Here is a 72089-nt window from a genome sequence, read left to right as displayed (position 1 = left end):
CACCGACCCGTTAAGGCGGAGCAGGTCAATACGGCTGAACAAATCAATGTTGTCAAACCCAAGACACGCCAATATGGCGGAAAGAAGCTGCAAGACAAACGCAGAGACTGCAAATACTGTGGAGGTCAACCACACCGCATTCAAGACTGCCCGGCGCGGGGGAAAAGATGCAGCTCGTGTGGGTGGATGAACCACTTTGCAGCAGTATGCAGGTCGGCCAAGTCCAAGAAAGAGGCAGCTCACACCATAAAAGAAAGTCAGGACAGCGAAGACATGGACGATGACACTAATGACTATCCTGTCCACTACGTTTTTGCCATCGATCAACCCCAGCGGAAGAAGAGACGCCTCCCGTAGTGTCGCATCAGGATACACAACCAAGAAGTGAGGGCCACAATCGACACCGGAGCCTCCATAGAACTTATGGCGGCGGACGTGTACAGCCAGCTAAGAACCAAACTGCCACTGCAAGCCGCAAGAATCAGGGTATTCGCGTATTGGCAGAAAACACCAATACCACTGATAGGCTGCTTCCGGATGGAGCTGCAGCACCAAGAGCTGAAGGTCCCGACGAAAATATATGTCTCCAAAGAGGGCAGCGGCATGCTCATCAGCGGGCAGGCAGCGGAAGAATTTAGACTGATATCCTTTGCCATGGCGGTGCTAACGGAGGAGCTGGACATGATACTGGAGGAATTCGAGGACACATTCCGGGGCATTGGATGCCTAAAAGGGATGGAGGTATCCCTCCACATCGACCGTCGATTCAACCTGTCGCACTCAGGCACCAAAGAATCACTTTTCACCTCAGGAAGAAGGTGGAGGAAGAGTTGGAAGCCCTCGAACGACAGGGCATCATTGAAAAGGTTAGCGGACCGACCCCATGGGTGTCCCCAATCGTCATAGCGCGCAAACCAAAACAGCCTGGTCAAGTCCGCATATGCGTGGACATGCCCAACGCAGCAGTCAAGAGAGAGAGGCACCTGACTCCCACGATCGATGACATCTTAGGAGAGCTAAATGGAGCACAATGGTTCTCAAAAATTGACCACCAATCAGGCTATCATCAACTGCCTCTCCACCCAGACTTCCGATACATCACCACGTTCTCCACCCACGTCGGCCTCAGACGTTACCGGCGTCTCAACTTTGGCATATCCAGTGCCTCTGAAGTCTTCCAAAACACCATCAGGGAGGTTCTGAGTGGACTCCCAGGAGTCCTGAAGGTCAGTGATGAACTACTGGTCTATGCGAACTCCATTGAAGAACACCACCAGAGACTAAGGGGAGTATTGCAGAGGATCAAAGAGTCAGGTCTGACATTAAACAGGGAGAAGTGGCAATTCCTCCAGAACAAGATCAGCTTCTTCGGATATACCTTTTCCGAACAAGGAGTAGCACCAGACCCGGACATGGTGAAGGACGTGCAGAATGCGCCAGCCCCCTCCAACATTTCGGAGGTGAGGAGCTTCCTGGGCATGTTAAACTTCTGTGGAAGGTTCATACCCGACTTATCAAACCTCACCCCACCCCTACGGGAACTAACCAAGTCGGCAACCCCCTGGCAATGGGGTGAACAACAGGAGGCGGCCTTTAGAGACACCAAAGCGGCGCTGTCCGCAGACAGAAAACTGACGTACTTTGACCCGGCTAAACTAACCAACATAGCAGTTGATGCCAGCCCCTACGGCCTAGGAGTGGTTCTAACACAACATCAAGGAGAAGACAACTGGACCCCCATAGCCTACGCCAGCCGGTCATTGACAGACACGGAACAAAGATACTCCCAAATAGAACGGGAGGCTATAGCGATCCATTGGGCCTGCAGACACTTCCACGTATATGTGTACGGACACCCGTTCTCTGTGTCGACGGATCACAAGCCGCTGATACCACTATTCCGAGGGATCGTAATGCCCGAGAGCCTAACCCAGCAAGCGGTGGAGCTAGCCCATAGAGGACACCAAGGCATGGTCAAGACCAAGAGCAGGCTCCGCGCCAAAGTGTGGTTCCCGGAGATGGATAGTATGGTGGAACAAACAGTCAGGGCGTGCCAGTGGTGTGAAGCAGCAGGCCAGCCCGAGAGGCCAGCCCCGGTCATCACGGAAGACAACCCACAGAGGCCGTGGGAGTGTGTCAGTGCGGACTTTGGACATCTCCCAGACGGAAGATATGTACTTGTCATCATTGATGATTTCACCAAATACCCCGAAGTGGAAGTGGTAACAACCCTTACTGCAAAGGAGGTCATTGCAAAGTTTGAAAAGACCATAGCTACAAATGGAATCTTTGAGAGTGTCAAAACGGACAACGGACCGCCCTTCCAAGGGCAGGAATTCGCTGAATATCTGAAAAGCTGGGGAATCCATCACCGGAAAGTAACCCCCCGCTGGCCTCAAGCCAACGGGGAAGTAGAAAGATTCATGCGCACATTGAACAAGGTCATCAGAATAGCCCATGCAGAAGAAGTCTCTATGGAAAAAGAAATCTACAGCTTCCTGAGGGAGTACCGCCTTACGCCACACCGAACCACCGAAGCGGCACCAGGCCCATCTGCTCTAGGACAAGTGGTCAGAGACTCCCTCCCCAGTCACCCTAACTGGACTCCGAACTAGATAGACTTGCAAAGGTCCCTCCAAAACAGGACTCGATCCAACAACTACACCAGCTTTCGGCGAAGGGCCAAGGAGCCGGAAATCCACGAAAGAGACCGTGTATACGTGAAAGACAGGTACCCAGGGAGCAAGTTCCGACCCCCATTTGAACCCCGACCATGGACTGTCACACGCCGCAAGGGTACGATGATAACAGCTCAACGAGGGCCTGAAACAGTAACCAGAAATGTGTCCTTCTTTAAGAAAGCTCCCCCGGATACTACCAGCTACCAGCTCTCAAGTGCCGGAACAAGAAGAAGAAGCCTCCAGCCAACTAGATGAACCAAGCGGGACAGAGGAAAATGATCGTAACACCCAGGACGGATGCGGAGAAGAAAGCTCACCATTATCCAGAACTCCCAGGCTCAGCCCCCACCGATACTCAGAGGAGCCCAGGTGCACCCAGGCGTCCCCTCAAGCGACCCCACGCATATAAAATAAAGTAGGTGTGGCCCGGGGTTATTCCGGACCACGCGGTGAACCAGCATCAAGTGTCCCGAGTATTATTAATGGCGCAGCGCTGAAACACACAATGCGCCTGCGACTGTAGGGCACAACAGGGGCATGCGAGGCAGCGGAAGGTGAGCGGCGTGGCTGGAGCTCCCTGCTGGGCTCGCCCGGACCCAGAGACAGCTGATGAGAGCGTGAGTCCGCCATTTTTTGTTGGCGCCTGTGCAGTCCGGACCCGATGCTGCCACTACAGGGGGCCCTGCGGTGAATGACCAGTCCTATCATTTCAGTGCAGCTACCTGCGGTTGTTGAACTCCTCCACGCCAGGTACTGTGTTGGGGAAGAGACACTGGGAACAGCCCGACTGGCGCAGTGAGGGGGAGAGCAGAGTGGTCTGTATCTGGACTAGGCCCGGCTTCGGAAGCACTCAAGAGGTGGACGGGGGATAGGCATTAGATTGTGTGGTGGAGTCCTTGCGGCATGGCAGGAGTGGCAGCAGAGGGCCGGGGGTAAGTGCACACTTACAGTCGAGACTGAGCTGGGACTGAGACTCGTTCCGGGCGGCTCTAAAGAGGCATTGAGGTGGTGTGGACCTCTGGGACGAATCTGAGGAGCCCAGAGCGAGCGGTGTGTTGCAGCGGAGCCCTTGGCCTTTTGTGGGCTCTGGGGTCACATAGCCAACATCGTTTTGTGGAGAAAGGGAACAGCTGCGAGAGGCTACTGAAGTTCCGGCGTGCGCAAGTGGGGCCCGCTGGGTGGCACTGGTCGTGAGCACTCAAGTTGTAATCTTCAGACCTGTCAGGTCCGGGGGAGTTGCTGGGAGTAAGCGTGCCAGGACTACGATTCTGGTGGTGTCTAGTAGGTGCGATGTCCACCTCCAGGGGGCGTAGAGACAAGACTCTGAAGGACCTGTTCGCCAAAGCACAGGCGAACCAGCAATCCACCTCCATGGCCTTGAGTTCTACACAGCCCCCCTTGGGAAGGGAAGATGGGTCGGAGCCCATCACCAAATCCTTCCTGGAATCGTTGTTTAACACACTAAGGGAGGATATCCACACCCTGAAAAAGGAGTTTATGGCGGAGATTAAAGAGGAACGCAGGGACATGGACGGCATCAGTGAAAGGGTGGCAGAACTGGAGGAAAAGAGCGACAGGAAAGACACTGAAATAGCGGCGTTGCATCAGGAAATCCTTCGGATCAACGACCAGGTAGGTCGACCTACAGACCCACCTGGAAGACTTGGAGAATCGGTCTTGTCGCCACAATGTACGGATTAGGGGTGTGACACTGACTGATGACACGAAGGACCTGTTCAGCTTCTCAAGGGACCTTTTCAATCACATTCTGGGGCACTCATTGGATATGGAGCTTCGCCTGGATAGGGCCCACCGTAAGGTCCCCCGCGCTCCGCCGAACCTCCAGACATCTTGGTGTGTGTACAAGACTACCGCACCAAGGAGGAGATTCTTCAAAAGGCCCGACAGCTGCACCCTCTGTCCTTTCGAAACCAATCACTGGTTCTGTTTCAAGACTCGTCTGCCCTCACCCTGCAGAAGCGCAGAATTTTTAAGCCAGTCACCACTTACCTCCAACAACGTAACATCTCCTACAGCTGGGGCCACCCGTTTTGCCTCGTGTTCAAATTGGACAATAAGCTTTATCAGCTAAGTTCCCTGTCAGAGGCCTGCCGTCTACTGGGCATTGACCCACCTGCTGAGGACAGCAATTCGGCCAGCCTGACTGTGGAACAGGGGGACTCTAAGCCCCAATGGCGCCAGCAGAGGTAGAGATGCAGGGTGAAGAAGCCTCCTGCAGCAGAGATTGTGGAGGGTGGACGCACCCCTGTGGAAGAGGTCTCATCAGATCTAACTTCGACCCAACCCGGCTGACTTTCCTAACCTTTTATAGCCGATTGTTTGCTTGCTCTTGGCATTAGGCCATTGGTGGGAGGGGGGGTTAAAGGGAAAGTTGACGGATTACCTAAATTACTGTATCACCAATCACCTGCGGATGATGGACAATATGTTTGAGTATATCTTTTTTCATCTTTTGGGGTTTCTTGGTGGGGGTGTTTGTTTCGGGGATGGGGGGGTTCTGTTCTTTGTCCACCGGGCGCCCGAGATAGCTGCCCATAGACTGTGCTTATTAGGGAGGAGCGAACCACGGGCCCTTAGGTCTCTTTCTGCTAGCATGCTCTGCCACCTGTCCACGAACGTCACAGTGTAGATGCCGGCCACAGAACTTAAAATGCTCACAATTAATGTGAGAGGGCTAAATAATCCAGTTAAGCGCAGGGCAGTTCTGTTATGCTTAGAATAATCTGAGGTTTTGTAATTCTCGAGTCTGACTCCATTTTGTTCTGTGCCACCATTTTGTGTTGCCCTCACGTAGGCCTGTGAAGGTAGCCTGGCGAACAAAGTGGCCTGGCCTTCTTAGTTCATGTATACATTAACTAGGTTTCTTTTTGACTCTAAAATGAACTGTAAGAAACTGACCTCTTCACCTGAAACTGACCTCGCAAAGCCAATTTCCCTGATCGATCTTTGTCTGAGATTGCCAAACAATGTCCAGGACATCGTTAACTTTTAGTTTCCTTGTACATGCCTTATCTTGTTCAGCATCTGTTACTGTTTCTTTTTTATGTTTCTTCATTACATGGATTATGCTTTCAATTATAGGTTTGTCCGGCTTGTGGAGATTGAATTTGGGACATTCCTAATAATTAACTTTTGGGTTGGGATACTGTAAATTGAGTTTTTGTTATGTGATACTTTGTTTGAAAATGTACCTTATTGGCTAGAATTTTGTGCAGTGGGTGTACATTTATAATGTGAATATTGGGTATAAAAGGAGACGCCTTGCCTTAGTAAAATGAGCAGTCTCCTGAGAATTTACACAGTGATGTATTTCTAGGATCACTGTTACTAGCTGCAGCTAATAAACTTGGTCTCTGAAGTATTCTGTGTCTCTGTATACCAAGACAGGTGAACTCGAAGATCTTAGGCGTGCCCCTGACACCGCTGGGTTAAACCCCGGTTCTTCAACTGGCGCCCACAGTGGGGGGACTACAGCGGTACTGGTCCAAGCCCGAAGATTGTGAGGAGCCCCGTGAGGAAATTCTGGAGGACGGCCGCCACTTCATCGACCCCTGCCTGTCGACGTGGACCGAAGGTTTTTTCTGCGAGGCTTCCCCTTTCCGACGGCTGCGAAGGACTGCTGCCCTGACTGTCGCTCTGTCTTGGACCCTCTTGTGATGATTTGTAAGGCGAGACGTTAGACGGTCTTCTGGTGGCGTGACAGACATTTTGGTTAGGTATAAGTGGGTCGCTCCCACGACTTTGTTTTGTTTCTTGGTTTTTATTAGGCCATTGCAATAGTCGAAGCCGAGGGGTTCGTATATTTGCGAGTGTATCATTTTTGATAACCCCTTGAAGTTTGAAGCAAGACTAGTGAGCTAAAAGATGCCTGGTTTTAGCAAATTTAGGAAATGGTTTTGTTGTAGTTGTAATAGGGATTCCCGATTGGAGGACTTGTGTCCGATACCTCCGGTTGGAACTCCAACTTATGAGCTCTATTCAAAGCATGGTGTAGGTCCCATTACCTTTAATGAAGTATGGGTCCGTTATACAAGGAAAGATGGTGTTTTACGATGGCCCCAACATGGTAGTTTTGAATCAGATGTTTTAGATAACCTAGAAGTTGTGCTATTTAAGAAGAAAGCCCGGCTGGCGATGTTTGACTCTTTCCGCCTTTGGGGTAAGGAAGCCAAACAGCGAGAAATTAAGTAAGATAAGAGAGATAGGCAGGAAAGGAATATATGTGTAATGCAAGCTGCTAGGCAGTTTAAGGAAGATGAAGAAGATCGTGCGATTGAAGTGTCAGATAGACAACATTGCATGGCCATTGACAAATGGTACGCAGCTTTGCCACCCACCCTTTCAAATGTGACTGAAGACCCTGAAAAGGATCCTTTGATGTCACATTTACTGGGATTACCACCCCCTTATGTGCAGGGTGCTACTGCTCCTCCGTTACCTCCAGTTGTTGCACCCCTTGTTGTCGTTCAACCCCCTGTTGTTGTTCAGCCACCCGTTGCTTCACAGGTGGTTCCTCTTCCCCTGGCGCAGCCCCCTCCAGGGCCGCCAGCCTTGTCACCAGCCTCGCCTCAAACTCCTTTGCCTTACACTCCTTTATCTTCGACTTCTCTTATTTCTGTCCCTACGTCTCTGTCGCCTCAAAACACTTTGTCTCCTGTCCTCATGTCAACTTCTTCTCCTTCTGCTCGGCAACGAATGACTGAGACTGTCACTAGTCTTTTGTCTCCTTTCTTTGGGTCTCTGAATATGACCCCTGTTTCTGAACGTAAGCAGAGACGTAGTCAGCTCCCTGGTCCCAAAGAGCGGGCAGTGTTAGATCTCCTTGCTCGTAGATGGGTTTCGAATACCTCCAAGTACAGTCCACAAGTGGTTATGGATATCTTCCTACAGTGGGAGGAAACCAAAACAAAGGTATGTTTTTAATGTCATGTGTACCTTCCTTCGTCAGGAGTGGGAAGATAATGAGTTGGGTTCAATTCCACTGGAATTGCTTAATGTTAAGTCTGACTTTGCTAAAGGGACGATAGTGGGTTTCGATGTTGAGGAAGCAGTAGAGACACTCCTCACTTTTAGGTCTAGACTTCCACCTCAGTCATTGTTCAAACCTGACCCTTCTGTTAGGAGAAAAGTGAAGCAGTATCCTATGAGAGAGGTTCCCCCTGTATGGAGAGAGGCAGTTGTGGCTGATGCCCCCCTATGATCTCCTCTGAGCAACAGTGCGAAGAACTCGCTAAGTTTTTCGTTGACAAGGTGCAGAAAATCTACACCTCCTTCCCCCAGCATGACCCTAATACCATCAGCTATCCCTCCGCTTCTCCTAGCTACTCGACCTTGACCTACATCCCAGAAATCTCCAAAGACATTCTTATCAGACTATGCAATAAAGTCAAGTCTGGCTCCCCCGCAGACCCCATGCGCCCGGCTCAATTCCTAGAATCACTCAACTTCTTCCTACCAGCGTTAACCGCCATCCTGAACCTCTCCTTTACTTCAGCGTGTGTACCATCTGCCTGGAAGCAAGCGTGGTTTTCGCCTATCATCAAGAAACCCACCCTAGATCCATCTAAACCGGAGAACTTTCGTCCAATCTCCCTGCTTCCATGGCTCTCCAAACTCGCTGAAGCGCATGTTAACAGCGCTCTATCCCAGCATATGGTCAAAAACAACATTCTGGACCCATAACAAAATGGGTTCAGACCAGGCCATAGCACCGAGTCTGCTCTCTTAGCCACCACAGAGCACCTCTGGACGATCTTGGATGCCGGTCAAGGTGCTGCGCTGATCCTTCTGGATCTCAGCGCGGCCTTTGACACGGTATCCCATGTCATCCTTCTTAAACGTCTGGAGACCTTTGGAGTAACGGGCCATGCCTTGGAGTGGTTCAGATCCTTCCTCGAAAACAGGTCCTTTCGAGTCTCTGCCCCCCCCTTTTTATCTAAACCCCACCCTATTGAACAGGGAGTCCCGCAGGGCTCTGCGCTAAGCCCCTCTCTTTTTAATCTTTATGTTCAGCCTCTGGCGGCAGTGGCCAAAGAATGGGGCTTGACATTGGTATCGTACGCTGACGATACACAACTGGCCATCGCCCTTTCAGACGGACCTTCCAACTTTTCCTCTAATTTTAAAAACGGACTCTCTGCGGTCGCCCAATGGATGACCACAAACTGTTTACAACTCAACGGCGGAAAAACAGAGGTGCTTCTCCTTGTCAAAAACACCAGCCTTTGGAATGAGCACTGGTGGCCATCCTCCCTTGGTACCATCCCTCCCCCCAAAACCCTAGTGAAAAACTTGGGTGTCTGGATGGACGACTCACTCAACTTTCGAGCTCACACCAAGAAAGTTGCCGGCACCTGCATTGGCTTACTAAGAAGCCTTAGCCACATACTAGGCTTCTTTAACGCAAAGACCCGCCAACTCATCATCCAAGCCACCATCCTCTCGCGTTTAGACTATGCCAATGTACTCCTTCTTGGCGCCAACAAATGTGAGTTAGCACGACTCCAACGCGTGCAGAACTCGGCCGCTAGAACTCTGGTCGGCCTTCCTCGCAGATGCTCAGCCAGAGCAACCATCAGAAAACTGCATTGGCTCCCGGTTGACTCCAGAATCAAGTTTAAGACCCTCATCATGACCTTCAAAATTCTCAAACTTAACACTCCCCCTCTGCTTCAACCCCTTCTCACTCCCTATGCGCCGTCACGGAACCTAAGATCTTCCAACCAAAACCTTCTCTGCGTCCCACGCATAAAACTCTGCCGCATGGGCGGACGCTCCTTTAGGTTCCTGGGAGCCAAGATGTGGAATGAACTTCCACATCATATTCGCGCGATAGACAACCTATCTGCTTTCCGGAAGGCAGTGAAAACTCTTCTATTCCCTTGCCTGTAAACTTTCCTCTGTCCTTGGACCCTCTAGCTCAGGATCAGATCTGGGTTTCAGCACCGGGACGCCTCATTGCCGGGGCAGCTGTAGCGCTTCACCAAAACATTAAGATAAGATAAGATAAGATGCCGCTCATGGTATTCCGGCTGCACAGGCTCATTTTCAGCGAGTGTGGGTGCATGTCCCTTGGAAGAGAGCTGAGGTCCTGGCTCTTAAGCAGACCTTGCCTGACCCCCGTAAAAATCCTGCTGGTTATTACAAGGAGTTGTCTCAGACAGTTGATGCGTGTGTTATGAATTTAGCTGACATAGATATGTTGATGTCCCTTGTGGGCATATGACCCTTGTGGGCGAAGCTCCGTCATGAGGATCACGCGCCAGAGTTGGGAGATACGTGGGTTAATATTAGTGCTGCAGATGGTCGGCAGGTAGGAGGTGCCAAACCTGAACCCTTAGTTGCAGAACTACCTGGTAGGATTATTAATTTAATGAAAACTATGATGCCTCCTCTGCGGGTGAATTGGGACAAGTTAGCAGCATGCCAACAAAAGAAAGACGAGAGTGTGTCTGATTTCTTCACTAGGTTTGAGGAAACATTCATTGATCATAGTGGTCAGGACATGAGTACAGAAGGTGGTCAGAGGTTGTTTGTAGATAAGTTTGTTTTTAATTTACTTCCTGAACTTTCTAATAAGTTAAAGGACTCTGAGAGTTCATGGGCTGTTTCTTCTTCAGCCCAGATATTGGCTACTGCACAATACTATGAGAATAGAGATAAAGATGAGAAGGATAAAGTAGAGAAGAAGACTAGAGAATTAAAAATGAAAGTTCTTCTGCAGCAGGCTTATCCGCCTCCCCCTAATCAGCGTCAGTTTCAGCAACCTTCCCAGTTTCAGCAACCCCCACAGTTTCAGAAACTGTTGCAGAAGCCTGAGACTTTTGCTTCGTGACTCCTGCTAGGCCCTAATCAGTGTGCTTATTGTAAAGAAGAAGGTCACTTCAAGATTAGTTGCCTGATCTTGCTACAGCGTGTGAATGGTATGTCTGGTCTGAGAGGTCGTGGTGGTTTCCAACAAGTACCTAGGGGTAGGGGGCGTGGTACGTTTCCCCAGAAAGAACGTTCCGTTTCCCCTCAGAATTCTATGAATTATTTTGACCAAGAGAATGTTCCGACCGTCCAGTCCGCTCAGTACTGCACTGATGATTATTATGTTGGAAGTGAGAGTGCTCGTTTTAATGATAGTTAGGACAGCCATGGACAAAGGGAGGGAGTAGTGTCAGTTCCAGTAGACCAGAGTGGACCTTATGTTGAAGTGATTACATCAGTTGTGGCAGAAACTTTTCTTTTGGATACTGGTGCAGCAAAGAGTTCTATCATGCACACTAAACTCCCTGGCGCACCTTTGTCTGGCTTGACCAATGTTTCAGTAGGATTTTCTGGCGCCCCAGTTCGTAACCCGGTTTCTTGTCCTTTGCCCCTTTCTATTGGTCCCTGTGAATTGGAGGCTCCCCTTATTCTAACGACTGGCTGTGGCGAGAATCTGTTGGGTTTGGACTTGTTGAAAAGATTGCATGCAACATTACATTGTTCTCCTTCGGGAGTACATCTTACGGTGGGTAAGAAAGTGATTTCCCCGATGTATCTGTCTAAGGATCGCCTTCCACTGGAACTGCGTTCTCTCCCTGATACACTTTGGGCTACAGGTCCCAATGATGTTGGTCTCTTGCAGATTCCACCCTACGTTGTTACCCTTAAGTCGAATGCTAAGTTACCTCGCATTCCTCAGTACAAAATTTCCAGTGATGGCGAAAGAGCTCTTTTAGCGATTATCTATGATTTGGTTGAGAAAGGTGTGGTTGAAGAAACGAGAGGTAATGTGTGTAACAGTCCTGTTCTGCCTGTCCTTAAGCGTACTGGCTCTTCTCAGCCACCTGTGTATCGGTTTGTGATCGACCTTCGAGAGGTCAACAAGATCGTTGTGCCACAGTTTCTTGTTGTCCCACACATTACTGCTTTATTGACTATGATCCCTGCCTCAGCTGCTTGGTTTTCTGTTATTGATCTGAAGAACGCTTTCTTCAGTATTCCGATTGATGAGGAAAGTAGGGATATTTTTGGCTTCTCTTTAGGAGGCCGCAGTTTCCGGTTTAAGCTCGCTCCTCAAGGTTATTGTGAGAGTCCCTACATTTATAGTCAGGCTTTGAAAACTCAGCTTGATACTCTTGCATTGCCTTCTGGTGGTACTCTTATCCAGTATGTTGATGATCTGTTGGTTGCTGCTGATAATGAAGAGATTTGTAAAGAAGTTACTCTTTCTTTGTTGTGACACCTGTCTGACCTTCATTATAAAGTGTCACCTTCGAAGTTGCAGTATTGCCGCCAAGAAGTGACCTACTTAGGTCATCTCTTGTCGAAGGAGGGAAGACGATTGACCCCAGAGCGTATTCAAGCGATTGCCCAAATGACTGTGCCATGCACACAGAGAGAGGTGCGTGCCTTCTTAGGTATCACCTCGTATTGTAGACAGTGGATTCCGAATTTTTCTTTGCTAGCGAAACCTTTGTTGGCACTTACTCTTAAGGACACACCACACCCTCTTCCCTGGTCTGACGAATGTCAGAAGAGTTTTTCTGAATTGCGTGATGCATTGTGTTCTGCTCCAGTGTTGGGTACCCGCAACTACAGTAAACCTTTTACTCTTTATGTACACAAGAGAGAAGGTTGTGCGTTGTCACTGTTGACGCAACCATTTGGAGACAAGCAGCGCCCATGTGCGTATTTTTCAGCTACTTTAGATCCGGTAGCTAGGGCGTTGCCTAGTTGTTTAAGAGCTACAGTGGCAGCGGCTGTTTCTATCCGACAGTCTGCTGGTTTGGTATTGGATAATACATTGATTGTGATGGTCCCACATGCAGTGGATACCCTATTGAATAGAACGAAGACTCAACATCTTACCAGTGCGCATTTGTCAGGATATGAGTTGACGCTTTTGGCTAGCCATGTGCACATCAAGCGGTGCAACACATTGAATCCAGCTACATTGTTGCCGATTTTTGTAGTGATAGATGCTCAGGAACAGCATGACTGTTTTTTCCGGATAGAGGAGGAAACGAAGGGTAGAGTTGACTCGAAAGATACTCCTCTTTCGAATCCTGATGGTACCCTATGGGTAGATGGTTCATGCTTTAAGCTTCCGAATGGAGAGACGACTGCAGCATATGCTGTCACAACTTTGCACACGATTGTTGAAACATCACGTATTGCACAGAATTCAGCGCAAGCAGCAGAGTTGGTAGCATTTACTAGAGCGTGTGTGTTGTCAAAAGGAAAGAGAGTGAATGTTTATACTGATTGCCAATACGCATTTGGCGTGGCTCACAGTTTTGGTCGCTTGTGGAAAGAGAGAGGATTTCTTACTTTCCATGGTACGAAAATTCAGCATGGACAATTAGTGAGTGAACTTCTTGAATCGCTTAATTTTCCGACCCAAATTGCGATAGTGAAGTGTAGTGCGCATAAGAAGGTTACGGATGATGTGGGTCGAGGGAATGCCTTTGCAGATGAAGTAGTGAGAGAAACGGTGAAAGATGTGACGAGTCGGATGTATGTTGCAGGTCCTGCCAGATGGGTTGTGGAAGGAGGAATGTGTGAAGATACAACAGAAAGTGTGAAGATGATTCTGGCAGAAGCTACTGAGAAAGAACTGAGTATGTGGAGAGAGCGTACGGGAATGTTTGATTCAACAGGCTGTTGGGTTGAGTTGCCAGAGCACCAGCGATGGTTGTTGCCGGATGCATATGTGCTTCCGGTGGTTACTATGGCTCATGGGTTGGCTCACATTAGTTCAAAAGGGATATGTAAGTTGTTGGCTCCGGTATGGCAGAATGGTGGAATTCCTAGGTGTGCTGAGAATTTGGTTAAACACTGCATGATTTGCTTGATGCATAATCCTGGAAAGAGAACCCCAACTCCAGCGGGTCATTTTGGTCCTCCAACGTATCCATTTGAGGTGCTGCAGATAGACCACATTCATATGGAAAGATGCAATAACTTGAAGTATGTCCTTGTGGTTGTTTGTGCCTTTTCCAGATGGATAGAGGCCTACCCCAAAAGGATAATACTGCCTTGTCTACAGCCAAGGTTTTGATCAAAGAATTCTTTCCCAGATATGGCTTGCCGAGGATGGTATGGAGTGATAATGGAAGTGAATATGTGGATCAGATCATGAAGAAAGTATGTGCGGGTCTGGATATTAAACAGAAATTTCACGCTGCGAATCACCCCCAGTCAGCAGGCCTGGTCGAGTGCTATTATGGCACTCTGAAGCTGAAGTTGGCCAAGGTGCAAGCGAGCTCTGGTCTTACATGGCCCGATGCCTTACCATTGGCACTTTTGTCCATGAGAACGACAGTACATTCTCGCGTGGGACTTAGCCCATACGAGATTGTTTTTGGACGTCTGGCGAATGTCTGGGGTGTGCCGAGGCCTAAGAAGTACAGTGATATTGAGTACCCTATGTTGGTTGACTACTTACATGATTTGACTGCTAAATTGCGTGTTCTTCACCAACAGGTCCATGACACTTTGCCTTCAGTTTCTGTAGACGCAGGCCACACGATTCGACCTGGTGACTGGATTCTAACCAGGAATTTCCAGAGGTCAAAGAACTTGGAACCAAGATGGACCGGTCAATACCAAGTCCTGTTATCAACTTGGACTGCTATTAAGGTGTTCCACAAGAAAAACTGGGTACATGGTACCCATTGCAAGAAGATACCTTTGCCCTTACCGTACGATAAGTGGGTCCGGGAAGGTGTTGCTGATTCCGAGGGTGAAAGGGTTCCGAGATTTGTACCTTTTTGCGATGCACATCTGGAATGGACTCAGTCAGAACGTACGGATGATGAAGTCTTGCAAGAAGCTGTGCCGCCGTGTTTGAGACTTGATACTACGTACCCAGAGACACTCTTTCAGGATCAAACTGTGCCTCATAAAGAACGCTACAACTTAAGGTCTAAAAAGGACAAATAAAATCTGAATTTTTTTGTGAATTACATCTTTCAGATAAGAGATTATTTTTCTTTTTCTTTTTCTTTTTCGAACCACCATCCGGGTTCAGCTGCAGGGTCGCGGTATAAGACTTAAGGGATGGCCCGCTTATTGACGAAAGGTCTGCGGTTCTAGGACGCCTGGACGCACACTTGAGTGAAGAAGGAAAATTGCCACGAACAGCACTTTAGAGGATGGAGTCTGTTGTAACTGAAAGAGATGCTGAGAGAATAGATCTTAAGACAAAATATTGTACATTGATACACAGCAAATGTTTTATAATATTGTGCTTTTCGATGTTTTTAAGTATCACATTAGCTTGTGTGGGTTGGACTGTCTATGCTACACAACAGACAGACATCTGCACCCACCTCCCAACCTATGCTCTCTTTCACTACTGTTTTTTGCACCAGTTTTATACATTGCATGAACATGAACAGACAAGGAGATCAGAATTTGTCAACAACTTGTTCATACAGTTGTTGCATCAGCATCAGTTAGTAGTAAATACCACTAATTGTTGGGTTTGTGGTCTTATGCCTCATACGACAGATAAAGGTATGCCATATTTGGTTTTGCCTTTTTCTTTTAATGGGTCTGTTTGGGCTTTTTAGACCATGTTTATCTATGCAAATTAAGTAAGCCCCTTACTTTCCCTTAAAGATAACTCGAGCAATAGTGCCTTGATAAGGGGAATAGTAGCTATGATCCGAGATATTGATGCATATAATGCTATCCCTAAGGATGAGGTGCAGGCTTACATTGGTTGAACGTGACTGGATATAGTACCAGCTTGACAGAGAAGGAGAGATGAAAAAGGTCTCCCCCTATTTGGATTGTACCCCACCGAGGCCATTTTTGTTTGCAAGGTAATGGTCGGAATCCGAAAGCTCAGCTAGGTAAGAGTGTGTGTGCTCAAACCTATGTCTATTCATCTAGGACTTCTCCAACGTTTGTGCCAGCTACAGGCACATATTTTGTTTGTCATGACAGAGCCTACACATGGTTGCCACCTGATTTTTCAGGAACGTGTTATGTGGCGTTTCTGCTTCCCCCTACATACACTACTGCTTCAGACTATCATAGAACGAGATATGGTAGAGGTGTCTTCAATCAGGAAGATACTGCAGCACACGAAGTAGGAGATTACTTCAAGGGCTTCCTGCCCTTTTGGGGTCCTATGATCAATAGTAGGCATATTCGGCAGCTTGTCTGCGTTGTTGAAGCTACTATTAAGGAGACAGCAGGTGCTCTTAGTAATGTTACAGCTGAGCTTCAAGTGGACCTCCTTATGACTTTGCAGAACCGTATGGTATTAGACCTCATACTTGCAGATTGAGGAGGAGTATGTAAATTGATTGGATCCAGTTGCTGTGTTTACATACCAGATAATGCCCCTACAGTGTACCAAGCCATCTCTGGGTTGTATAAAATCTCTGATTCTATACATGTAGACGAAGGAGACTGGTCATTGACGGGATGGTTTTGGGGACTGCTGTCCAAATGGGGATGGAAGATTCTGACATTCCTTGGTATGGTTTTTACCATCCTTTTCTCTTGTTGTCTTTGCATCCAGTGTGGTACCGCCATTTGTAGTCTTTGTGCTACTATGTGTGTTCGGAGACCTGTCCCGAGAGAAGTAGAGAATAATAAGATGATGTTACAGCAACACCTTGATGACCTAATAAATATCGATATAGACCTAGATTCATATTAACATGAGTTTTAGGTTATTGCCTACGTAATGGCAAAAGGAGGGTCTGTGGTTTTGTAATTCTCGAGTCAGACTCCATTTTGTTCTGTGCCACCATTTTGTGTTGCCCTCACTTAGGCCCGTGAAGGTAGCCTGGCAAACAAAGTGGCCTGGCCTTCTTAGTTCATGTATACATTAACTAGGTTTCTTTTTGACTCTGAAATGAACTGTAAGAAACTGACCTCTTCACCTGAAACTGACCTCGCAAAGCCAATTTCCCTGATCGATCTTTGTCTTAGATTGCCAATCAATGTTCAGGACATCGTTAACTTTTAGTTTCCTTGTACATGCCTTATCTTGTTCAGCATCTGTTACTGTTTCTTTTTTATGTTTCTTCATTACATGGGTTATGCTTTCCATCATAGGTTTGTCCAGCTTGTGGAGACTGAATTTGGGACATTCCTAATAATTAACTTTTGGGTTGGGATACTGTAAATTTAGTTTTTGTTACGTGATACTTTGTTTGAAAATGTACCTTATTGGCTAGAATTTTGTGCAGTGGGTGTACATTTATAATGTGAATATTGGGTATAAAAGGAGACGTCTCACCTTAGTAAAATGAGCAGTCTCCTGAGAATTTACACTGTGATGTATTTCTAGGAGCACTGTTACTAGCTGCAGCTAATAAACTTGGTCTGTGATGCCATCCAGAAGTATTCCGTGTCTCTGTATACCAAGGCAGGTGAACTCGAAGATCTTAGGCGTGCCGCTGACCCCGCTGGGTTAAACCCCGGTTTTTCAAATCCCATGCAGAAATTTGCCTCCTGCAGGAGAGGCTTCTATTACAGAGGGACTGCTATTGTCTCCGCTCTAAGAAGTTTCCCCTTCAGTTTTTTTCCTCTAACCCTACCAAGACAGCAGGAGTTGCCATCTTGGTGGCGCAAAAGTTTAGGGGTAAAGTCCTGCACAAATCGGCAGAGATTAAAGGAAGGTTGTTGGCCTATAGATTTTATTTATGCGACACTACTTTTACTATCGGCTCCATCTATGCCCCCAATGAAGGTCAGGAGAGGTTTTTTCACACAGGTCTCACAGAGGCCACTACTACACCGAACTGCCACATCGTGCTGGGGGGAGATCTGAATCTGGTCTTTGATAATATTTTGGATAGATCATGTCAGCCCACCTCCCAGTCTGGTACCCTATCCGTAGAGGGACTGTCTCGTTTAGGTGAGCTAGGCTTCAGGAATCTATGGCGCTGTTTTCACCCCAAGGAGAGGGAATATTCTTATTATTCTAGTGCGCACAAAACGTACGCCCGCCTAGATTATTTGCTTGCGGACTCGCCTACACATGCGCTAGCTACTAAAGTGGAGATGGGGGTTGCCTCCCTTTCTGATCATGCCCCAGTGATGGCTGTCTTCTCCCTTCCCCTGGCTCAGAGCGTGCAGCGGACCTGGCGCCTCAGGGAGACGTTATTACATCGCAAAGAGGTGGTTACACGGATACAGCGCGCGATCACAGACTATCTTGCACACAATAGCAACACAGACACCACGATTGGGACACAGTGGGCAGCTCTGAAGGCCGTCATAAGAGGAGAGTTTATAGCAATCTCTGCCGCAGAGAATGCTGAAAGGCAACGTAAGAGAGATGACCTCACCCAGCGGACCAGGGTGTTGGAGAAAATGCACCAGAGGACTGGGGCTCCTATGGTATGGAGGCAACTGAAAGCGAGTAGGCAACAGCTAGCAGCTATGGCTCAAGATAGGGTGGAATTTGTGGTGTTGCGGTTGCGACATGCATACTACACTAGTGGAGATAGATGTGGGCGCTTAATAGCGCATAAACTGCGCAAGGTTAGGCAGCAGCATAAGGTGCAGTAAATCCTTCGGGGGATGGTAGGCGTGTCACCGAAGACCATGATATAGCCAGTGCGTTCAGTGATTTTTATGCTGACCTCTACTCCGGCGGTCCCCCTGGTGACCTGGATGGGGATGCTTTTCTTTTATCCATCCCTCACAAAGGATCAGGCAGATCATCTGGAGCGAGACATCTGGCCGGAAGAAGTTGTTGCCGCCATCTCATGCCTTAAAGTGGCAAAGTGGTGAAGACCCCTGGGCCAGATGGCTTACCGGCAAGCTTTTTAAAAATGTTTTGAACTCAAGGTTACCCCTCTTCGCGAGCGCCTTTTAAATTTTTTTTCGGAACCAGGGTTGATCCCGGGTGACCTCTTGGAGGCCTCTATCGCTGTCATACCCAAGCCGGGAAAAGACCAGACACAGTGTGGGGCATATCATCCTATTTCTCTCCTTAATGTTGATCTCAAATTATGTACGGGGATTTTGGCTGCTCGACTCGTGCCCCACATGGGAAGCCTAATCGACCTGGATCAGGGTGGGTTTATCCCCGAACGCCAAACCTCTGACAATACTAAATGGGCTTTACATCTTATTGAGAAGGCTACACGCACGGAGGGGGAATACATGATGTTGGCTATTGCCGCAGAGAAAACGTTCGATAGGGTTCACTGGCCCTATTTAGAGAAAGTACTGGAGAAGGTGGGGCTGGGGTCGAAATTTTGAACGTATGTGCTGAACTGTTACAACTTCCCGACGGCCACGGTACGCGTTAACGGCTATACATCCCCCCCTGGTTTTCTATTGGGAGGGGTACGAGACAGGGGTGCCCGTTGTTTCCCCTACTTTTCGCCCTCTACATGGAACCGTTAGCACAGAAATTGAGGGTTAACCCACGCGTATTGGGATCAGATTCGTGGGTTATGTCCATACAATCAGCTTATACGCAGACGATGTCTTGCTCTCGTTATCTCAACCGAGGGACTCCTTACCAGCGTGTTTCGAAGACCAGGAGCTATTTGGGCGAGTCACTGGGTTTAAGGTTAATATGATCAAGTCAATGACCCTTGACCTGTCCCTAGAGAAATCCACTCGGGAGCTGCTACAGGGCTCGCTCCCCATCCAATGGGCGATAGAGGCAGTCCCCTATTTGGGGATTCAATTGGCCCCCTCTCTGCTAGATACTGTTAATATCAATTATGCCCTGCTGAGACATAAGATTCGACAAGAGTTGGGACGGTGGAAACACTATCCATTATCTTGGCTAGGCAAAGTCTCAGCAGTCAAGATGACTGTTCTCCCTCAGATCTTAAATTTATTTCGCACTATCCCTCTCCGACCTCCGCCAGGATGGATAAAACGAACACAGTCGGACCTGGCTCAGTTCATATGGAACGGGCGGAAACCGCACCTGAAGCTGCAGCTGGCGATGCTTACTCCGGAAAGGGAGGGATTGGGCTTCCAGATTTGAAGCTCTATTTTCAGGGTGCTCAATTACGTCTCTTGGTTGAATGGAGTAGATGGGAGTCTGAAAAACACTGGCTGTTCCAAGACCAGGCAGTGGCTGGTAGGCCACTACAAGAAATTCCTTTTCTCCGTAAGCAGCACAGACCCCCTAATCTGTACGCCTCCTATATTACAAGGGTTCCTTTGAAAGTCTGGGACCAGACCAACTTTAGTCATGAGCTAACCACCTTCCCCTCTCCTCTTACCCTTATCATGGACAACCCTGATTCCCCACCGGGAATGGATCCAGCGGCCTACGCGAGATGGAGGCCTTGGGGGTGCCGGTATCTCTTTCATTTGTATACGATGGAGGGAATAATTCCCTTCTTGCATTTTAAGCAGGAATATGGCCTGCCAGAAGCGGAGAGGCTTCGGTACCTACAGGTACGACACTGGGTGCTCACCGAGCAAATATGCCCTGTGGCGGATAGGCATCTCACGCCCTATGAACATTGGTTAATCAAGCGCACAATGGACAAAAAATTAATATCAGACCTATATAGGATGCTACAGGTTAAATACACACACACCTATAGTGCTGGAAGGACGCGCTGGGAGAGGGAACTAGGCAGGTCACTTAGTCGCAAGGAGTGGGAGGGGATATTTTACAGGGCGAGACATACTGCATATCACATGGGACTCAGGGATACATTCACCAAGATCGCGACTTACTGGTACTATACCCCCGAACGGCTCCATGAAACGGATCACAATGTGCTGCCGGGGCTGCTGTCAGGTGGGCACACTGGTTCATTTACTTTGGGATTGTGAGCAGCTCCAAGGGTATTGGAAACAGATATTAGATGAAGTAGACGCGCACTTTGACACAGAGGTTCCCCATTTCCCATCATATGTCCTATTGGGACTACCGAATCCCTTGACATATCCGTTACGCTCCTGCAGAGTTCGCCTGATTGCAATTGCGCTGGGTTCAGCCGTGCAGAATATTCTTACACACTGGCGAACGGCACATGTTCCTACATTTCATGGGTGGCTCCATCGCCTAAGGTTAGTGCTTGGTATCGAAAAGCTGTTGCTGACAATGGCTGGAGAGGGTACTGTGAGAAGTTAGCCTGGCATATGATGTCCACTACTTCTAGTGGGCACCTTGCACCAGTCTAATCGACCCTTATTGATGGTGGTTGTAAAGTCAACCTTATAGAAAGCTGTCCTAGGGGTAGCTGTGATGAACAGTCTTCAGGCTAAGACTTCAGAGAGCGAATTAAGCTAGTTGTTTTACCAATTATAATCCCTTGAGTACCAAATGAAAGCACACCACACAAGGTACATATCAAATATATATGTATTTATACTAAACACAACCCCTCTGCACTCTTTATGAGGTCAGAGGTAAAAGTACAATACAAGGAACTTAATAAGCATACAATAAGTTGCACAGTACACGTTTTGCCCTAGGGCCCTCTCAAACCATATACTAAAATAGTGGTATAAGAACCACTTCTGAGATAGAAAGTAGGCCTATGGCCTGTGGAATTGCTGGGGCTTCTAAGAACAACCAAGGGTTAGGAAGTAGGAGGCCCACGGGAGATGCGTGCAGTGTCTAAACACAGCCGCAGGTTACCATTGACTTTCTATGGGAAACAAACAAGTTACAAATTTACAAATCAAGGACTGAAGAACCGGGTTTTAAAACTCAGCGGCACCAAGGAAAACGCCCGAAGTCTTCGAGTTCTCCTGTCTTGGCAAACAGAGACACGGGACACTTCTAGGTGACGTCAAAGACCAGGTTTATTGGTTTCAACCAGGAACAGAGGTCTACGAAGCACAACACGGGTGGTTCGTCAGAGACTGCACAATTTAGTATTGCGAGACATCGTCTTTTATGCCAAAAATCACATTCCTAACTAGCATCAATTACTTACAAACTGTCCAATCACACAGTGACATTTCAAAAGTATCGCATAACGACAAGCCCACATTCAGTTGTCCAGCCCACCAGAAATGACAAGGCAAAATCCAGCATTCTTGCTCGGACAGGCCGGACAAACCCATAATAAAAGGAATTCAACCCAAACCATAAATAGGCCATAAAAGAAGGAACAGAAACAGATGAGAAGCAAGATATAAGGGTGTGTGCATGTACCATAAACTCAGCAATGTCCTGCTCTTTGATCTCTATCTAACCAGCTGCCTAACAAGGAACTGGCTCAACGATGTCAGCTTCAGGAAAGGGAGTCAGTTCGTCCAGGTCACACAGAAGTGAGCTAAAGGTGTACGTGTCCCAAAGACTCGTTCGGCCGCAGTCATCGGCCTATGTGAGGGCAACCACAAAATGGCTGCCGTACACAAAATGGAACCCGTTGGTTCAAACGAAATACCTGGATACATAGTGTATCCATCAATCGAATATGACGAAAACACTCGTACATACCGCTGATACTACAATCGTCTTGATACAACGACCTTTATTGAACGGGTTCAGAATCACGGAACTTCAGACCCTCCTTTTGCCCTTACATAGGCAACAAACCCAAACTCACGTCAATCTGAATCCAGGTCTATATTCATCAGATCATCAAGATGTTGCTGTAGCATCATCCTATTACTTAGCAGCTCTCTCTGGACAGGTCTCCTCGCACACGAAGTAGCACAAATGCCACAAATAGTAGGAGCACACTGCACGCAAAGACAGAACAGGAAAAGGATAGCTAAGATCATCCCAATGACCATCAGAATCTTCCATCCTCAAGTGGATAACAATCCCCAAAACCATCCCATTAACGACCAATCTCCTTCGTCCACATGTACAGACTCGGAGATCTTATGTAGCTTGGAAATGGCTTGGAAAACGGTTGGAGCGTTGTCTGGAATGAAAACGCAGCAGCTCGATTGAATCAATTTGCATACCCCTCCTCTATCTGCAAGTATGACATCTAACGCAACTCTGTTCTGAAGAGTCATAAGACGATCCGACTGGAGCTCAGCAGTCAAGTTACTAAGGGCACCAGCAGTTTCGACTATGGTGGACTCAACCACTCTCGTCAACTGTCGAATGTTCCTGCTGTTAGCCATAGGTCCCCAAAACGGCAGAAAACCCTTCAAGAAATCTCCTAATTCTTGTCCTGCAGTATCTTCCTTACTGAAGACACCTCTAGCAACTCTCGTCTTGTGGTAATCTGCCGCAGCTGTATACGTAGGAGGCAACAGGAACGAGACAAAACATGTGCCCGAGAAATCAGGGGGCAACCATGTATACGCTCTATCGTAACAGATGAAATAGGTACCCTTAGCTGCTAAAAATGATGGGGAAGTCTGGGATGCAAAAACATACGTCTCAGTGCAGACACTCTTCCCTAACTGAGCTCTCGGATTCTTGCCATTACCTTGCAGACAATAATGATCCTGATGGGGCACTATCCAAATCGGAGAGGATCTTTTCGCTCGCTGGTTAACACTCAGACTAACTGGATATCCAGTCACGTTCCATCCAATATATGCCTGTGTCTCATCTCTCGGGATAGTCTCATAGGAACTAATTCCTCTAATCATGTCGACTATACCCTTGACTAGAGCACTATTCTTTGGACTATCCTTCACAGAACGTAGGGGGTAGACTTCACGAGCATAAATAAACATCGTTCTGTATGCCCAGACAGAACCATTGTAGCTAAAAGGCAAAACCAGGTAAGGAATACCTTTATCAGTAGTATGAGGCATAAGACCACACACCCAACAATTAGTCGTGTTCACTACTAGCTGGTGTTGGTGCAGAAGCTGAACAAAGGAATTATTAGCGAATTCCAATCTTCTAACAGATTCATGTTCGGGCAGAGGGTGAAAAGAATGCGAAGAAACAGTAGGAGGAGGCATAGGTTGTGTAGTGGGTATAAACGTCACTTGAAAAGAGAATGTCACATATCCTATTAAAAACATCATTAAACTAAACAGCATTGACAGACATAATATTAAAAAACATTTTCTGCTCATTACAGTACATATTTTGCTCTTGAAGTTCATTCTTTCAACAGGTCTCTCCATCTCGAAAAGTTCCATTCTCTAACCGTGCTGTTCGAGGCGGTTGGGTGTTCCGTGCTAAGGAATGCGTCTGTCAGTCCAGGGAATGCCCTAAGACCACCCAGAACCGTCGACCTAGTGTCTTCGGCTTGCACTCCAAAGTCTTTGCACCGCGACCTTATAGCTGAACCAGGATGGCGGTTCGAAAAACAAAATTCAAAACAGTTCCTCGGAGGAGAGCTTAACCCTAAAAATACCAAAGAAAGAATTATTTTTTTTATTAGTCCCACCACTCTTGGTCGCAAATTATAACGGCCTTTACCAGGCAATGTCTGTTCTCAAAACAAAAGCTCAGGTTCAGAAGTATCCAAACGATTTGACGGAGGCACAGCTTCTTGCAGAAGATCGTCGCTTTCTTGTTCAGTGTTCGTTCCAATCAAACGTGCATCGCTAAAAGGCAGAAAACGAGGCACGGTTTCAGTCTCAAAGTCAGGAATACCATCCTGGACCCACCGGTCGTACGGCAGAGGCAAAGAGGCCCTCTTACAATGTACGCCGTGGATCCAGTTATTTTTATCGCGCACTCGCACTGCTGATCGTGTGGATAGTAGCACCAAGTAGGGTCCATTCCAGCGGGGCTGATTGTTCTTGGTCCCCTGGAAGTTTCTCACGAAGACCCAAGATCCAGGTTCGATAGTATGTCCTGGATCTTCAGATGCTTGTGGCAATGTATCATGAACCTGTTGATGCAAAACACGCAATTTAGCCATCAATCCGTAAAGGTAATCAAGCAATACAGGGTGCTCTATCTCACAAAATTTGGTCGGCCGCGGCACTCCCCATATATTCGCCGGGCGACCAAAAACAACTTCGTAAGGACTAAGTCCCATTCGTGAATGCACAGTCACTCTTGTGGACAGAAGTGCTAACGGCAAGGCATCGGGCCATTGTAGACCGGAGCTCGCCTGAATCATGGCGATTTTTAGCTTAAAGGTGCCATTATAGCATTCTACCAGACCAGCTGATTGGGGTGATTTGCAGCATGAAATTTTTGGCGGATTCCTAAACCATCACACACTCTCTTCATCTCTTGACCCACAAATTCACTCCCATTGTCACTCCAGACCATTCTCGGCAATCCATACCTAGGGAAAAATTCCTTAATAAGGGCTTTAGCTGTGGACAAGGCAGTATTATCTTCCAGGGGGTATGCTTCTACCCATCTCGAGAAGGACCAAACAACCACAAGCACATACTTTAAGTTGTTGCACCTCTCCATGTGCATAGAATCTAGCTGCAAAGCCTCAAACGGATACGTCGGAGATGCAAAATGACCAGCTGGAGTTGGAGTTCCCTTACCAGGATTGTACATCAGACAAACCATACAATTCTTAACCAAATTCTCTGCACACTTAGGAATTCCTGCATTTTGCCATACTGGAGCTAATAACTTACAAATCCCTTTCTCACTGATATGAGCCATTCCATGAGCCATCGTAACCACTGGAAGCACATACGCATCGGGTAACAACCATCGCTGATGCTCTGACAACTCAATCCAACAACCATTCGAATCCAATTTACCCTTACTTTCTCTCCATTCATTCAACTCTTTCTCTGTAGCTTCAGCTTGAATGGACTTCACACTCTCTATCGTATCTTCACACATACTTCTATCCGGAACCCATCTCGCCGGACCCGCAACATACATTCGACTCATCACATCTCTCGCCGTTTCTTTCGCGACTTCGTCTGCAAACGCATTACCACGACCAACATCATCAGTAACTTTCTTATGCGCACTGCATTTCACGATCGCAACTTGCAACGGCAAAGTAAGCGACTCAAGAAGTTCATTCACCAACTGACAATGCTGAATCTTAGTTCCATGCGAAGTCAGGAACCCACGCTCTTTCCACAAACGTCCAAAACTATGAGCCACACCAAACGCATACTGGCTATCAGTGTAAACAGTCACTCGTTTCCCTTTTGACAAGACACGCGCTCTTGTCAATGCAATCAACTCTGCTGCTTGTGCTGAATTATGTGGGATACGTGCAGCTTCAACAATCGTATGCAAAGTCGTAACAGCATATGCCGCAGTCGTATCACCATTCGGAAACTTAAAGCATGAACCATCAACCCATAAAGTACCATCACACTCTGCAAGAGGAGTGTCCCTAAGATCTATTCTCCCTTTAGTTTCTTCCTCTGTCCTAAGGAAGCAATCATGATGTTCAGTAACATCTGTCTCAACGGAAATTGGCAACAACGTAGCTGGATTCAACATGTTGCATCTCTTCATGTGCACATGACTCGCTAAGAGTGTCAATTCATAACCTGACAACCGAGCACTAGTTAAGTGCTGTGTCTTGGTCCGATTCAACAAGGTATCCACTGCATGTGGAACCATCACAATCAATGTATTATCCATCACCAAACCAGCAGACTGTCGAATAGAGACAGCCACTGCTGCTGTAGCTCTCAAACAACTCGGCAACGCTGTAGCTACCGGATCCAAAGTCGACGAAAAATACGCACATGGACGTTGCTTATCGCCGAACTGCTGTGTCAAAACTGACAATGCACATCCCTCTCTCTCGTGGACGTAGAGTGTAAAAGGCTTACTGTAGTTGGGAGTACCCAACACAGGAGCCGAACACAACGCATCACGTAATTCTGAAAAGCTCTTCTGACATTCGTCAGTCCAAGGAATAGGATTTGGAGTATCCTTAACAGTAAGAGCTATCAAAGGTTTCCCACGCAGAGAAAAATTAGGTATTCACTGTCTACAGTATGATGTAAAACCCAGAAAAGCATACACTTCTCTCTGTGTCGTAGGCACACTCATTTTCGCAATCGCTTGAATTCTTTCTGGGGTCAATCTTCTTTCCTCCTTCGATAAGGGGTGACCTAAGTAGATTACTTCTTGTCGACAATATTGCATCTTCGAAAGAGACACCTTATGATGGAAATCGGACAAATGACTCAACAACGACAAAGTAGTCTCTTTACAAATCTCTTCATTGTCAGCAGCAACTAACAAATCGTCAACATACTGAATAAGGGCATCACCATCGGGTAAGACAATCGTATCAAGCTGTATTTTCAAAGCCTGACTATAGATCGATGGACTCTCACAATAGCCTTGAGGAGCGCGTTTAAACCGGAAACTTCGGCCTCCTAAAGAGAAGCCAAACATATCTCTACTCTCCATGGCAATCGGAATGCTGAAGAAAGCATTCTTCAAGTCAATCACCGAAAACTAGGTGGCTGAAGCCGGATTCAAAGTCAATAAAGCAGTGATATCTGGCACAACAGGAAATTGCGGAACCACAATCTTATTCTCTTTGCGAAGATCGGTCACGAACCTATATACAGGAGGTTGCGAAGAATCAGTACGTTTCAGAACAGGCAAAACCGGACTATTGCACACGTTACCTCTCGTTTCTTCAATCACACCTTTCTCAATCAAATCATAGATGATCGCTAAAAGTGCTCTTTCATCATCACTGGAAATCCGATATTGTCGAATACGTGGCAATCTAGCATTCGCTTTCAACGTTACAACGTATGGTGGAATCTCCAAAAGACCTACATCATTAGGACCAGTAGCCCAAAGAGAATCAGGAAGAGAAGACAATTCAGCTGGAAGTCGATCTTTAGATAAATACATCAGAGAGATCACTCTCTTTCCCAATGTAAGCTGTAGTCCTGAAGGGGTACAATGTAGCGTCGCATACAATCTTTTCAACAAGTCTAATCCCAACAAGTTCTCACCACAGCCTGTTGTCAGAATAAGGGGTGCTTCGAATTCACCATTTCCAACAGAAATATACAAAGGATTGGAAATCGAATTACTAACCGGGGCGCCAGAAAAACCTACAGAAAAATTTGTTAAGCCAGACAAAGGTGCGCCAGGGAGTTTAGAGTGCATAATAGAACTCTTTGCAGCACCAGTATCCAACAGAAAAGGTTCTGACACACCTGATGCAATCACTTCAACATAAGGTCCACTCTGATCTACTGGAACTGAAACAATTCCCTCTCTTTGTCTATGGCTGTCCTAGCAATCATTACCATCCATATTCTCACCTTCAACATAGTAGTTGTCCGCATAGTACTGAGCCGTCCTACCAGACGCACCATTCTGCTGATCAAAACTATTCATCGAATTCTGAGGAGGCAATGAACGCGCATTCTGAGGAAACACACCACGTCCTCTACCTCTAGGAGCTTGCTGAACACCTCGACCTCTCACACCAGAAGCACCATTCGTGCGCTGTAACAGAACCGGACAACTATTCTTGAAATGACCCTCTTCTTTACAATATGCACACTGATTAGGGCCTACAGGAAAACGCTGTTGAGAAGACTCGAACCTTTGCGAGTTTCTCTGATACTGCTGAGGTAGCTGATAATCACGCTGATTATTACGCGGCAGATACGCTTGCTGTAAAAGAACCTTCATCTTTAACTCTTTGGTCTTCATGTTGGCTCTATCTTTCTCATCCTTATCTCTATTCTCGTAGTACTGTGCAGTAGCCAAAATCTGTGCTGACGATGAAACAGCCCAAGCACTCTCAGAATCCTTCAACTTATTGCACAACTCTGGAAGCAAATTATGCACAATCTTGTCAACGAACAACCGTTGACCACCTTCCGTACTCATGTCCTGACCACTATGGTCGACAAACGTCTCTTCAAACCTAGTGAAAAAGTCAGACACACTTTCGTCTTTCTTCTGCTTACATGCAGACAACTTGTCCCAGTTGACACTCACAGTAGGCATCAAGGTCTTCATGTAATTAACAATCCTACCAGGAAGTTCTGCAACTAAAGGCTCAGGTTTAGCACCACCAACTTGTCTGCCATCTGCAGCACCAATATTAGCCCATGTATCACCTAACTCCTGCGCATGATCCGTATGACGAATCAATCCCCATATAGGCTGTGGAACTACATTCCCAAACAAGATGTCTATGTCGGCTAAATTCAAAATACATGAGTCTGCAGTTTGTGATAATTCCTTATAGTACCCTGCAGGATTTTTACGTGGATCAGGCAAAGACTGCTTAAGGGCCAAAACATCAACTCGCTTCCATGGAACATGTACCCAAACATGCTGAAAATGAGCCGGTACAGCTTGAATACCTGCTGCAACATTGGCCACAAAGGCGTCTTTCCACACCGGAGGAACCTCTCTCATCGGATATTGTCGCACTTTTCTCCTAACTGAAGAATGAGGCTCAAACAACGGCCGAGAAGGAGACTCACTCCTAATCGACAACAGTATCGCAACTGCTCTCTCAACATCGACACCTACTATAGTTCCCTTTGCAAACTCAGACTGTACACGGAACAACTCAGATGGAGTCTGTCCCAAATCACCATCTTCCCATTCTTCACGAAGGAAAGTACACATCTTCTCGAAAACGTATCTCTGCTTCGGTGCTTCCCATTGACGGAAGACATCCATAACAGACTCCAAATCATATCTTAAAGTATAAGTAACCCATTTGCGCGCTAAGTGATCCAATTCTTCCCGCTAATCGGGACCAGGCAGTTGGCTACGCAACTGTGTACGCGCCGAAACAGGGGTGATACCCAATGACCCAAAGAGAGAAGAAAAGAGACCAGTAACAGTATCAGTCATTCTCTGTCGAACAGAAGAAGAAGTTGACGAAAGAACAGGAGGAAACAGAGGATGAGACAAAGTATGCATAGGAGCAGTATCAAAAGGAGTGTCAGAAGACGTAGACAGTACAGGAGACAAAGTCGTAGGAATTGGAGACGGAGCAGGTAGCAAAGTAGGCGGCCCTTGAGAAGGCTGCGCCAAAGGAACAGGAGCCAACTGAAGAGGAGCTGGCGGTTGTAGAACAACGGGAGGCAAAGCAACTGGAGGTTGCGCAACTAAAGGTTGCGGAGGTGCTGTCGCACTCTGCAAATAAGGGGGTGGCGAACTCAACAAATGTGCCATCAAAGGATCGTTCTCAAGGTCCTTCGTAGCACCTTGCTGCTGAGATGGCAAAGCTGGATAACACTTATCAATCTCCATTTTACGTTGCATGTGCAATTGTTCACTCTCTTGTTCTTCTTCGTTATCTCTAAACTGTATAGCAGCTTGCATTACCGAAAAACCTCTCTCTCTTTTATTTATCTTCGCTAACTTAATTTCTTTCTGTTTGGCTTCCTTTCGCCAAAGGCGGAAAGAGTCAAACATCGCCGGCCGGGCTTTCTTCTTGAACTGTTTGACTTCCAGATTATCTAAAATATCTGTGTCATAACTACCATATTGGGGCCACTTTAGGACACCGTCCTTCCTAGTGTATCTAATCCATACTTCATTATACGTGATAGGGCCCACGCAATTTTTTAAATAGAGCTCATAGGTCGGAGTTCCAATCGGAGGCACCGGACACGAGTCCTCCAATCGGGAATCCCTATTACAACCACAACAAAATATCTTTCCAAGTCTGCTAAGACTAGGCATCTTCGCTCACTAGTCTAGCTTCAACCTTCAAGGGAATATCAAATACGATAGCCTCGTGAATACACAAGTCCCTCGGCTTTGAAGCTTGCAAGTCCCAAATCAAAGATCCCAAGGGGATACCCAAAACAAAACTAAGGACTGGGAGACGCTCCACTCATACTTAACTGAAATATCGATGACGTCACCAGAAGACCCGTCTATTGTCTCGCTTTACAAATCATCGAATGGCTCCAAGACAAGGCGACAGTCAGGGCAGCAGTCCTTCGTAGCCGACGGAAAGCGGGGAACCTCGCAGCAAAGACTTTCGGACCACAACAACATACAGGGGTTGATGAAGTGGCAGGCCTTCCTCCAGAATTTTCACACGAAGCTCCTCACGATCTTCAGGCTTGGACCGGTACCGCTGAAGTCGCCCCACGCTGGGCGCCAACTGAAGAACCGGGTTTTAAAACCCAGTGGCGCCAGGGAAAACGCCCGAAGTCTTCGAGTTCTCCTGTCTTGGCAAACAGAGACACAGGACACTTCTAGGTGACGTCAAAGACCAGGTTTATTGGTTGCAACCAGGAACAGAGGTCTCCGAAGCACAACACGGGTGGTTCGTCAGAGACTGCACAATTTAGTATTCCGAGACATCGTCTTTTATGCCAAAAATCACATTCCTGACTAGCATCAATTACTTACAAACTGTCCAATCACACAGTGACATTTCAAAAGTATCGCATAACGACAAGCCCACTTTCAGTTGTCCAGCCCACCAGAAATGACAAGGCAAAATCCAACATTCTTGCTCGGACAAGCCGGACAAACCCATAATAAAAGGACCTCAACCCAAACCATAAATAGGCCATAAAAGAAGGAACAGAAACAGATGAGAAGCAAGATAAAAGGGTGTGTGCATGTACCATAAACTCAGCAATGTCCTGCTCTTTGATCTCTATCTGACCAGCTGCCTAACAAGGAACTGGCTCAACGAGGTCAGCTTCAGGCAAGGGAGTCAGTTTGTCCAGGTCACACAGAAGTCAGCTAAAGATATACGTGTCCCAAAGACTCGTTCGGCCGCAGTCATCGGCCTATGTGAGGGCAACCACAAAATGGCTCCCGTACACAAAATGGAACCCGTAGGTTCGAACAAAATCCCTGAATACATAGTGTATCCATCAATCGAATATGATGAAAACACTCGTACATACCGCACTCGTCATTTGCGGTCCGCTGATACCAAAATCGTCTTGATACGACGACCTTTATTGAACGGGTTCAGAATCACGGCACCTCAGGACTCTTCTAAATGAAGTACGATGGAACTCTTTTTGACTTAGACACTAGGAAGGCCAATACCCTCGAGACTACCAGAGTTACCTCACCCACGGAAGCCGGGTGCATAGGTGTCTTTTGATGTCAGGTGTCAGGTTTCGTCGTCAATTTCAATGGAGAGCTGCAAAGAAGTGCTGCATGCGTCCAGAGGAAAAGTGTCCGGTGGATCCAAGGGTGGATCAAAGATCTGAAGCACCTGAAAGAAGAAGGGGCAGAGTCTGGGTCACTTGCCAGTGACCAGGATGGTGATGGAAAGCTGCCAGCCAATGTCGGGTGATTTCAGGTGAAAAGGTGAAGTTTGTCTCTTCAGCCACGAGGTCCAGGAGGCGTTGACGATGACCAGGAGCTGGATTCAAGCTGTCCCACAAAGGATCTAGTTGACTGAGGTATTGGTATCCAGATTGGACCCAACAAGCCTTGGTAAACGCAATCCATGCAGGATATCGAGATTGGCTTAGTTGCAGACCAGAACCTTCTGGTGCGCTTCTCCTTTGTAGGGAAGCTGGAGCAAGCCTGGAACAACTAGGAAAGCAAGTTAGATTCAAAAGTAAGTCTTCGGGGGAGCTCACCAGCCAATGGACTAGGAACGAGGAAGACGTGTTGAGCTGAAATGCAAAAGTGGAGCCCACGGGACACTTGTGGAGTGTGGACATCTGAGCTTTGGTGCAAATGGTGCTCGGGGCTGGGGCTTCAAGCACCCCAATATACAACTTCAGGATATCTCGGGAAGTGAGTGCAGGTAGAAAAATGCAAAATGTCCACGAGTTCCGGTCCCATGTCTCGCGTGTCCGCCACGGGTCTCAACTTTGCTGTGAGCGAAGGTTGGGGTCAGAGATTTCCGGAAGTCTGTGTCCTGTGACACAGATTCTTCTGGATCTGGCAGGAGTCTCAAAAAGTTGCTGTTGGTGCCTGTTTGAACAGGGTGGTCACTCCTTGACCACAAGGGAGGTGTCTTCCGTCCTCCAGTCGAAATGAAATGGAATGTTGAAGGTCCAGGATTTATGTTTCAGCGTTTCATCCAGGGTAATCTAAAGTCCTAGGGACTGGGATCCCATACGTATACTAGATTATGGGTCTGGATTACCTTTAAGGTCCCTCCTATGGGTGGACCTGTGAAGGGGGTGGTTACACCCCTTTCCCTTTGTCCAGTTTAGTGCCAGAGCAGGGGCAGAGTGCCCCGGCAATCGGTTTGAACTGGGAAATGCATGGAGCACCTAGTATGCCCCAGGCAGTGCCTGGAAAGCATTCACTGAATGAAGCCCTCCCTGCCCCAATACACAAAAGCCTGTCTGAGGAGGTGCCAGCACCTACCTGGACAGGAAACCTATTGTCCAGGCCTCCCCTCCCAGAGTTTTATCCAGCAGCCGGAGGGCAGATTCGTGTCTGTGGCAGCAGCATCCATTTTGTGATGCTGAGGCTCTGTTTAACTTTAACCGGGTTTGCCAGTAACTACATGTCTTTTCCCTCTAGAAGGGTGGAATGCTAAACCTGCCGCCAGGACTGGCAGGGGGGGTAGTATTCCAAAGTGTTTGACACCTTACACAACATGTTTTGATAAAGCGAAACCAAAGTTAACATTAACCACGATCATAATGCACTAAAGAGTGGATGGTATGGCTATATCATAGAACAGCTATAAGGAGATGGTTCTGAAAGCTGCAGAGAGGTTCAGCTCATGCTAGGGTAACCTCTCACATAAAACCAAGCTCTCTGTCTCCAGGATTGTCAAGGCCTGCCATAGAAGTGACTTATAGGTATATATGTGTCTATATATGTATATAGAAATAGGTATACTATATCTAAGTAAGGGTTGATTACACCACCTTACCCAGGCTGTAAGAACAGACCTGTGGTGTCAGTTTGGAAGGCAAACCAGGGGTGGCACAATACATGCTCCAGCCCCTGGTAGGCCTAGGGTGCACTTATGCCCTGGGTACCTAGGGTACACTATACAGGGGCTCACAAAGTTGACCCAGTAACCAATCTGGTATGTACCTAAAGTACATGGTATCAATTTAGAGAGAGAACAGCTAGGCTGTCGGCCTGATTAGCAGGGCCACAGCCAGACTAAAGTCGAAAAACCAGAGAATTACAGCAAAAAGTGGGGTAACCATAGGAAGCAGACCCTACTCTCCTACAGGTACCAAATATGCAGAGCTGTGGCAACCCTTCTTGTCCTTACTGGCCTCGGAATTCTGTGAAGTCACTTGTCCTCGGTATCTCCAAAATTATGCCTCTCGGAGACAGAGTAGTTGAGGCCCGGTGGGGGGTGGTTTGGGTCTGGATGTTGACAGGCGGTGGACATTGAACGAGGGTGGTGGGTGGGGTAGATGAGCAAAGGTTTTGGTTGGGGGGGTTTGGGGTATGCCTTTTGAGGTTCCGTGAATTCTGAACCCGTTTCATAAAGGTCATGGATTTGTTACGAATTTGATAGTAGCGAACCGTAACTAGTGAGTGCGGCAAGTACGAGTGTTTTCGCCATGCTACACCGATGGATTCACTACGTATTTAAGGATTTCGTTCTGAACCCTCGGGTTCCATTTTGTGTATGGCAGCCATTTTGTGGTTGCCCTCACATAGGCCAATGACTACGGCCGAACGAGTCTTTAGTACACGTACATGTTAACTGACTTCTGAATGACCTGAGCGAACTGACCCCGTTGCCTGAAGGCAACCTTGTTAAGCCAGTCCCTTGTCCGGTAGTTGATCGAGATTAAGGATCAAAGAAAAGGACATTGTTGAGTTTATTGCACATGCACACACCCCTTATCCTGCTTCTCATCTGTTTCTGTTCCTTTCTTTTATGGTATGGGTTGTGGTCTTTTAATATGGGTTTGTCCGGCCTGTTCGAGAAAGAATGTTGGGCTTTCCCGTGCAATTGATGGTGGGCTGGACAACTGAAAAGTGGGTTTGTCGTCAAGTGATACCTTTTGCAATGATGCCTATGATTGGACAAATTGTAACTAGTGGGTGTTTGTCCGGAATGTGATTTTTAGCATAAAAGACGATGTCTCGCAATACGAAAGTTGAGCAGTCTCTGACAAACCTACTTGTGTCGTACTTCGTAGACTTCTGTTCCTGGTTGCAGCCAATAAATTTGATCTTTGACGTCACCGAGAAGTATCCCGTGTCTCTGTATTCTAAGACAGGTGAACCCGAAGACTTGGGGCATGCCCCTGGAGCCGCTGGGTTCTAAAACCTGGTTCTTCACTTTTTTCTTCCTTTTTTTACCATTATGGGTTTGCATATATTAGCTCTCTTTGATATTCTAGATTTGCACCAGGACTGAGGGACTTATTTGTTTCTTGATTTTTGCTTTTTGTTCCACTAACGAATGTTATGGCTATGTCAGTAACTGTGTGACTATTTGTGTGGCAATCCTTCAATAAAAATTATTTAATACTAAGATTACATGTATGAAGGCTGCCAGTGAGTACAGTTTTATCTATTGCACGTATGTTTCGGTCACCGGGTGATGTCGTCTATATTCACATTGGCACTTTATCTTACCTTGGCTTGTGTACTGGTAGAACCTTCTTTACAGTAGCAATCAATCAATCAATCAGTACATTTGTAAAGCGCACTACTCACCCATGAGGGTCTCAAGGCGCAGGGGGGGGGGTGCTGCTACTGCTCGAATAGCCAGGTCTTGAGAAGCCTCCTGAAGGCCAGTAGGTCCTGGGTCTGCCGTTGGAGGATAGGGAGGGTGTTCCAGGTCTTGGCTGCGAGGTGGGAGAATGATCTGCTACCGGTGGTCGCTCTTCAGATGCGGGGTACGGTGGCAAGGGCGAGGTCAGCAGAGCAGAGCTGACGGTTCGGGGTGTAGAAGGTGAGTCGTCTGTTGAGATATGCTGGTCCGGTGTTATGGAGTGCCTTGTGTGTGTGGGTGAGGAGCTTGAAGGTGATCCTCTTGTTGATGGGGAGCCAGTGCAGGTCTCTCAGGTATGGTGTTATGTGGCTTTGGCGTGGGACATCGTAGATAAGGCGTGCGGAGGCGTTCTGTATGTGCTGTAGTCGTTTCAGGAGTTTGGTCGAGGCACCTGCGTAGAGGGCGTTTCCGTAGTCCAGCCTGCTGCTGACGAGGGCCTGGGTGACCGTTCTTCTTGTTTCGATGGGGATACACCTGTAGATCTTGCGGAGCATGCGGAGGGTGTTGAAGCAGGAAGACGAGACGACGTTGACTTGCTTGGTCATAGAGAGTGTTGAGTCGAGGATAAACCCCAGGTTGCATGAGTGGTCGGTTGGTGTGGTGCTGCTCCAAGTGCAGACAGCCACCAGGATTCTTCCCAGGCTGAGGGGGTGGGGCCGAGGATGAGGACCTCTGTCTTGTCCGAGTTCAGCTTCAGGCGGCTCTTCTTCATCCACTCAGCGATTGCTATAATTCCTTCCTAGATGTTGGTTTTGGCGTTGAGGGGATCCTTGGTGAGGGAGAGGATCAGCTCGGTGTCGTTGGCATAGGAGATGATGTTGAGGTCATGCAGTCGGGTGATGTGGGCTAGCGGTGCCATGTAGATGTTGAACAGTGTTGGGCTGAGGGATGATCCTTGGGGTACGCCACAGATGATCTCGGAGACTTTGAAACAGAAAGGGGGGAGGCAGACGCTCTGAGTTCTGCCGGAGAGGTGTGGTAAATAAAGTATTACCCTATTATAATTTCTATAAATAAACAAAGGGTCATGCATAAAGTGAGAGGCAGAGTCCGTGATGTCCGATTCAAAAGGGCTTTATTTCAATAACTCGAGTTAGGGGAGAATCGGTTCCATCACCACTAAGGTTCAGGAAGGGTCTTCTAAACTTTTATTCACAGAGTACAATATTTATACATTCAATTTCGCAGATAGGGAGGAGCGCTCCAGGCAGAGCAAGAGAAAGAGAGATAAGAACATGTGGGCATGCATGAGGGCGTACATGTGGGCGTTCACTTGAGGAGTCATAGGTGAGTCATAGGTGGGTGGATGCATGGAGGGGGGTTACATGGCCAGCTGGAACTTTGCCCTACTTGTGTGCGCAACTTGATCATGACGTGCAACTGACGTGTAACTGGGGGGAGCTGACTTTCGGTCCGGTAGGGAGGCCTTCAGTGTCAGGGCGACCAGTACGTCTGGTATTATCTGATATCTTAAGTCCGGGGATGTATTATCTGAAGCAAAGGTCGCGCATCACCAAGAGCCAGTGTGGGCATCTATTTCTTCGTTCATTTGTGTGGGGTCCTTGAGCTTTCTATGGACGCGAGCTCTGCAAATCACTTAAACTGAGACAGAAAGGCTAGGCCCTATCTCTGCAGACGGGTTCTGTTTACCTCCTTCACCAGGCAGGAATGTGATTCTGTAGAGCAAGCAGATAACTGTTGTGCAAAATACTGTCTTGGCACCCCGTGCTGGGCCCCTCTCGGCTTAGCCAAAAGTATGCGAGGTCAGGGATACGTAGCTGCAGCCCTCAGAGTGTCTGGAGGCATGAAACTTCAATTTGGGGACTGGCTGAGCCACGAAATGGAGAAATGGGTTCTTCACGATATATTAAAAATGCACAATGCAAACACATGGGCCACATGGGCCTCAGTGACAAATTAACGTTTCTTTTATGGAAGACTTGGTGACTGGCATCCTAATGTGGGACATAAATGCAGAGGCATCATTATTGCGGCCATAGAGGGAAAATGCATGGGTGACATGCACATACACTAAACGTTGGGGTACACGCAGGGGACATATTGGTCATGTAAAATTTCTTTTTCCTCATTCCCTCCTTGTCCCCTACTGTACCCTTCAGGAAACATCTATTTTCATGAGACCGTATATTTGTTCATACAGCATCATTTGTTCATCTTTGATCCTTTGTATACGTGGATGTGGAACACAGGCAGTCGCACACAGGCCGCAAATGGCTGGGCCACACTGCAGACAGAGACAGCAGCCGAATATCATAAGCAGTATCATTCCTAGGACCGACAACACTTTCCATCCCCAAGCCGAAATTACACCCCAGAGCCAACTGGACCAAGTCCATGTGCCTGGGTCTTGATGTATATCGTGAGCAATCTTGTGGAGCCTTGTTATTGCTGCGTACACAGATGACGCGTTATTAGGTATGAAAATGCAGCAACTGGAGCCGATCACCCTACAGGCCCCGCCCCTATCCGCCAGGATGACGTCAAGAACAAGGCGGTTCTGAAGAACAAGAAGTCGCATGGCAGACTGCTCCTGGGTCAAGTTTGCCAGGGCAGATGCAGTCTCATTCACAACTGCTTCCAGAGTTCTTGTTAACCTGCGTATGAGTTTACTGTTTTGGACGGGACCTATGAAGAAAAAGAATCCTTTGTTGAAATCTGTATATTGCTCCCAAGCTGTCTCAGTCTGATCAATCTCTGAGGAATCGGTCTCTCTCCTGTGTCTAACATGCTCTAGTCTAGTCGTGAATCTCGATGATAATGGGATGGGGCCAGAAAGACGGGTGGCAGCAGGAACGCTATATAGCATGTCCCACCCCAGTCTAAGGGCAGATGTACATAGGCTGTCTGACCGCAAATGAAATAGGTATGGCGAGATGCTTTGAAAGAAGACTTTCCTTTATCATTAAACTCTACTACAGCATTACACTCGCTGTGTCCCATATGTACTGATCCTTTCTTTCTAACGCACAAATCACCTTTTACTGGTAGGACTGATATAAACGGTGGACCTATATTTTGTATGGGCTGAACATTCAGCATTATAAAGCTGAGGGAAGCATTTCCTTGCTCGTACTCTTCATTTTCTAGATCGGTCCCCTTCCTTTGGGGGAGTCCGTCTTCGTCTGGATAACATGCCTCATTCATTACTTTATTCAAGTTTCCGTATATCCAGTCACCCTGGTAAACTATGGACTTTCTGTCTAGTGATGACATTAAGGCAAACCATGCTCCGCACGAACCATTGTGGGAGAACGGAAAAGGGGAGAAGGGCAGAACTCCCTTCGTCTTTTGATAAGGCGGGAGTTGGCCACATACCCAGCAATCAGTCGCATTGCTGGTCTGATGAGAACGGTGCAACATCCGAATGAAAGTATTGTTGCGCAGGGCTAGTCGATATGACAGTTCATGGGGTGGCAGTTCACTAAATGTTTGCTCTACGGTGTCATTAATGGAAGAGTGTATATGTGAGGCAACAGGAGGAAAGAAAACATGTAGTATTAAGCTGGCACAGATTATAGTGATGCACAGAAGAGAAAGAAGAATCAAAGATACTATACATCTACTACGTAATATCTTGCAGTATTTCTCTTTCATTTTGCTATTTTTACTATTGTTGTCCGCGATCTCATACATGTCAGAAATCTTGTTTAACCGATTCTCCACCTAGTGGACTTAAATGATTAAACGTCGTCTGGCTTTCTAGATCGTAATTTGGACCTGTACTCTCGCTGTGGAGTCTTTTCTAGCAAAGGGGGCTCAAAGTCTGTAATGTCTTTTGTCTTTACCAAAGTTCCAGAGTCTCCAAAGTACTTTTTGCAATGATGGGCATGAAGCCATCCTTTTCTCCCTTTGACTTTGATGGCTGTCCTCGTTGTTAGTAACACTAACTTCGGCGCCTTCCAACGCGGCTCAAGGGGGCTTGAACGATCAAAGTTCCGGACGAGCATGTAATCGCCTGGTGCTATGGCGTGCTCCTTGACCTGGGTGTTGTCAGGGAAGGCGGCGGCAACCTGTGAACGACAAGAGAGTAGTGCAGACATCAAGGAAGCCAGGTAAGCTGTAAGCATGTTACTGTCAACATCAGTTATTTTCTTAGGCATAGGCATACCCCACATATTCGGCGGTCTACCGAAAACCACTTCATATGGTGATAGGCCTGTTCTGGAATGGGCTACCATACGCATGTAAAAGAGGGCAACCGGCAAGGCTACCATCCAATCCACGCCTTTTTCTGCACAGATCTTTGCTAGTTTCGTCTTTATTGTCTGATTATGTCTTTCTACAAGGCCTGCTGCTTCAGGGTGTCGTACACAATGGAAATTTCAGTTATATCCTAACAGAAGAGACACTTGTTTAATTAATTCAGAAGAAAAAGGCTGACCATTGTCTGAGTAAACGACACGGGGCAATCCGTATCTAGGGAAGAATTCGTGCACCAATTGCCTGGCGGTTGTCACAGCAGTATAATCTGGGACGGGATACACTTCTGTCCATCTAGTTAGTGCACACACAACTACCAGGACATACTTGTAACCTCTACATCTGTCCATTTGGACATAATCCATCTGGAGGACCTCAAAAGGGTGGTCAGGCGGATGAAATCCGCCTTGTTCCACCAGGATGCCTTTACCTGGATTGAACTGGCAACAGATCATACATGTTCTTACTTTTTGTTTCGCTGCTGCACGCAGGTGCTTGTTAAACCAGATATTCTGTAAGCTGTCTATCATTGCCTTTTCTCCCAAGTGTGCTGGACTATGTGTTGTGTTTATGATCACTTGTACCATGGAATCTGGAAGAAACCATTTTGCTTTGCCCTTAGTCATCCAACCTTTGTCAGTCTGGACCCCTCCTTGTTCAGTCCATTACTTCATTTCATCTGAAGTGGCATGTGTCTGTATGTCGAGTACATCTTGAGAAGGATCCCTGACTGTCATGTTTTTTGTCAGTAATGGTACCTCTGTCCTTGTCGTGTCTGTTGGTGTCTGGGCTGTAAGTTTAGCAGTTCGGTCTGCCAGGTCATTACCCTGGGAAATGGTGTCTGTAGCTTTGGTGTGTGCTTTGCATTTCAGGATAGCTATGGCTGCAGGTAAATGTATTGCTTCCAACAGGGCCTGAATAAGCGGGCCGTGCTGAATTTTGGCCCCGTGAGAGGTCAAGAAACCTCTCTCCCTCCACAGTACTCCGAAATCATGAACTACGCCAAAAGCATATTGTGAATCTGTATAAATGTTCACTTTCAAGTGCTTAGCTCTTATGCAGGCTTGTGTCAGAGCGATGAGCTCTGCTGCTTGTGCTGACAGTGTGTCTATTCTTTGTGTCTCTATGACTTCAGTAGCAGTGGTCACGGCATATGCTGCCACTAATTCTCCTGCACTCGTTCTCATGCATGATCCATCTACATAGAGTGTTAGGTCAGGGTCTGGAAGTGCAACATCTGTCAGGTCTTGTCTTGGTTTCGTCACTATATTCATTACTTCCACACAGTCATGTGGTGCGGTGTCTACTGTACTCGAGGGCAAAAGTGTAGCAGGGTTCAGAATGTTACATCGTCTGATCTCTATGTGTGGTTGAAATAACGTCAGTTCATATCCTGTCAGTCTCGCTACGGTCAAGTGTTGTGTCTGTGTCCTGTTCAAGAGAACTTCCACTGCATGCGGTACCTGTACTGTCAGGGGGTATCCCAGCACTATCGAGTCACTTTGTCTTATGGCTAGGGCTGTTGCCGCAACCGATTTCAGGCACGCAGGCAGAGCCTGGGCCACTGGGTCCAGTGTACTAGAAAGATAAGCACAAGGCTTATGTTTTCCTGCTTGATCTTGTGTGAGGACAGATAATGCTGTTCCATCCCGTTCAGTTACGAAAAGCATAAAGGGTTTGCTGTAACTTGGAGTCGCTAAAACTGGCGCTTGACATAAGGCTCTTTTTAATCCCTCAAATGCCAAGGTGTGTTCTTGGGTCCAAGGGAGGACAGTCGAAGACGCTGCCTCCTGTTTTGTCAATTGTATGAGTGGTTTGGCTAGATAGGCATACTGGGGAATCCACTGCCTGCAGTATGAAGTGAGGCCAATGAAGGCCCGTACTTCCTTTTGTGTCTTGGGCTGTGAAAGGTTAGAAATTAACTGAATACGTTCTTGTGTCAGCTGTCTACCCCTCTTGGACAGCAAGTGTCCAAGGTACACCACTTGCTGTGCACAGAATTGTAACTTTGAAGGGGACACTTTGTGCCCTTTGTCTGCCAGAAAGTGTAAAACCGTCAGTGATGCATCTTCGCAGTCTGTTTCTGATCGTGCTGTAATGAGGATGTCGTCTACGTACTGTATCAGTGCTGTGTCGGTAGTCATATTAATACTGTCCAGCTGTCTTTTTAATGCTTGACTGTAAATGCTAGGGCTTTCTGTAAAACCTTGTGGTGCTCTCGTGAATTTAAAACTGCGTCCTCTTAAACTGAATCCGAAAAGATATTGGCTATCAGGATGAATGGGAATGCTGAAAAAGGCATTCTTCAAGTCAATGACTGTAAAGAACGTTGCCTCAGAATCAATAGCAGTCAGTAATGAAGAAATGTCTGGGACCACTGGGTATTGTGGGACTATGCATTTATTCAATTCTCGAAGGTCAACAACTAATCTGTAAACTGGTGGTGCATTAGGGTCTGATCGTTTAAGGATAGGAAGGACAGGTGAGTTACACACATTCGAGTCAGTCTCCACCACCACCCCTTGTGCAATGAGTTAGTCAATAATTTTTAATAAGGCCACTTCGGCATCAGGTGGTATTTTGTATTGTCGTATACGTGGTAGTACTACTCCTGCTTTGAGAGTGACCCGGTGTGGTGTTATGTTCATGTAACCTACGTCAGTCGGACCTTGTGCCCATAGGTGCTGTGGTACATTCTGGAGTCTGGGGTCAAAATCTGTCAACACATAATGACCCTTAAAATCACGTAAGAACAATCGCACTCCCTCCGGAGAACAACAGATAACTGCTCCTAGCTCTTTTAATGTCTTAATACCAAGTAAGTTTTCTGGACATGATTTAGTAAGTAGCAAGTCTGTGGTACGTGACAGTGGACCAACCCCGAGGGAGACTGGTTTCGATATTTCATTAATAATAGGCTTTCCTGAAAATCCCAGGGAAATATTCTGTGAGCCCGAGAGAGGTGCCCCTGGAACCTCGTCATGGCTGATGGTAGTTCTGCTCGCCCCTGTGTCAATTAGAAACTTTCTGTCCTGTCTTAGTACACGACCATGTACATAGGGACCTTCTTGATCTACAGGAACCTGAATAAGGGGCAAGCCAACTTCCCTCTCAAGGCTGTTTCATGAGAATGATTGGTATTCTGGATAGTTTGACTGTGTGTACTGATACATTTGTGGTGTGGCATGAACAGGCGGTGGTGGGGGTGGAAAAGTCGCTATTGTCTGTTGTGTGCTCTGTTGGGTGCTATTTTGTCTAGGAGTGTGTGGTCGTTCTTTTGTTTTGCCTGTAGCTATATTGTGTTTCAGGACAGCACATTCCTTTACATAGTGACCTGGTTGTTTGCAATAATTACAGTTCCCTTTGACAGGTGTCGTGCCATTTTTGTTCGTATTTGCCGGTACCGTTTGGGCAACCAGCACCTTCATTTTTGTCTCTTCCATGCGTCTCTTTTCTAGGGGTGGGCGGCCAGCTACGCTCGGTGCCGCCTACTTCGCATTTTGCGTAGCGGGCGTAGCCAGGCGGCACTCCGCACGCTCCGCAGACGGAGCGTAGCTGGCCGCCACCCGCCTCCCTCCCGCCCTCCCTAAATACTTTAAATTAAACGTTTAAATTAATTAAAAGGCACTTACCTTGCCCGCCGCTGCCCGCCGCGTCCCCGGGGCTCGCTATCTTCTTTGCTGCCGTCTTGTTTACTAATGCGCATGCGCGGGCGGCCGCGCATGCGCATTTCTCACGAGAAAATGCGCATGCGCGGCCGCCCGCACATGCGCATTAGTAAACAAGACGGCAGCAAAGAAAATAGCGAGTCCCGGGGACGCGGCGGGCAGCGGCGGGCAAGGTAAGTGCCTTTTTAATTATTTTATACTTTTAATTTAACGTATTTAGGGAGGGCGGAAGGGAGGCCTGTGGTGCGTAGTGGGGCTACGCGGAGTGCGGAGGTGGGCGTAGTTTCTCGCCCACTTCACGTAGCTCCGCGAAGCCCCACTACGCCCACTACGCCCAGAGTTACTCTTTTCCAGATCCTGCTCTTCTCTAATCCTGTTCTGGTGATATTGTAGCATTTGCAACATTTGTGAAGGGCTGTGTGCTTGCCAAGTACTCTCAACCTTCAGTACTCTATTCTTGATCTGGGGTAGGGAATTCTCTACTAATTTGCTCACGAAAAGATGGGGATATGATTCGCTACCGGGCTTAAGGCCACTATTAATAGTAAAGCATTTCTCGAATCTAGAATAGAAATCACTTGTGTCCTCTTCTTGTTTTTGTTTACAGGCTGAAATAGCATCCCAGTCTTCCTTTTTAGTAATCAATAGTCTCTGCAAAACTTGTATTAGGAGTTCAGGCAGTTCTTTAGCTTTGTCCCCAAGACCAACCCCCGGGAGCCTGCCTTTATCCTCTGTTTCCAATGCTTCCCAGCTTAACTTTTTCTCGCCCACCTCCCAGTCTTTTTCCTTAAGCTTTTCATAAATGCCTGCAGGCAATAGTACTTTCAATAGTTTCAGAATGTCAGCGTACGTATAATCTCCGATGCGGAGGATGTCTTTTAATTCTCGGTGAAACCCCCCCGGGTCTTTATCATGGCAGGGCAGCATCTTTTTCATTTCCAGTATTTCTAATTTCGTCAAGGGGGTGTAAACATACACCCGTTGAAACTCATTGTTTGCATTTTTGACGGGATGTACCTCTCGTAGGGGGTTCTGTCTGTCTACGTATAGGTGCTTTCTGTCGTGGTGTGAGGCGGGAAGCATGCATGTGGTCAGACAATTTATGTACTTATGTCGTTGATCCAGGATGACATTAATTAATTCAGTACCCAGGCCTGTCCATCTGTCTAGAAGTATGTCGTCCAGTAATTTATACAATTGACCGGGATCGGAATATTGATTCTCATACAACGTTATTAAATGTTGGACCATGTAAATACCGGCCAAACGCTATTCGTTCGGCGGGAGGCTCAAGAACGTTTGGGCCACTATATCATTGCTATATATATTAGAATTGGACACCCACTGGGTGGCTGACCGGGCCAACTCCATTTCGTGTGGGGTGTGAGATCGCTAGCTCTTTATCCGTTGGTTCAGTGCTTTCTCAGTAGCTTGGAATAGATTTTCAAGGGAATATCTTTCTTTTATAGCCGGCCCCTGTTTACGGTAGTCGAGGCACTTGGGCCTGTCAAACCGTCGTGCATTGCCTACATAATTCATTTTGTCCTTTGCCTCGTCTGCCTCTTCCGTTGATGACTCACCCTTCTTGTCAGACTCTACTGTGTGTGTTGCTAATATTTCCTTTCGGATTTTCTTCATCATGCTATCTGTCTGTCCCTGTTTATCATGCCGACCGGCATCTATGTTATCACTCCATTCTATCAAACCAGGCTTTACATCCCCGTCTCCTTCGTCTTGTTCCCTGATCAGGCAGTTAATAACAAAACGGAGGATGTGGTTCTTAACCCCCACCTTTCTGTTTTGCATGGCCTGTGCTATACTCTCGGGTCCCTCCCCCGTCCTAATGAAACGGTATATGCTATCTAGGTGGTCTTTCATATCTGGTAGTTTGTCCAAATATGCGACGGCTTGTCTTAGTCTTAGTGAAATCACGAGCATTGAGCCCTTTCCTGGTTCTGGATCGTATATACAGTGGGCGATTGCTACATCTATAGTAGGCTCCCCTCCCCCTACGGCCCCTGGCACATGGTCATCTTTCACGAGCTGCTGGAGCTGTTGGAGCTGGTCGGCTGGTGGGGGCGGAGGGAAATCTGCGTTTGCGTAGTCCGGTGGGGACCCTTCTAGATAGGAGGAAATAAACGCCTCAGATGCTGTTGGCTTTATTCTACGTACTCTATAGGGTACAGGTGGTGGCGTTCGCGACCTACGGGGTGTTTCTGAGGGGGTCACTCTGGCTAGTTCTTCTGAGAGGACGGGATAAATACCAGTAACGACGGCATTTCCTTCTCTATCAGCCTGTTCTGCTTTGACCCGTTCCCCCTCCTCCCGCAGCTCTTTTTCTTTGGCTTTTTCCGCTGCTTGTTTAGTTCTCTCTGCTTGGTTGAATTCCTTCTTTGTTCTCCTATGTGCTTCTTTGCGCCATAACTCAATGGCATCTTTCTGAGAGGGTCTTGATTTCTTTTTCCATAGCGCTTCCTCTACTCTCATAATGCATTCAAAATCCCACGTTCCCGAGACAGGCCATCTGTACTTCTCCTCTAAATCCTTTGTGTAATCTACCCATAGGTCTAAATACAATATGGCATCTAGCCCATGTTTATTATACATATAATGACCAGGTGTATCTCTAGGCGGGATGTTAACTGGCTCTTCTAGTATACCTTTCCTGGTCCCTATCTGACGTAATTTCGAAAACAGTGGCATGTTGAAACCAACTTAATGAAAACACAATACACACCAAAATAGTCTGACTGAAACAATCATTAACACTAAAACACTAAAACACTATAACAGATACAGTTTAACTCTATGTACTTGAAAACAATTAACTTTATGCACTGAAATACAGCACAACCATACCGGTCTCGTAAATGAGACACGCCTTTACCGTGTTCACGCAAATGAACCCGTCTTTACCGTGTTCGTGTGAACAAACACGTCTTTACCGTGTTCATGTAAATGAACCCGTCATTATCTTTATGCGTTCCCAATAGTGGTACTCACCGGGAAGCAGAACTTGAAGGCCTCGGATACTTGATACTGCGCATGCGCGGAACAGGTGGACCTCTGGAAACCTCGGACCTTGCTCTCTCACGGATTGGGCTCTGGTTGGGATGATCTGCGATCCTCACCGCCTCGTGTGGATGCCTGGTCGCAGTCCGTCCTCCTCCGTGGGCCTGAGGGAGTAAGCGGGAAGTCCCGCTGGCGTGTACACTTTGAAGTCCGTCACGGCTGTAGTAGGGGGCAAGGGCTGGACCTACATCTCCGGCGCGTGGGGAAGGGGATTTGGCCCTATTCGGGCGCCAGATTTATGTGGTAAATAAAGTATTACCCTGTCATAACTTCTATAAATAAACAAAGGGTCATGCATAAAGTGAGAGGCAAAGTCCGTGATGTCCGATTCAAAAGGGCTTTATTTCAATAACTCGAGTAAGGGGAAAATCGGTTCCATCACCACTAAGGTTCAGGAAGGGTCTTCTAAACTTTTATTCACAGAGTACAATATTTATACATTCAATTTCGCAGATAGGGAGGAGCGCTCCAGGCAGAGCAAGAGAAAGAGAGATAAGAACATGTGGGCGTGCATGATGGCGTACATGTGGGCGTTCACTTGAGGAGTCAAAGGTGAGTCATAGGTGGGTGGATGCATGGAGGGAGGTTACATGGCCAGCTGGAACTTTGCCCTACTTGTGTGCGCAACTTGATCATGACGTGCAACTGACGTGTAACTGGGGGGAGCTGACTTTCGGTCCGGTAGGGAGGACTTCAGTGTCAGGGCGACCAGTACGTCTGGTATTATCTGATATCTTAAGTCTGGGGATGTATTATCTGAAGCAAAGGTCGCTCATCACCAAGAGCCAGTGTGGGCATCTATTTCTTTGTTCATTTGCGTGGGGGCATTGAGCTTTCTATGGACGCGAGCTCTGCAAATCACTTAAACGGAGACAGAAAGGCTAGGCCCTATCTCTGCAGACGGGTTCTGTTTACCTCCTTCACCAGGCAGGAATGTGATTCTGTAGAGCAAGCAGATAACTGTTGTGCAAAATACTGTCTTGGCACCCCGTGCTGGGCCCCTCTCGGCTTAGCCAAAAGTATGCGAGGTCAGGGATACGTAGCTGCAGCCCTAAGAGTGTCTGGAGGCATAAAACTACAATTCGGGGACTGGCTGAGCCACGAAATGGAGAAATGGGTTCTTCACAATATATTAAAAATGCACAATGCAAACACATGGGCCACATGGGCCTCAGTGCAAAATTAACGTTTCTTTTATGGAAGACTTGGTGACTGGCATCCTAATGTGGGACATAAATGCAGAGGCATCATTATTGCGGCCATAGAGGGAAAATGCATGAGTGACATGCACATACACTAAACGTTGGGGTACACGCAGGGGACATATTGGTCATGTAAAATTTATTTTTCCTCAGAGGAAGGAGGTGGTCCAATCCAGAACCTTGTCTTGGACCCCTGCGTTGTGGAGGAGTGTGCGTAGGGTCCGGTGGCAGACAGTGTTGAAGGCAGCTAATAAGACCAGGAGGATGAGGGCTGCGGTTTCGCCGTTGTCCAGCAGGGCCCTGATGTCATCAGTGGCGGCGATGAGGGCAGTCTCGGTGCTGTGGCTGCTGTAGAACCCGGGCTGGGATGGGTCCAGGATGTTATTCTCCTTGAGGTAGCGGGTCAGCTGTCTATTGACAGTCTTCTCGATGACCTTTGATGGGAACTGGACCAGGGAGATGGGCCAGACGTTTTTGAGGTCCCTTGGATCCGCCTTGGGTTTCTTCAGTAAGGCATTGATCTCGGCGTGCTTTCAGCTCTCCCGGAAGGTTGCAATCTCGAAAGAGATGTTGATGGTCTTGTGGAGATGGGATGCGATGTTGGCGCTAGCTTTGTAGAAGATGTGGTGTGGGCATGGATCTGACAGAGAGCAGGAGTGGATGGCGTTTATGATTTTGATGGTGTCGTCGTCGTTTATGTTGGTCCAGGTGAGCAGGGGATTGATGTGGGTGGTGGCCGCGGGGACTGAGGTGTCGGTGGTGATCGGGGTGGACAGGTTGTTGAAGCTGTCGTAGATGTCTGCGATCTTGCGGTGGAAGAAGGTGGCAAGGGAGTCGCATAGGTCTTGCGATGGTGGGATGCCGTTGGTGTTGGAGCTGGGGTTGGAGAGTTCCTTCAAGATGTTGAAGAGCTCTTTACTGTTGTGTGCATTGTTGTCAAGGCAGTACTTGAAGGAGGCCTTTTTGGCGGATCGGATGAGGTGATGGTGTCTGCGGATAGCGCTCTTGTGGGCTGTGTAGCTGTCTGTTCACAGTGCCTTTTCTTCACATCGCATATCTTTCTCAGTTTGGCCATATTGAGTATAATGGGGTACCATGGGGGCATTCATCGTTCCAGTTCTTTCTGTTGATTTGTGTTCTGAGAATCTGGTTCGCAGTTCTCTCGCTGTTTCCCCTACATAGCCAATGTTGCATGGGCACATTATTAGACAGACTATGTTTGAGGTTTTACAGTTCGTCATCTCTTTTAACTGGCCAGATTTGTTCCCATATGTCCAAGTGTCTCCTGGGATGACCTGGTCACATGCATGGCAATTGCCACATTTGTGGTTGCCTCTAGGGAGTGGTTTACCATCTATGGTGAGCTGACGAGTTGGCCCTTGATTCTTCCACCTGCTGTGGGCTAGTTTGTCTCTCAGATTTTGATTTCTCCTGAAGGCTACTATGGATCTACTTAGCTCTTCAGTATGTTCATTGACATTTAAGATCTTCCAGTTTTTGTTGATTATTTGTCTGATCTTGTTGTTTAGAGTTGAATGGTTTAGAACAAAGACCAATTTTTGACTGGTAGCTCTTTCAGTTGGATGGAGTAGAGCATCTCTATTATAATATTTTGCTCTTTTCATAGATTCGCAAACCAATCTCTTGGGATAACCTCTTAACAGCAGACGGTCTGTCAATTTGGTTTCATGTATCATGAAGTCTTTCATGGTGGTACAGTTCCTTTTTATTCTAAGGAATTCCCCTAATGGGATGGAGTGTTTTTGACATGTTGGATGGAAGCTACCATGCTTTAAAATTGTGTTTTTCGCCGTGGGCTTTCTGTAGAAGCTGACTGTAAGTTCCCCCTCCATGTCTTGGATCCAAATGTCTAAGAATTCAACTTTTTTAGACGAAAAGTTGCAGGTGAATTTGAGATTTTGATCTGCTAAATTTAGCCATTCCATGAATTCCTTTAGCATATCTTCCGACCCTATCCAGATAAAAAATACATCATCTATGAATCTATGCCAACTAGTTATATTCTCATAAAATGGGGCAAGTTCATTGAAGATGTTCTTTATTTCAAACTCCCCCATGTAGATGTTTGCAATACTGGGGGCACAGGATGCCCCCATGCTGACTCCTTTGATCTGTTGGAAAAGATCATGTTTAAATTCAAAGAAGTTATTTTGGAGGACAATTTTCAGACAATCTAAAATAAAGACGTCGGGTCTTTGCCCCGGTGTCCTTGCCAGGAGCGCTGCCACCGCATCCATGGCTCGGTCCTGGGGTATGCTTGTGTATAAAGATTCTATGTCACACGTCACTAAGAGCTGTGTGACATTGTTAACACCTTCGCTGCTAGGTGTTTTCCCCTCCTGTGCTGGAAAGAGTGATTTTGCACCTTTCATGACGAGCTCAGCTCGTCATCAGCACAGCTCAACCGTGCATCATGACGAGCTGAGCTCGTCATCAGCATCGAAAGGGTTAAAGGGTGTGTGTTCTAAAGTTACAATCATGTGGCCAGTATCTTTTATGTAGGATTCATAAGTAGTAGTAAGAGGGCATAGAAAAGTGTCCAGGTATTTTGAGAGGAGTTCTGTACTAGAGTTGATGGATGCCACTATCGGTCTCAGTGGGGGATCAGTAACATTTTTGTTTGTCTTGGGGACACCGTATAGGGCTGGGGTTACTGGGTTAGTTTTTATTAAAAAGTCCATCTCTTTCTGACAGATATACACTTCTGTGAATGCCCTATTTACTGTTTGTTCAATTTGTTCTCTAAGGGTAGTTAGAGCTCCTCTGTTGATCCTTTTATAATGTTCTTCGATGTTTAACATCTGATTGATCTTATTAGAGTAGTTAGTTATATCCATAACAACAATCCCTCCTGCTTTGTCGCAGGATTTCATTGTTATGTCTCTGTTCTCTTGTAACAGTTGTGTTCCCACATGCATCAAGCATTTTTGGAGTCGCAAACGGTGCGATTCCTTAAAATCGGCCGTTTGCGATTCCAAAAATGCTTTTTGAGATGCATCATTTGTTTTTGTTGAAAATCGCTAATTTTGCGATTTTCTAAAATGCGATTGCATTTAAGGAATCGCAATTTTGCGATTCCTTAAATGCAATGCATCATTCTTAAAAAAATTGCGAATTTAAAGATTGCAAGTGCAAATTACCACGAGGTTGAACCTCGTGGTAATTTGCGAAAAATGTTTAAAATGCTCAAAGTAGCATTTTAAACGCTGTCATGTTACAGACACACATGTCCTTAGGACGTGTGTGTGAAACATCCATTTTAAAATACATTTCAGGGGTGCGGGGGGGTCCTTTGGACCCCCCCCTGCACCCATGGAATGCATCAACATTTTGCGAATTCCAATTTGCGAATTCGCAATTACCATTGATTCCTATGGGCCTTTTGGCCCATAGGAATCAATGGGAATTGCGAAATCGCAAATTGGAATTCGCATAATATTTGCGGTTCGGTAAAAATTGCGATTTTTACCGAATCGCAAATATTATGCACTTTCATTAATGCATCCCGTTTTGCGATTCCTTATTTGCGATTCGGTAAAAATCGCAAATTTGGAATCGCAAAACGGGAGTTTGATGCATGTGGGCAATAGTGCTTGCCTTTCTGTTACTTCCAAATTGGTTTGAGTTCTCGGTATGTGCGACTCTCAAAAAGGATTTATTGTTTGTTTAATGTTTTTGTTTGATATGTCTACATAGTGTTTTTAAGATTGGGTAGCGAATGCAATGGTATGTATGTTGGAACGAATGGTATGAATGTATGAAAAGTCTCTTGGGGTTCTTCTTCTTTTCTCTAAATTATTGCTTGGAGTGATTCACAGAAAGTGCTAATTTTGTATGTACACAAATTGCTATGTATTTATTACAAGAAAAACAAAACAAATGAAAAATAATGAAAAATAAAAATAACACTTTTGAATAAATTGAATGTCTTTGTCAGATATTTAGCTTCGTCTTCAAAATAAATTGTGAAGATTATCATTGGAAAAAACGTATAGGTCTGATCAGAGGTACTTCCTTGCTTTGCTTTTTTTTCCTCCCTCCTCTGGACCTCAAATTGTAATTGGGAGAATTCTTCTCTTTAACGTTTGTGGTGTGCAGGGCCGCACTGACTACCGGACAGTTTGGAATGCTGCCAAGCTGGGGGCTCATTTCACTGTGGTGGGGGCTGATTTGGTTCATGGAGACCTGCGTATGCCCTGAAATAATTAAAGCAAAACTAATTTTGGTTTAGCACACGCAGGTTTTCATGAACAAAATCAGCCCCCCAGCGCAGCAGCATTCCAAACTGCCCGGTAGCCAGTCCGGCCCCGGTGGTGTGGCTGAAGGTGACGTGGGGGCTTGCAAAGAAGATGGGCTCAAGGGTGTGGCCGGCGGAGTGGGTGGGTGTTGTGACGAGCTGTCTGAGTCAGAGGTCGGCAAGGTTGTCAATCAGGGTTGTGGAGTTGGTGTCGTTGTTGTTCTCAAGGTACAAGTTCAGGTCTCCGAGGAGGATGTAGTCTGTGGAGGTAAGGGTGTGCGTGCTGACGAAGTCGGCGATGGAGTCGCTGAACTGAGGCAGGGGTCCGGGGGGGGGGTCTGTAGACGAGAGTTCCTCTGAGGGTGGCAGGAGAAGGGTCCTTTGGTGTGCTTCGGGACGGCCAGGAAGCAGGTGTGCGGTCGTCCGGTGTTGAGTGCGTGGAGGGTGGTGGAGGTGTAGTGGCGGCGGTCGGTGTGGCGTTCGCAAGGACCAGGGGGTCTGGCACTGGGCGTGGACCAGGGGGTCTGGCACTGGGCGTGGTCCAGGCGCAGACATGAGCAGACAGGCTTGCCTTAGGCGCGCCTTCGTCGCACCAGTTGCCCGCCCGCTGCGTGCGTCCACTACCATAAGAAGGGGAGGTGGGAGGGAGGTGCAGCCGGGAGGCTGGAGCATGGCAAATGGGTGCGCAGGGGGGGCAGGACCACAGGGGATGCAGCGGTGGGAAAAACGGGCGAGGAGCGGAGCAGAAGGCAAAGGAAGGGGGCACAAGGCAAGGCAAAAGAAGGGTCACAGAAGGCAAAAGGGGCACAGCGGGGCTAAACAGGACAACAGCAAATATAAAAACAGTTCAACAGCAAACTAAAGGCAAATCAATCGAGGCAGAGAGGCCTCGACTTACAGCAGCGGCGGTTGCAGCGAGCACAAGGGACCAGGGCACACAGGTGGTGCTGTGCAATGTGAGGGAGCGACCTGCCTGTGAACAGGGTCAAGGGTTGCTCCAGTTTTTGCAGCATCACTGTCAGTATTCACAGTCCTCGATATTATCTATTTTTGGAATGTTATGGTAGTTCTTTACGCCAATTTTCCCTTCTTGTCAGCATTTATTCCGGCCGGTGGCTCTTTGAGCTCTCCAGGTTTAGGCTCTCCAATGTTGTGGGTGTCTCTGGATGAAATGACTTTATTTGGACTATAGTCAATGCTTCAACAACCATATAAATTAAATTCTGTTTTTGTTTATATTACAGTGGCCCCTGAAGAAGGGACTTAAGGTCCCGAAATGCATTGGGCATGGTGTGACTAAGAGCAACGTTAATCATGATGATTATAATGTTGCCTTTGTTTTACAATTTGTTATTCGTGTATCAGAAATCATGATACTCTCCCTGGAAGGGGAGCGCTGCCCAAAACTATGACACTTGTCAAAGGCATTCCAAGTCTTCAATGCCCCTTGGTTTCACAACCCGCTGAAGCTCTCCGTCCATGTTCTATACTATTACTGTATTTTATGATCTTTTGCAGTACGACTGTTGTAAAGTGCTCCGATACCTTCGGGCCTGGCCAGCACTATATAAAACTTCAGAATAAATAAATAAATAAATAAATAAATAATGATACAATATTGATTTAATGATATGTTGATAACCTCAATGTTCAAAGATTATAATGAAAAATGATTGAGGCACTCTATTTGAATACTGTTGTTTTTGTTACCTTTGCTATGAATGCTTGAAATGTATTTACCATAAACATTGTGAAATTAGAAACTTTCACCTGCAGTGCACATAGTTCTTTCAGGCTATCTCGCTTGATTAATCTCACATTTGCATGTTTGATGAGGGATTGGCAGTCCTCAAATATTGTGTTGCACGCATCAGTTGGAAATATCTATAGGTTTTTGCCTTTCTAATTCAAAAGTGTTTTCATCATTTTTGGTGTGCAGTTCAGGTAATTTCTTCCTATCTAAGTGTTAACTACCTCCCTGCAGAACTTGCACCCAGCCCTGTTAAAACATGGCTTCTTTCGACAGTATAGCTAGCACTAAAGAGAACAGAGCAGAAATCAAAGCTTATACCGCAGAACAAGCCACTGAAATATATGCATTGATAAAAGCCACCAAATCTTTCGACACCCACCAAGGATCAACCATACAACAATTACGACATCTAGAATTCATAATGAGATGGGAATTGAATCAAAGGCTCCACGCCTCCACACTGATACAGTATCATAAACACCAATGAATCCCCAGAGGTCTGAGACTTGCCATCAAATGTTTCCTTTTTCAATTACAATTCAATAAATTAATTATGGACTAATGGTATGCCATGTTTAATAAATGTTCCCTAGACTTGATTCTTTTGATCGTGGAGCAATTATACAAAGTGTTAGATCTGGGGGTCTCTAGTTGGCAATGGTATTCACCTTTGTCCAAATAGGGACCCTTACTTTTAAGTCACGATAAGGGGATTACACTCCTTAATAACCCTGCTCACCCCCTTGGTAGCTTGGCACGAGCAGACAGGCTTATCTCAGAGGCAGTGTGTTAAGCATTTGTGAATATACACAGTAATACAGTGAAAACACTACAGATAGACACAACACAGATTTTATAAAAAAAAGTATTCTTTATATAGACTTAACACAAGACCACAAACGGAAAAAATCCACAATACTACACTTAAGATTGCTTAAAAGATTATTAAAGTTGCTTAGTTCAAGTTGATGATAAATGCGGCAAAGTTCTCAACAAAGTACGTGGATGCGTAACGCAAAGTAAACAAAAGGCTCGCAAAAGGGGAGATGTGTCGGTTCCGTGATCTGGGGGAATGGGTCCGTCCTGCCTCAATGCTTGCGCAGAGTAGGGGACTCGTCGTGAGCCTTACCGATGCGGAGGCGATGTGTAGATTCTCGGCCTGCGGGCCCGTTGCAATGCGCAAGATGGCGCCTTGATGCGATGATCTGGTTGCGATGCGAGAAGATGGCGCCCTTGATGCGGCTATGCGATAACGATGTGATGACGCCCTGGCAGCCTTGCGACGACCCTGTACTTTGGCGCCACGACAGGCCCTGCGACATGCTTCTCCCGTGATGCGATGGCGACTCTCATGATGGTGTCACGCTTCTCCGGTGATGCGACAGCAGACAGGTTCGATGAACACACGCTTCCAGGGAGATGCGGCGAAGGCTCGCTTCTCCGGCGATGCGATGATTTCAGCTGCGGCTGCAACACGCTTCTTCTCGATGCGTCGTGCTTCCAGCTCCCAGCGGCACGCAAGTGTCTGGAGTCAGAATTCCCAGTAAGGAAATTCAGAGGGAGCTGGAGGCGAAGTCTTTTGTCCCTGAGACTTCAGCAGGAGGCAAGCACAGTTCAAGCCCTTGGAGAGTATTCTGTAGATAAATGAAAGTCCTTAAAAAGTTCCTTCTCCTTTCCCTTGGCAATGAAGCAACCACTGCAGGCCAACCCAGCAAACAGCACACTGGCAGAGGGGCAGTCCAAACTCCTGCAGCTTCCTTGGTTCTTCTCCTTGGCAGAAAGGTTTCTTGTTCCAGAAGTGATCTAATTTCTTGGGATCAGTGTCCCAATATTTATACCCCAAAATCCTTTGTTCTCTGAAGGCAGAGAGGCCTCTGCCTAGTCCAAACAAGTCCCTGAGCACTTTGTTTACATGACTCTCTTCTTCCTTTCACTGTGCAGGGCAGAGACATCAGCTGCCCCACAGGAGGTGGAGCCAGCACAGGGGAGGGAAGATACAGCTCTGGAGCACTCTGTTGACATGATTCCTCGTCTCCTTTCCCAGTGCAGGGCAGAGACATCAGACAAGCCACATGGGGTGGAGCCAGCATTGTAGAGGGAAGGCCCAGCCCAATTCAGGTTCCAGGTGCAACTCCTCCCTCCCATTTAGATGCAGATCTCTCTATTCACCACAGGGGTGCCCCAGGCTGTCTCCTGGAATCTCCCAGCCCTGTTACTCACAAACCCTGACAAGGAATACACAACCCAGCAGAGGCAGGCCTGGACAGTTAGGCAAGAAAATACCTACTTTCTTAAAGTTGTATTTTCAAATACAGAATATTAAAACCAATATTACTAAAAGATGCATTTTATTATTCTGAGTTCAGACATACTATATTCAAATTTCTTCCATGTTCCCTGAGTCAGTTGGGATTATAAGAATGTAATAATCCAACTGCCCATTGTGGCCTATGAGAATAGGTACCTTCAATAGTGAAAAATGAAAATGGCTGTAATTCACTATTAGAACATGCTACACACATCAGAGCACATCCTGCCTTATACTTACAATGCACCCTGCCCTTTGGCCTACCATGGGGGTGTCTAATATGAAGCAAAGGGAAGGTTTAGGGACTGGCAAGTGGGTGCACTTGGCCAATTCGACATGGCAGTGCTAGACTGCACATAGGCCTTGAAATGGCAGGCCTGAGACACACTTTACAAGCTTCTTCTGTGGGTGCCACAACCAGTGCTTCAAGCCCACCAGCAGCATTTTATTTACAAGCCCTGGGCACACATGGTGCACTGTTCTAGGGGCTGCCAGATAAATCAAATAACCCAATCATGGAATCCAATAGTATATCAATTTAACATAGGGAGCACTTGCACTGTGGCACTGATTAGTAGTGGCGCAGTGCCCAAAACATATAACCAGCAAAAACATATCAAAACAGAGGAGGCAATCCATCAAAAATGGAAGGGAGACTCAGGCCAATGATGTCAGGTCTAACACAAAGCCATTTGCGAACTTGAAGAGGAAATTCACATCAAACTCGATTTATCCAATTGACTGGACCCCGACGAATGGTCCAAAACTGTAGAACAAATCAACACCAAGTTGGATAGCTACGGCAACGACCTGCAAGAGCGCAAACTACGAAAGTTCATAAGGGACACCATTGATTATCGCCTCAACGAGGTGTACACTTGGGCGGACATGTACTCACAACATAGACCAGCAAAAGATCCACATTTTTCATCTGAGGAAAGCATGGTCTCAGCCCTGGAATTGTTACCAACAAGAAGTCCACTGAACGTGGAGACATCTGGAGATGAACAAGCTGTAAGCAGTTGTGTAAGCTCTGACACTACCCAGAAGTGAGCCATGAGCTCAACTGAATCTTTTTAATCAAAAGGCCAACAACCTACACAACAACCAGATCTGTCACCTGCAAAGTCGAATTAAAGCAGCAGAAGACGAAGAAAAGGCCAAACTCAAAGAAAAAGGATACAAGAGCCTACAGAGTCAGAAGACATTGTCATAAACATTTCAATTAAAACCCTGTCATACAAACAACAGCAAATCCTCAACAAAGGTACATCATTTATACCGACGTATAACACCATTCTTCCCAAACAGAGATTGCATTCTACAGATTTATGCATACTATCAAACTGCCGCATTTTTTTGACAATGTGTTGACTGACATGCGACATCGAGAACAACATGAATTCTTGGAATTCAAACCTAAGAGCACCTTCACAGCACCGGCATCCCATAAAACTATTGATATGATTGAATCACGTGCTACAAGATCTTAAGAAACTAGAGTTCAAACCACGAAAAATGCCCAATTTGATGAAATCAGAAAGAGTTATCTTACAACAACTTTCTCAAGACAATAAACTGATGTTTCTACAGGCCGATAAAGGTGACGAACTCATAATTCTGGACAATAACTATTACCACAACAAAGTACATGAACATTTGGCAGATGAGGCAACGTATTTGAAACTAGATTGGGATTCTACCAAAGAGATCAAACAAATTTTAATCAAAATTCTAGAGCAAGCGGTTGACATGGATTGGATTTCACAAAAAACAAACTTTTTCTCATCAAACAATTCCCCAAACGGCCACATCTATACATGTTGCCTAAAATTCATAAGGACCCAGTTGATCCTCCATTTAGACCAATAGTAGGATCATTATTTGAACCTCTAGGCAAATACATTGATCCATTTTTGCAACCCACTGTATGCTCATGGAAAACATACATACGAGACACCACTGATTTTTTTAAACTGTACAGAATTTGGACTCTTGCAACATAAAGGATTGGTCGATTTGCACCATTGACGTTACCTCCTTGTACACATCGATTCCTCTACAAGAAGGAATCGAGGCTGTTGAATGGGCCCTATTATCTCAACCACATATTGGTGTGCACAAAGTGTTCCTGTTGGAACTTCTTTTATTTTGTTTACAGCACAGTTATTTCTGGTGGGAAGATAATTTTTTTCTTCAAATCAGTGGGACCTCGATGGGTTTTGGGGGAGCCTCCACATATGCTAACATATCTTCCAAGACACTGCATGGAACAAACACCTCGAGATGTATTGTCGTCACATTAACAATATCTTTGTAATTTGGTCTCACCCTCAAGACTCCCTGGAAAACCACATCAGGGTACTAAACTCCAAAAACAGCAGAATCCAATTAACATACAATAACATTTCAAAGCAATTGTCCTTTTTGGACGTACTGGTAAAAAAAATGATCAAGGGATCAACACCAGCGTATTTGTGAAACCAACCGATTACAATAACACACTGCTTTTCCAAAGTTTTCACTCACCACTGTTGATTAAGAACTTACCATATTCTCAAATGCTACGCATCAAAAGGATTTCCTCAACACCAGAAAAATATAACCAGGATATCAGTCGCATAAAAAACAGATTCTTAAAACAAGGTGGTCCTGCAGAAATCATAACCAAAGCTGAAACAATGATCTTTTAATCTGTAAACCTAAAACCCCTACCAACTGAATAGTTTTTGTTTCCACATTTTCTACAAGATCTGAAAGCATTAAGAAAGTGATCAACAAGAGATGGTAACTTTTACAAAACAAACCAGAAATCGGTAATTCATTTAAGGAGCGTCAATTATTTGCTTTCACAAGAAGCCCTAACCTCAAACAATCACTGGCAGCTAAGAAAACAGAGCCAGCAACATTGTTTTAGGCATGAGAAAGTGTAATAATTACACCAACTGTAATAAGATGATGCAACTAAACTTTGTTACTCATCCTAGAACAGGTGAGAAAATTATGTTACGACACACGTTGGAATGCAACACAACTAACGTCATCTACTGTATCAAGTGTCCATGTGGGCTTTTGTACATTGGAAAGACTGAAAGAAAAATCAAAACAGAATTGGGGAGCATAAAAGTATGATCCGCACGAAGAACACCAATTCCAATCTGGTGGTACATTGGTTAGAACAACATCATAACATCTCTCAAGTCAGATTTTTAGTGTTAGAAAAATTGCAAGCAACCCAGAGAAGGGTCTGATCCCAGTCAGTTACTATCTCAGAAAGACGTGCTGTGATAAAAAAATTGAACACCATGGCACCGTACGGGTTGAACGACAAACTGGATCTCAGCTGTTTTTTTATGAAATTCCGGTATACATAGTATATGGGCCAATTTGTTGCACTTCATCGTTTTATTACCAAGCTAGGTTTGCTCAGACAGTTTGCAATGGAGCTTGGATGCAATACAGACGCACATAGGCATTCACACGTTGACCTCACCTCATGAAATTTGTCTGTTGCACTATTGAGAATCGCTCCCGAGGCAGTGTACTTGAACATTCTCCATGACTAGGGACTATCGGTTTAACACTATGTTTAGCCATCTAAATTGATGTTCTCCCAATGGCAATGTATCTGTACAACTGTCTTGCTATTTACATGTATATGTACATGCTTGTTGGCATCTGACTATGACAAATGGTGGTTTTCATTTAGACGATTTCCCCCCAGGTTTTTCTATTACGTTTGTTTTAATGTTTTCTTTGGTGGATGTCTCATTCACAGCTAACGCTCTTGGTGCTCATTGTTCAGTTGTTTTGTGTATTTCTATAAAGGTATGCTATCTGCACCCCGTTTAACGTGACCAATCAGTATACCTGTGGCACTCATTCTTATGCACTAGAGGTTTGGTTTCATACGAGTCTAGTGATTTTTTGGCTTTACACATATCATCTTGTTTTTACATGCAAGACATCGCGGAATCTTAATATATACACGTCGCCATCGCGTTGCGTACACATATCTCCTGTTTTTACATACAATATTTCGCAGAATCTCATTGTTTACACACTGCTATTGTACATGATGTAAAGTGGGCTGTCCCTTCACATGCAGTTATGGCACATTTATCCTCTCCATCATGGCCACCACAGTTTTCAGTTTGGGCAGACTTTTTTTTTTTTTAAAACCTTTATTACAATAAAAATAATACAATTGCAGACCTACAACCACAGGGGCCGGCTGTTAGCAATGCAGACCAAAGTTGCACCGTACACAGCTCATCAGCCGACAACCCGTGGGCCCGGCAGCGATTGCACACATCATAGTAGAAATCCTGTGATGGTAGGAAGGATAATTTAAAGGTTTCACATTTTTCATTTTATAAAAAACAAAAACACAAACAAAAATAACGAGGCAATAAAACTATACAGTAAGTGACCGTTCCCGGGAGGAGGGGGAGCAATCCCACCCGAAAGAAATATTCGATAAAGGATGTAAGATCTTGGGGGAAGGGGGGGCAGGAGTGGGCAAGCACATCATAAACAATAGGATATAGAATTCAGGGAATGCACGGTCACAGGGACAAAGAAATGTCTGGGACATCTGCAAGAGGGGGGGGGGGGTGCAAAGCTCTCCACGGTACAGATTCCACTGATGCCATATCCTTCCCCACTTCTTGGGCCTGCCCCGGGCGACATACACAGTTTTTTCCCTGAACATGCACCAGTCCATGTTTTCTTTCCAGGTTGAGACCAGAGGTGCTCTCTGAGATCCCCACAGTTGGGCTATGTCCCTTTTTGCTATCATATTGCCAAGGGTGGCCCATTGAGTCTGAGCAACACTTTAATCGTTTGGCTCCCATACATTCAACAAACAGCGTCTGGCCTCCGACAATAACGAAAGACACGTCACCTCTTCCATAACAGCATGCACACGGTTCCAAAATACCACAACAGCAGGACATTCCCATAGAATATGAAGAAAAGTAGCAAGCACTGATTTACCGCCCACCAGGGGGCGCTGCTCAGTTTGGAGACCAAATATAGAATCAATAACTCAATCAGTAGTCAGATATAAAAAGTTTCTCATCCTAGGTGATTTAAATCTTCACTTTGAAGATACAGATTGCAGAGAAGCACAAACGGTGGTAACAGCACTGAATTCCATGGGAGTCAGGTTGCTTTCAACAGCCCCCACGCATCAATTAGGCCATCTCTTGGACCCAATTTTTTCTAATTGGGAAGGAATTAAGGTTCTACCCCCGGTCCCATTGATCTGGTCGGATCATAGCATCGTTCCATTTGAAATACAAGATGAACCCCCAGGAATTACATCCAAAAACCCCCTATCACAAAAACGTAGAATCTGGAAAAAATTCACTCCAGAACTGTTTAAAAGTGCCTTATCAGAACATCCCCTGACACTAGGTAGTACCTTACAGGAGGCATGGGATAGCTATGAGAATTGGATGTCGAATGCATTAGACAAGGTCGCACCTTGGACGTTCAAACCACCGGTAAGACAATCCAGAACTGCCCCGTGGTTTTCAGAAAAACTTAGATTGGCCAAAGCTCAATGTAAAACTGTAGAGTGGAGATGGAGGAAGAGCTATGCCCCTGAACTTAAATTATGCTACAAAACGGAGCTAAAAAAATACCAGAAATTGGTAAGACTGGAGAAAAGTACCCACTTCAAAAGCAGAATTGAGCTAGTAGACAACCCCACCAGAGAACTATTTAGTATCTACAAAGAACTCACGGTTCCATCTAGACTTGAGGCTCAAGACACTTACTCTACTGAGATGTGTGATCTTGTAGCTGATTTCTTTGTAGGTAAGGTTGATGCCACCTTTACAGACAATAAAGATCTCTTAAGTAACAGTGAGGATATTAGAGCTATCTCCACACAGAAATCCCATCTTGCATGCTTTAAAACTCCTGAACGACATGAACTTTTAGATATTATTAATAGTATACAATCAGGCTCCCCTTGCGACGCGTGCCCTCCGGCTCGGTGCAGGGGAGTTTTGGAGAGTATACTAATTGACCATATCAGTCACATGGTGACACTGTCCTTTCAGGAATGTTATGTTCCGGAGGCGTGGAAAACTGCTCAGGTTATACTACTAAAAAAGTAGCCCAATATTCACATTTCCCAACTCCAAAATCTCCGCCCCATCTCCCTCCTCCCACTCTGCGCCAAAATAATAGAAAAAATTGCTAATAGACAGCTCATGGAATATTTGGAGGAAGAAGCCCTCCTCCACCCCTCACAATCGGGATTCGGAACTGGCTACTCTACTGAGTCGGCCGTTCTGTACTCCACTGAGCGTCTCAGGCAGATAGTGGACGAAGGTGAGACAGCAGCGTTGGTCTTATTAGACCTAAGTGCAGCATTTGATACCGTGCTGCACACAATGCTGCTGTCTCGTCTTTCGGACATGGGGGTAACGGGGTCAGCACTTGCCTGGCTGCGCTCCTTTTTGGCCAACAGAAGTTTTCAGCTGCACTGCCCACCCTTTAGATCTTCCCTCCAGGAGGTGAGCCATGGGGTTCCTCAGGGCTCAAGTTTGAGCCCTACGTTGTTTAACATCTATATGGAACCCCTGGCTCACATTGTGGAGGCTTTTGGGGTGGGCATTGCCAGCTATGCAGATGACACCCAGCTGGTGTTTAAGCTTACTCCTGACCATAAAGAAGACGCCATCAATTTTTCAAACTGTATGTCAGAAGTAGCAGTTTGGATGAGCAACAACTGCTTGCGTCTGAATGGCGAAAAGACTGAACTGCTGGTGGTCGGGAGAGCAGCATCAGCTTGGTCTCGCTTATGGTGGCCAATTGAACTAGGAAGTCCTCCTATTCCTGTGGAGTCGGTAAGAAACCTTGGTGTTATGCTGGATTCTGACCTTTCTGGCAAGGCCCATATTAGCAGGGTAACGGGGAGGTGCTTTGGCATACTGAGGGTTCTCCGAAAGGTATTAGATCTCCTTCCTACCGCAGCCAGAAAAACAATTGTCCACGCGCTGGTGACCCCCCATCTTGATTATGGGAATGCCCTGTTGATAGGGCTTAGTCAAAAGGGTCTACACCAACTCCAGTGTGTGCAGAATGCCGCTGCACGCCTCGTGCTCGGACTCTCACGTAGAGCCTCCGGAAAGACAGCCTTGGCCAAACTCCACTGGCTCCCGGTTAGGGAGAGGATTACATTTAAAACCCTCTGCTATACTCATCGCATCGCCCAGGGCAAAGGCCCTGATTATTTAAAGAACCTACTCACCATACATCGCCCCACTCGGAATTTAAGATCATCCGGCACGATGTTATTTAAACTTCCTCGTATTCTTAGGGCCAGAATGGGCGGCCGCTCCTTTAGGTACCTTGCCTCCAAGCATTGGAATGCACTCCTGCTTCATCTGCGGATGGAACCTTCTGAATTGAGATTTCGGGGAAAGGTTAAAACACTTTTGTTCCCCATCATGTAAACCTCCCAGAGCTTCTCCATAGCTGCCTCTAGAAATTTAGCGCGGGGACACACAGTTCCTTGTGTAGCCAGGCGCTCTACAAATGATTTATTAATATTAAGCATACCGCATCCACGCCTACACAACCCGTCAACAGAATAGCCCATACGCATCAGGCGTGGACCCGTGACATAGACTCGGTGTAGAATCTTCAGTTGCACCAGCCGGAGACGCACCGGAATCGCGACCTTCTTAGGGGAAGATATCGCAGCCTGCCAATCTTCATCGTCCAACTCCAGTCCATCGCCGGTCCATGCACCCCGAAGCTGTATCAGTAGATCCGACCGATCATTAATACGTTTTTTGTAGATGAGAGAAATAGTGCTATCGGGAACGTGTCCGTCAAGCACTCTATCTTCCAGAGAAGAGGACTCTGGAATAACGGTTCCGACCGGAAAGACCGACCCAAGCGCATGGTGGATCTGGACATAGCGAAAATGCTCTCTATCACTTAATGCGTATTCCAGTTTGAGTTCGTCAAAAGTTTTGATTCTGTTCTTTTTTTTTTTTAAACTTTATTTTTGTCGAAGACAATGATAGCATATAACAGTTGCGCCGACAGCTTCAATAAAGTAGCGACTTTACGTCAAATAACATACTTCTGTGCACACGGCCCATCAGCCCACAACCCGAAGGCCGGGCGGCGGTAGGTGGTAGCATGTAAACCAGGCCATGAACCTAGCAATGTAACTGCGCGGCAGGATATTCTGATCTGCTTTTATTTTACTTTTATACAGGTTACCCCCCAACTCCCCAATGGAACCCCCCCCCAAAAACTTCGGCATTAATGACTAAGACATGTGTATACAGTTCGTTCACCTCATTATGGCACTCCTAGTGGCAGAGAAGACAGCAATCGTTACTGAGATTAGGAATGAAACATTCAGATACCAAAACACAATTCCTCCCAATTGTATCCTATACGTGCTTGTACGGCCAGGCACTCCCCCAACTCACTGCCCTCCCTCTCCCTCCCCTCCACCCTCATCCTCAGACCCTGTATCACCAGGGGTGAACAACTCTGCACTCGTGCCATCCGAATCCTCGGCTGCCTCTCCCACCACTCGCATCATGCTCCACGCAAGCAGGTCGTCCTGTAGCTTTACATCTCTACGCATGGTTTGCATGAAGGTTTCCTCCTCCAGGGACCATTCCCCCACATCCCTAAGCCACTGCGACATCTCTGGGGCCCTCTGTCCCATCCATGTGATCGCTATTTGATTCTGTTCTTGACCCAGAGATCCCCGACCTTACTAATACCGATGAGATCCCACTTTTCAAATCCTTTCGTCGTCCAGAGATTGCCCAGTCTCTCTGTCGCGTAATGCGGGGTAGCTCTAGTCAATCTGTCCGACCACCCCGTGGCAGCGGTTGCACTACTCCACAACCATACCGCGACCCCGGTGGGCCCAGTCAGATTCTTCCTAGCTGATCTGGAGTACAGCGCCCTATTGTAGTTACCTCCCGGCAACTGCCACCTATCCATTTCGAATGCGGGATTCGGGACGGGGCCGTACATTGCGTGGTTAACTGCACTCAGTTGGGATGCCCAATGGTATCGTTTGACATCGGGCAACGCTATGCCTCCATTGTACCAAGGCAAAGTCAGCTTCGCCAATGCAATACGAGGTCACCCGCCCCACACGAGCTTCCTCTGGAGGCTCTCAATCTCGCGGAAATAAATGGCAGGCACAAGATCAAGCGTGTTTTGGATGGCGTAGAGAAATCGGGGAAGAGACATCATCTTAAAAAGAGCCGCCCTCCCCACCGGGGATAGCGGCAGGCCACACCACGCCGTCACGTCCGATTTAAGCCGAAGGAGCGGAGGAAGCAAATTCCTCTCATATCGTGCAGCGGGGTCCAACGATACATAGATCCTCAGATATGTGAAACCGACGTGCGAAATCGGTATCGGACAGACGCGTGGCAAGGGGGGCAGTTCTCCAGTAAGCAAATAAATACAAGACTTGGCCCAATTAATTACCAAGCCAGGGTTCTTCCCGAATGAACTCAATACATCAAACAAGACCCCTTTCGGGGGGAAGTGAGATACAGCAAGATGTCATCCGCATATAACGATATACGATCCTCAAAATCAGGGGACCACCTAATACCCTTGAGTGACGGTTCCCATCAAAGCCATGCGGTGAGAGGTTCAAGTGCGAGCGGCAAGGGCAATGGAGACAAAGGGCAACCCTGACGCGTGCCTCTTTCAAGAATAAAGGATTCCGAGACCCTGCCGTTGACCACCACCTGGGCCAACAGTTGCTCATACAGGAGTCTAACCCACCCGATGAACCCGGGACCAAAACCAAATTTTGCAAGGGCCGCCCACAAATACGGCCATTCCACCGCGTCGAAGGCCATCGAAGCAACCAAGGAAACCAAGATGGCCAGCTTGCGCAGTGTCCCCGCCCTTGCTAGTACGCCATGAAGAAGGCGCAGGTTGAGTGCGGTATTTCGATGGGGAATGAACCCAGACTGATCTGGGTGTATCAAACCGCTGATCACCTTTATCAGCCGATTTGCCAAACATTTTGCTAAGATCTTGGGCTCAGCGTTTAAAAGCGATATCGGCCTATATGGTTTACATTGGTCGCGGGGCTTCCCGTCTTTGTGAATGATAACAATGGATGCCAGCCTCTGATCCCGGGGAAGGGATCCGACATCTCGCGATTCTAAAAACATTTGACGAAGGTGCAGCGCCATTTTGTCGGGACACAATTTATACAGCTCGATCAGGATGCCATTTGGGCCCGATGCTTTCCCCGAGCAAATGGAGCGGATAGCGAGCGCTATTTCATCGTTGGAAAATACCACCTCCATAAGCTCTTTGTCCGACTCCGACAGGCTAGGCAGTGCGATGTCTCTAAGTAGCAAGTGCGAGTCCTCCACCGGTCTGTCTGAAACCGGCGCGTAAACCTTCTGAAAGTGTTGGGTAAAGACTCCAACTATCTCCACCGGGTCTACAACCCGCACACCGTCCACTCTTTCAACAACAGGCACCACACGATTCAATCTATCTCTTTTATCCAACCAAGCAATCAATTTACCCGCTTTGTCACCGACATCATACAAATGCCCCTGTTGCTCACGACTCATTGCCTTGGCAGATCAGTCACCAAAGCCCTATAGTCAGACTGTTTAAGGGCTAGAGCATGCAACCGCTCATGCGTAACCCCAGATTGTAATTCTTCTTCCAAAGCAGTAATTTCATTCTCCAGACGTACCAACTCCTCATTCTTGCTTTTCTTCGCACTGGCAATCAAGGATAAGGTTTGACCACGGATCACAGTCTTATATGCCTCCCACAGTGAGATGGAGGAGGACACCGACTCCACGTTCTCGGCAAAGTAGTAGTCCATGCATTTAACCACCCCAGCCCTAGTTTTAGGATTACGAAGGTACCAGGGGTTAATTGGAGCCACCCGACCCTCAGCTCCCAACTGTATATCAATGGTAAGCCAGAGTGGGGAGTGGTCCGAGATTCCCCTGGCCAAGTGTCGAATTTCCCTTATAGAGACCATCTGCACTGCCGGTATTAGGATATAGTCAAGCCTCGAGAGACTCCCATGTGCACCTGAATAGAAGGTATATTGTGCCTGTCCGGGGTGCAGTTGCCTCCAACAATCCGCCAGACCCAGTGCGTCCAGGAAGTTACCAAGCCAAGATTGCGATTTCGGGAGATCCCTGGGGGGGCTACGATCCTCCCTACCACAGACAACCGAGTTAAAATCACCACCCACAACCAGCATACCTTCCGGGAGGCCCAATACCACCCTCCCCAAATCAGAGAATGTCGCGGACTGCAAGGCTGGAGGGACATACACAGAAAGTATGGAGATTGTCTTCCCTTCCCACCTGCCTGTGATAGCCGCATATCGACCCCTATCGTCTAGTTCAGTGTCGTCTATTTCCAGGGGGAGGTAGCTCCTGACAAGAACGCCCGCCCCCCTCGACCCAGTAGTGAATCCGGAGTGCGCCACTTGACAATAGCCCCGTCTATTCAGTGCATGGCATGTGTTCCCTATCAGATGTGTCTCCTGCAACAACACTATATCCGGGGAGAGACGTTTCAGATACTGCAGAACTATCCCCCGCTTTATCCTGTCACCCAGACCGTTGATATTCCAACTCAGCACCCTCAGCCCCCTACCCCATCCCAGAAATGAGGACAATGCCCGCCCCACAAAGAAACAGTTACCAAAAACGAAAAATACAGCAATATGTGGCCTCGTAATAAACAAAGGAACAACAAGTTCCCCCCACCACCCCCAGAGAGATCCCCAAAACACATCCCCCCACCCTGCACCCCTGCGTTAGACCAAAAAGCCACCCCAACTTGCAGTGTGCCTGTCGCCCCCGTAAAACTAATCTACAAAAAGAGAAGAGACCCCTAGAGGAGGAAGAGTCCAGATTCCCCCCGCCCCCGGGTAATTACCAATATATGTACACAAAGAATCATCGAACCACTGCTGTAAGTCTATAAAGTTCACACGCCGGTGAGGCCTCACTCCTCCTGCTCCTCCGAGCCACCTTCAGCGCCCCTCGATTGTTCCGGTTGATCTCGATGTGGTGGCAAAGTATCTAGCCAGTCACTGACGAACCCAGGTCGGTCAAAAAAGAGTGCACGCTCCTCATACTCAATCCTCAGTCGGGCCGGGAAAAGCATGGCATACTTCATTCCCATGTCCCGAAGTCGCTGTTTCACATCCGTGAATCCCATGCTCTGTTTTTGCACGGCCTGCGTAAAATCTGGGTAGAAACTAATCGATGCATTTTCAAATTTTGTGGGACCGTTGGTCCGTGATGCCTGAAGAATAGCGTCTCTGTCCCGAAAATTGAAAATCCTGGCAATGATAGGCCACGGAGCGGCACCCGTTTTAGGCTTCCCACCGGAGACTCTGTGAGCACGCTCCACTGCGCAAAAGTTGCTGAGGCCCTTGGGCATCAAGTGATTCAATACGAGGTCCTCCACGAGGAGATCTGTAGATAGTTCAGTGGGCTTCTCCGGAACCCCGATGATACGCACATTGTTGCGCCTGGCCCGGCTTTTGAAATCATCCAGCCAACGGGCAAACAAGTCGTTAGATGAATGAAGATTGCGAACTTCGGTCTGAAGATCGGAGACATCGGTAGTGAGACTGGCAGTCTTAATGTCCAGGGACTTGACCCGCTCGTTGGTCTTCGCTAGATTAGTCCTGATCAAGTTAACATCAATTGCCACCGTGTCAATCTTCGAAGCCAGTGTCTCATACTGCTGGCCCATAGACGTCTTCATACTTGCAATGGTGCCCATGACGTCTCTCAATGTCAGTTCTTCAGTTGCGGGAGAGCCATCCCCAGTCTCATCCAGAACTTTACCCACACACCCGGGGGATCCTTTTGGGCGAGTGAAGCGGTCCATAGTATTGAATTGGGTAGTACACCCTCGGTACGTGCCCTTGGTGGCCCGCTTCTCGCTCTCCGGCTTGCCCGCCATATTGAGCAGCGAGCCCCGACGGGGCTTTTGGGACCTGGTTTGAATGGCTCCTCGCAAAGCTGACTTGTGGAGTCCGGGGATGAGGGTGGATTACAAGCATACGGCCAATAGCAAAGCACGGGCCAGCAGTGGCAACAGGCAGCAAGTCTCAGTAGACAAAGGCCAAAAACGAAACCGAAAGTACCACAGTCCCTTTGCCCGTTGTTGTTCAATTGCCACCTGGGTACCTCGGGCACTCGAGTCCCGGGCTGGTCATCGGTGTAGGCCGCGAAGTTTCAAGGTGGAGTAAGTCCAGTTCCCGGCGGCCAAATCGATTTTTGAAAAGAGATTCTGTATCAGCAGGGTGACATCTAGAAGAACCCGTCGTCTATATCAGGATTTGTGGCAGGATAGATGCGGGAAGCGGAGAGGGTCTCGGGAGCCCTGTGCTCACGCGACCATCTTGGATGCGCGCAAAGCTCCTCCTCAGTTTGGGCAGACTTTATACATATCACCTTGTTTTTACATACAAGATACCGTAGAATCCCAATGTTTACGTTGCGTTGCGTACACAGATCACCTTGTTTCTACATACAATACATTGTGGAATCTCACTGTTTATGCGTTGCTATTGTACATTATGTACAGTGGGTTGTCCCTTCATATGCAGTTATGTTACATCTATCCTCTCCATCATGGCTGCCACAGTTTTCAGTTCGGGCAGACTAGCTTTCGCATCACGTGACCGGATGTGGTTTCGGCGCAGTCCGTTGAGGTTTCAGCCTGTGACCAGCTCAGTCAACGTGCACGGTTGACCGTACCAGTTTGGTTTGAGTTGCAGTACACTCCGCCCTGACTCAGATATGCACTTTGTAAGTACCACATACTCTGCGTTTTTTCCACCTTGTGTAGCATAGTAATGACCTATACGCGCTAGGGATGCTTGTGATATTCATATTCAAGGCAAGCCACTGCTAGAGCACTAGGTAAAGGTTCTTTTGCGCGCTGCACACTTTCTTTATTTGTTGATCTTGTCGCATGTAATTTTAAACAACAGCTGATTTTAAAAATAACTTTAAAAACTATCTATCTGCTCCGACGCATCTTGCACACTTCCAGGCTTCCCCGGTCCACCGCAGAGAGTTTCGTTTGTGTGGATGGAGGACCTGACCCGACCAGACACCCGGAAGGACTCCACTTCTGGTACGACCTCTCACGCAGGTTAGCAGTCTAGCTGCTCACAAACCGGATAAAAGCCGATGCACTCCCTGATGCTCAGCGGACGTTCACAACGGGAACGCCACTGGCGCGCCAAAGACGCACCAAAGGCAAGCCTGTCTGCACCCGTCCACGCCAGGCCAGGACCAGGGGCCAGGACCCCTGCTCGCCCCACCATCGAGGGCTGACATTATACCAGTGAAGAGCTGAAACCTATAAATAAACACACTTGCTCCCACCCACTATCCCTCACAAAAGACTACAGCAAGGGCACTCTTTGCTCCTATAAATTCACCCCCTCGGGCTTGCCCATTTCAGACCCTGGAGTACCAGTTCTCCCAGTCACTAATAGAAGCTGTAATCTCCATTGCCAGCAGTACAGCCAATTTCACCATCCTTGGAGACCTTAATCTCTACTTTGATATTCCGTTGGACCATCACGCAACCGACTTAGTCTCAGATCTTGCATCCTACCAGCTATCTCAGAAGGTACATCTAGCCACACACATTAAAGGGCACCTCCTAGACCCGATCTTTTCCAACCTAGCACATCTAAAAGGGATCAACCCCAATTGCCTTCCCTGGTTTGATCACTTTTTAGTCCTTTTCCTTTGGTACCCTTCAAAAATGTCCCCCCCCCCCAATATTGTGAGTACCCACAAAAACGTGCCCTTGGTCAAAACTCTCGGTAGAAGAATGGACCCTTACTCTAGAAAACACTAGACCTACCTTCAATGATAACCCTTCCACCTCCTACAGGGACTTCACCAATTGAATTGAGAACTCCCTAAACACTTTGCTCCCCAAAAAATTGTTACGGGAGAAAACCGGTCCCAATAAACACGCCTGGTTTAAGCCCAAGCTTTGTCTGTTGAAACAAAATGCAAAAAGACTGGAAAGAACTTGGAGGAAAGACTTCTCAATCAATCAACCCCTCCAGAGAATCATTCCTCATCATTAAACAGTTATTAAAACTTTCAGATACCAAAACTGCACCCGATCCATCGGGTGAATTCTGCAATAAAATAGCAGACTTCTTTCAGTCCAAAATTCTAAACATTCTGAAGCACATCCCTTTCCTTGACACTCCTCCCTTACCCCAATGCAGAGACTCGGCACATAAAGAAAACTACCCTGGCTTGGAAATCTTCACCTCTCTCACCCAGGAATCTCTCCTTCCCATACTATCTGCTGTTAAAAGTGGGTCTCCGCTTGACCCCGCACCACTCAACATTCTTAAAAAAGTTCTACCCACTATCACTCCTTTCATTACTCACCTAATTGACATCTCAGTAGCAGCCTGCCCAGTGCCTGCACAATAGAAAAACGCTCTGGTCAAGGCTCTTCTAAAAAAACCTCACCTTGACCCTGCGGAACTGGACAACTATAATCCCATTTCGCTTCTCCCCTGTATCAATAAGTTGGCAGAAAAACACGTTAACAACTCCCTATCAGCTTTTCTGGAATCCCAAGGTCATTTTCACTCCTCCCAAACTGGTTTTCGGCCCCATCAGGGTACAGAAACCACCCTCCTTTCAGTGGTGAAGAACGCCAGGAAAAACACTGACCAGGAAAGGTCCTCTGCCATTATACTCCTCGACCTCAGTGCAGCCTTCGACACTGTGAACCACCACATTCTGGTTCACCGTCTCAAGAAGGCTGGAGTTTCAGGAATAGCTCTGGCATGGCTACAGTCTTTCATAGAACATAGACATGTTCAAGTTTTTAAAGGAGACATCCTCTCCAAACCCCTTTCCCTACAATGTGGAGTTCCTCCTTGAGCCCCACTCGTTTTAATGTGTACATGGCCCCATTGGCGGATATTGTATCCCCCTTCGGGGTCCATACTATCACATAGGCAGATAATACTAAGCTGGTTGTAGAACTAAATCAGGCCAAACAGTCACCCATCGACCTCCACTTCTGCCTCAAGGAAGTCACCAACTGGATGTGTCTCTCCCATCTGAAGCTGAACAGTGACAAAACCGAACTGATGGTGTTAGGCAACCAGCTGAGTTTCAAATCAAACACCATGTGGCCAGCATGCATGGGCCCAGCCCCCATCCTCACAACTGAAATAAAGAGTTTGGGAATATGGCTTGACCATGAACTTTCATTCAAAACCCAAGCACGCAAGACTACTGCAGCATGCTATGGCATTCTTAGAACGACCCGAAAAATCCTCCCCTTGCTTCCCAATCACCAAAACATTTTTTATCCAGGCCCTGGTCCTATCTAGGCTAGATCTCGGCAACTCTCTCTATCTGGGTGCCCCTACCTCTGTTATCA

The sequence above is a fragment of the Lissotriton vulgaris genome, unplaced genomic scaffold (assembly GCF_964263255.1).
Source record: "Lissotriton vulgaris unplaced genomic scaffold, aLisVul1.2 SCAFFOLD_2924, whole genome shotgun sequence".
Classification (NCBI taxonomy): Eukaryota; Metazoa; Chordata; class Amphibia; order Caudata; family Salamandridae; genus Lissotriton; species Lissotriton vulgaris.
This window is presented reverse-complemented; position numbering follows the sequence as displayed.